The following is a 72,089-nucleotide window of genomic DNA, read 5'->3' as shown; positions in this document are numbered from 1 at the left end:
AGAGAGATCACAAGTAGGCAGAGAGGCAGGCAGAGAGAGAGGGGGAAGCAGGCTCCCTGCTGAGCAGAGAGCCTGATGTGGGGCTCGATCCCAGGACCCTGAGATCATGACCTGAGCTGAAGGCAGAGGTTTAAACCACTGAGCCACCCAGGGGCCCCTGTGGATGGGTCTTAATGTGGGTTTGTGTCCATGGAGACCTTGGAACGATGCGGTGGCACTGGGGCCCTGAAGAATTCTCCTAACTGGAAGTTTTGACACAGCTCCAAAGAGCAAGTTTCCCATGTGGAGAAGACATTTGTTCTGATCGATGCCTCAGGAAACCCCCATATGCTGGCATTGGTAACCAGGTCTCTGAGGTTCTGACACAGCTCCAACGAGCAAGTTTCTGATGTGGAGACGAGATTTGCTCTGAGAGGGGCCTCTGGAAACCTCCATAGGCTGGTATTGGAAACCAGACTTCTGAATAGAAATGCCTGGAATTCAAAGCAATGGATCTGATTAGGGCCTTGGGGCCTGTCCGGTTCAATCTTCTTCTCTGGGCACATCTGTCTCCAGGTCTGTGTGGAGCTACTTGCTCAGCTGGTGACAGATCACCGCTGTTTGTCCCGGGCGGCCTACAATATTGGGATGGCCCCGGAGACGTTGGAGATTTCTCCTAATTTGTACGGTTTTATGCCAATGGAATGGGAAGAATTCCCTTTGAGAGTGCAGGCACAGTCCTGAGGTGTGGCTACAGGCGTCCCAGCCTGAAGGGTGTGTGGGCCAGGGCTGTGGGGACAGAAGTCTGAAAACAGAAACTCAGCTTATGTTTGGGGAGATGGGTATGGCAGACCTGATCTGCAGATCATGAGGAGAACTCTTCCGGATATGAACAAAGGCCAAGTGTGAGGAACTTGCTCAGGCTTTTGTCTGGATTTTGTGTCAACAATGGCCGTGGAATGTCGGGTTGGCACCAATCAGAACAAATTAGGAGAAAGTTCCAATGTCCCCAAGGCTATCCTAAGTGTGTAGGCCACCCGGGACAAACAGGGGCTATCTCCCACCAGCTGAGCTACTACCTCCATTCTGACCTGGAGACAGATGTCCCCAGAGAAGATTGAACCGGACAGGCCCCTAGGACCTCATCAGGTCCCTTGTTTTGGTTTCTAGCCATCTCTCCTCAGAGGCCTGGTTTCCAATAGCAGCATGTGGGTCTTTCCTGAGGCACCCATCAGAACAATTCTCGTCTCCATATGGGAAACTTGCACATGGGAACTGTGTCAAAACTCTGGTTCGCACCGTGGTGCAACCACCCCATTCCAAGGTCCCCATGGACACAAACCCACATTATGACCCATGCATAGGAGAGTCCCTTTCAACTCAGCACCCGTGGTTGCTCTTCAAAACAGAGCAGATCAAACCTGTCTTACCACATGGAGACAATTGGAATTCGAGGAGAGCAGCCCAGGCAACCATCCTTAGAACCCTGCTGTTAAGTCGTCCCTATGGGATATCCTGGAGCCATCCAACAGGTCTCAATTGTCCCGAAGAAGGAGTTGTGAGATGCTCCAAACTGCAAGGATTCCTTCTGTGGGACAATTAAGACCTGTTAGATGGCTCCAGGACGTCCCATGAGGTACTTCTCCAAAGAAGGGTTCTAAGGATGGATGTCTGGGCAGCCAGCCTCACATTCCAATTGTCTCCTAGCAACAAGACACGTTTGATCTGATGGCTCTGAGGGGGCTAAGTTGAAATGGACTCTCCTGAGGATGGGTCATAATGTGGGTTTGAGACCAGGGAGACCTTGTAATGGGGCAATGACACCAGGACACTGAATGATTCTCCTAACCAGAAGTTTTGACACAGCACCAATGAGCAAGTTTTCCATGGGGAGACGAGATTTGTTCTTATTGGTGCCTCAGGAAACCACCGTATGGTGGTATTGGAAACCAGGCCTCTGAGGAGAGATGCCTGGAAATCAAAGCAATGGATCCGATTAGGTCCGAGGGGCCTGTCCGGCTCAATCTTCTTCTCTGAGGACATCTGTTGACGGGTCTGAGTGAAGGTAGCTACTCAGCTGGTGTCAGATCACCCCTGTTTGTCCTAGGCGGCCTACACTATTGGGATGGCTTCAGTGACTTGGAGGTTTCTCCTAATTTGCAAGTTTGTGGCCAATGGAATAGCAAAAATTCCCTTGGAGAGGGAAAGCAAAGTCCTGAGGTGTAGCTCAAGGAACCCAAGTGACGAAGGTGTGTGGGCCAGGGCTTTCGGGACAGAAGTCTGAAAACACAAACTCGTCTTAGGTTTGGGGACATAGGTATTGCAGGGCCGATCTACAGACTGTGAGGAGAACTCTTTCGGATATGAACAATGGGCGAGTGTGAGGTGCTTGCTTAGGCTTTTGTCTCTGGATTTTGTGTCACCAGTGGCCGTGGAATGTCAGGGTAGCCTCATGGGCCAGGGATGAGTCTCACTCTCTGGTGATTTGGATCGATCCCCAAGAGTTTGGGGTCATTTTGTGGGAACAAGGATGCCTTTCTGTTTTTTTACCTCAGGTGTACCACTAAAAGGGATTCCAGACCAGAGTCCTGGGGAGGGGCGACTGGACAACCTGACATTTGGTTAACACTGGGGACCTAGGGGGATATCAAGTCCCATATCCAGGCAATTGGTCCAGCCACTGAGAGACCTTCATTGAGGACAGGGTTTACGCTGAGGGTCACAAAGCATGTTTGTGCCCAAAGCAGCCCTCAACATTCCCGGGGCCTCATGGGCCATGCTGGTTTCTCCTACACTAAACATTGGACAACATGCGAACCACAAGCTATCTGGGCATGGGGAAGGAGGAGTTATGATTTCTGCAACACGTTCACCCCTGGATAGTGATTAGAGATAACATGTAGGTTCTGAAGGCTGAAAGGTGAGGTTGGGAAGAGATGACGAACTAAGGCCCTGGGGGGTTCAAGGTGCTCAGTGTGCAGCCATTTGTCTGGCTGTCGGTTGTGAGGTGCAGGCTCTGGCTGTTTCAGACAGGGCATTAGTGTCCAGGGTAGACTGTATTATTGGGGTACAGTGAGTGGCTTGCAGGTTGATCCTCATTTGGGGTTTCTGGGTAGCCCCATAGTGCAACTTTTTACTGCTGGAGGGCAGGCAGAGTGCTGCATTGCCGCTCCAGAATTCCCAAACTGGAGGGCTTGTGGGCCAGAAGTGTGAGAATGGAAGTCTAAGAACTCAAGCTAGGCTTAGGTTTTGGATCGAGGGCACGGCAGGTACACTCTGCAGAGCTGAATCGATATTTCATGCTTCTGAAGTCAAGGCGAGGATCATATATTGGGCTGGTTGGAGTTTCTGTCCAGGATGGCCCCTTCATGAAGGGGGAGGGTCTCTCAAGGCGATGGAGATTTACCCATGATAGGAGTTGTGAGATTTTTTCATCCACAGGAATTCCTTCTGCGGGACAGTCAAGACCTGTTGGTTGGCTCTAGGATGTCCCATATGGAACGATTCCAGAACACTGTTCTAAGAATGGATGAATGGGCAGCCCATGTCCCATTCAGGTTGTCCCCTAGTGACAAGGCAGGTTAGATCTGCTGGCTCTGTGGGAGCAACTGTGGGTTCTGAGTTCATATGGACTCTCCTGAGAATGGGTCATAATGTGGGTGTGAGTCCATGGAGACCATGGAATGGGCGGTAGCTATGTGGCTCTGAAGGGTTCTCCTAACCGGAAGTTTTGACACAGCTCTGAAGAGCAAGTTTCCCATGTGGAGACCACATTTGTTCTGATTGGTGCCTCAGGAAACTCCCATATGGTGGAATTGGAAACCAGGCCTCTGGGGAGAAATGCCTGGAAACCAAAACAATGGATCCGATTAGGGCCTAGTATCCTGTCTGGTTGAATCTACTTCTCTGGGGACATCTGTCTATCGGTCTGAGTGGAGGTATTTGCTCAGCTTGTGTCAAATCACTGAGGGTCACAAAGTGTGTTTGTGCCCAAAGTGGCCCTCAACATGGATGGGGCCACATGGGCCACACTGGTTTCTCTTACGCTGAATGTTGGACAACATGTGAACCACAAGGTTTCTGGGAATGGGGCAGGCGGAATTCTGATTTCTGCATCACGTTCACCCCTGGGCAGTGATTGGAGATAAGGTCTAGGTTCTGAAGCCTGAAAACCGAGGTTGGGAAGAGAAAATGATTTAAGGTCCTGGCGGTTCTGATGTGCTCATTGTGTGGCCAGCTGTCTGGGTGTCAGCCGGGACGTCTGGTTCAGGCTGTGTCAGACAGGGCATTAGTGTCCAAGTTAGACTGTATTATTGGGGAACAGAGGAGTGGCGTGCAGGTTGATCTTCATTTGGGATTTCTGTGTAGCCCCATAGGGCAACGTTTTTCTTCTGCAGGGCAGGCACAATGCTGCATTGTGGCTCTGGAATTCCCAAACTGAAGGGCTTATGGGCCAGGAGTGTGAGGACGGAAGTCTGAGAACAAAAGCTAGGCTTAGGTTTTGAGGCAAGGGCATGGCAGGCACACTCTCCAGAGCTGAATCGAGATCTTGTGCATCTGAATTCAAGGCGAGGATCAGGCGTTGGTCTCGTTGGAGCTTCTGTCCATGACGGCCCCTTGATGAAGGGAGATGGTCTCACGAGGCCATGGAGCATTTCCTATGATGGGAGTTGTGAGATGCTCCAAACTGCAAAGATTCCTTCAGCGTGACAGTTGAGTCCTATTGGATGACTCCAGGAAGTCCCATATGGAATGACTCCAGAGCAGGTATCTTAGGATGGACACCTGGGCAGTCTGCCTGCCATTCCAGTTGTCTCCTAGCGACAATGCAGGTTTAATCTGCTGGTTCTGGGGAGCAACCAAGGGGGCTGAGTCGAAATGGACTCTCCTGAGAATGGGTCATACTGTGGGTTTAAGTCCATGGAGACCTAGGAAAGGGGCAGTGGCTATGGTGCCGTGAAGGATTCTCCTAATGGGAGGTATTGACACAGCTTCAATGAACAAGTTTTCCATGTGGAGATGACATTTTTTTCTGACTGGTGCCTCAGGAAATGACCATATGCAGGTATTAGAAACCAGGCCTCTGAGGAGAGATGCCTGGATACCAAAGCACTGGTTCTGATTAGGGCCTAGGGACCTATCCATTTCAATCTGCTTCTTTGAGAATGTCTCTCTATTGGTCTGAGTGGAGATAGACGCTCAGCTTGTGTCAGATCGCACCTGTAAGTGCCGGGTGGTCTAACACTATTGGGATGGCCTCATCGACTTTGGAGGTTTCTCCTAATCTGTACAATCAAGGCCAATGGAATGGGCAGAATTCCCTTGGAGAAGGCAGGTCCAGTCCTGAGTTGTGGCTCCAGGGGCCCCAGCCTGGAGGGTGTGTGGGCCAGGGCTGTGGGGACCCAATTCTGAAAACACAAACTCTGCTTAGGTTTGTGGACGTAGGTATGGGAGGCCTGATCTACAGACCATGAGGAGAACTCTTCGGGATATGAACAAAGGGCGAGTATGAGGTGCTTGCTCAGGCAAGTCTCTGGATTTTGTGTCAACTTTGGCCGTGGAATGTTGGGGTGGCCTGAAGGAACATGGACAAGAATTTCTCTCTGGGGATTTGGCCCGATCCCAAGTGTTTGGGTCATTCTGTGGATGGGAGGAGTCTTTTCTGTATTTTTTCTACCTCATGTGTTCCACCAAATTGTGATTCCAGAGCAGAGCCCTGAGTAGGGGTGACTAGACTTCTAGAACTCTGGTTGAGATTGGGGGACTAGGGGCTTGGCAAGCCCCATATGTGGGCTCTTGTTCCAGTCACTGAGAGGTTTTACTTGAGGATAAAGCTCATGCTAAAGGTCACAATGTGTGTTTGTACAAATTGCGGCCCTCAGGCATACGTGGGGCCTCATGGGCCATGCTGCTTTCTCCTACAACGAACGTTGGACAACATGACAACCACAAGGTTTCTGGCCATGGGAAAGGAGGAGTTCTGATTTCTGCATCACGTTCACCACTGGGCAGTGAATGGAGATAAGGTCAAGGTTCTGAAGCCTGAAAACCGAGATTGGGTAGAGATGACAACCTAAGGCCATTGTGGGTGCAATGTGCTCAGTGTATGGCCAGCTCTCTGGGTGTCGGACGGGAGGTCTGGGCTCAGGCTGTGTAAGACAGGGCTTTAGTGCACAGGCTAGACTGTGTAATTGGGGTACGGTCAAGGAACATGCAGGTTGTTCTTCATTTGGCGTTTCTGCTTAGCCCTATAGGTCAACATTTTTCTTCTGGAGGGCAGGCAGAGTACTGCATTGTGTCTTGGAATTGACAAACTGGAGGGCTTGTGGCCAGGATTGTGAGGACGGAAGTCTGAGAACACAAGTTAGGCTTAGGTTTCAGGGTGAGGACACGGCAGGCACACTCTGCAGAACTGAATCGAGATCCCGTGCTTATGAAGTCAGGGCGAGGATCAGACTTTGGATCAGTATGGAGTTTCTGTCCATGATGGCCCATTAATGAAGGTGGGGGAGCATCATGAGGCAATGCAGGTTTTCCCATCGTGGGATTGTGTGATGCTCCAAACTGCAAGGATTCCATCTGTAGGACAGTCGAGATCTGTTGGATGGATTCAGGACGTCCCATAAGGAAGTTCCCTAGATCAGGGTTCTAACGATGTTTGCCTGGGGAGCCCAGCTCGCATTCCAACTGTCTCCTAGCGACAAGGCAGGTTCGATCTGCTGGCTCTGGGGAGCAACTGAGGGGGATGAGTTGAAATAGACTCCTGAGGATCAGTCATAATGTGGGTTTGTGACCATGGAGACCTTGGAATGAGGCCGTGGTGCCGGGGCCCTGAAAGATTCTCCTAACCAGGGGTATTTCCACAGCTCCAAAGAGCAAGTTTCTCATGTGGAGACAAGATTTGTTCTGATTGTTGCCTTAGGAGCCCCCATAAGCTGGTATTGGAAACCAGGCATCTGAGGAGAGATGCTTGGAACCCAAAGCAATGGATCCGATTAGAGCCTAGGGGCCTGTCCACTTCAATCTTCTTCTCTGGGAACATCTGTCTAGGTTTCTGAGTGGAGTTTGTTGCTCAGCTTGTGTCAGAACGTCCCTGTTTGTCCTGGGAGGCCTACACTATTGGGAAGGTCGGGGACTTTGGAGATTCTCCTAATCTGTAGGTTTTAGCCAATGGAATGGACAGAATTCCCTTGGAGACGGCAGGCACAGTCCTTAGGTGTGGTCCCAGCTGTCTGTCAATCGGGAAGTCCGGGCTCAGGCTGTGTCAAACAGGGCATTTTTCCCCAGGGTAGACTGTCTAATTGGGATACAGTCAAGTGGCATGCAGATTGATCCCCATTTGGAGTTTCTGGGTAGCCCCATAGGACAATGATTTTCTTCTGGAGGGCAAGCAGAGTGCTGCATTGTGGCTCCAGCATTTGGTCCAGGAGAGTGAGGACAGAAGTCTGAGAACACAAGCTAGGCTTAGGTTTTGGGGCGAGGTTACAGCAGGCACACTCTGCAGAGCTGAATCGAGATCCCGTGCATCTGAAGTCAGGGCGAGCATCAGACCTTGGCTCAGGTTGGAGTTTCTGTCCATGATGGCCCCTTAATGAAGGTAGGGGGGCATCTCAAAGCCATGGAGGTTTTTCCACGATGGGAGTTGTGAGATGCTCCAACCCACAAGGATTCCTTCTGCAGGACAGTCAAGACATGTTGGAAGGCTCCAGGACGTCCCATATGGAACAACACCAGAGCAAGGGGTCTAAGGATGGATGCCTGGAGAGCCCGCCTCGCATTCCAGTTATCTCTTAGCGACAAAGCAGGTTTGATATGCTGGCTCTGGGGGAGCAATCGTGGAGGATCAGTTGAAATGTACTCTCCTACGGAATGGACATAATGTGGGTTTGTGTCCATGGAGACCTTGGAATAGGGCTGTGCCTCCGGGTACCTGAAGGTTTCTCCTAACTGGAGGTTTTTACACAGCTCTGAAGGATAAGTTTCCCATGTGGAGATGAGATTTGTTCTGATTGGTACCTCTGGAAACCCCCATATGCTGGTATTGGAAACCAGGCCTCTGAGGAGAGATGTCTAGAAATAAAAACAATGGAACTGATTATGGTCTAGGGGCCTTTTCGGTTCAATCTTCTTCTCTGGGCTATCTGTCTATGGGTCTGAGTTGAGGTCATTGCTCAGCATGTTGCAGATCGCCCCTCTTTGTCCTGGACATCCTACACTATTGGGATGGCCTCAGGGACTTTGGAGGTTTCTTCTAATCTGTCGGATTGTGTGCAATGGAATGGACAGAATTTCCTTGGAGAGGGCAGGCACAGTCCTGAGGTGTGGCACCAGGGGCCCCATCCTGGTGGGTGTGTGGGCCAGGAATGTGGGGACAAATGTCTGAAAGCACAAACTCGGCTTAGGTTTGGGGACGTAGGTATGGCAGGCCAGATCCACAGACCGTGAGGAGAAGTTTTTGGACTCTGAACAAAGGGCAAGTTTGAGGCGATTACTCAGGATTTTGTCGCTGGACTTTGTGTCAGCGGTAGCCATGGAATGTCGGGCTGGCCTCATGGGCCATGGACGAGTTTTTCTCTCTGTAGATTTGGCCCGATCCCAAGTGGTTGGGGTCATTCTGTGTTTGGGAGGAGTCCTTTCTGTATTTTTTTACCTTATGTGTCCCACCAAAGAGGGATTCTGAGCCAAGCCCTGAGTAGGGATAACAAGACATCTCGACATCTGGTTAAGATTGGGGGACTAGGAGCATGGAAAGCCCCATATGTGGGCTCTTGGTCCAGCCACTGAGAGGCATTGCTTGAGGACAGGGTTCACGCTGAGGATCCCAGTATGTGTTTGTACCCATCGCGGCACTCAAACATGAGCGGGGCCTCATGGGCCACTCTGGTTTCCCCTACACTGAATGTTGGACAACATGCCAACCACAAGGTTTCTTGTCATGGGGAAGGAGAAGTTCTGATTTCTGTATCACGTTCACCCCTGAGCAGTGACTGGAGATAAGGTCCAAGTTCTGATGCCTGAAAACCGAGGTTGGGAAGAGATGATGACTTAAGGCCATGGCAGGTCCACTGTGCTCAGTGTGCGGTCAGCTGTCTGAGTGTTGGTCACGAGATCAGGGTGTGTCAGTCAGTGCATTACTGCCTTGGCTGGACTGTATAATTGGGGTACAGTCGAGTGGCGTGCAGATTGATCCTCATATGTGGTTTCTTGGTAGCCCCATTGGGCAACGTTTTTCTTCTGGAAGGCAGGCAGACTGCTGCATTGTGGCTCTGGAATTACCAAACTGGAGGAATTGTGGGCCAGATCTGTGAGGAAAGAAGTCTGAGAACACATGCTAGGCTTAAGTTTCAGGGCGAGGGCATGGCAGGCACACTCTGCAGAGCTAAATCGAGATCTCGTGCATCTGAAGTCAGGGCGAGGATCAGACGTAGGATGAGGTTGGATTTTCTGTTCAAGACAGCCCCTTCATGAAGTGGGGGGGCATCATGGGGCCATGGAGGTTTGCCCATGATGGGAGTTGTGAGATGCTCCAATCGGCAAGTATTCCTTCTGCGGGAGAGTCGAGACCTTTCAGATGGCTCCAGGACGTCCCATACGGAACGACGCCAGAGCAGGGTTCTAAGGATGGATGCTTGGAGAGCCCGCCTCGCATTCCTATGGTCTCCTTACAACAAGGCAGGTTTGATCTGCCTACTCTGGGAGAGCAACCGAGAGGGCTGTTGAAATGGACTCTCTTGAGGATGGGTCAAAATGTGGATTTGTGTCCTTGGAGACCTTGGATTGGGGCGGTGGTTCTGGGGACCTGAAGGTTTCTCTCAACTGGAGGTTTTGACACAGCTCCAAAGAGCAAGTTTCCCATGTGGAGACGAGGTTTGTTCTGATTGCTAGCTCTGGAAAAACCTATATGCTGGTATTGGAAACCAGGTCTCTGAGGAGAGATGCCTGGAAACAAAAGCAATGGATCCTATTAGGGCCTAGGTGCCTGTCTGGTTCAATTTTCTTATCTGGGTATATCTGTCTATGGGTCTGAATGGAGGTAGATGCTCAGTTTCTGATAGATCACCCCTGTTTGTCCTGGGCTGCCTACACTATTGGGATGGCCTTGGGTACTTTTTAGGTTTCTCCTAATCTGTAAGGTTGTGGCCAATGGAGTGGGCAGAATTCCCCTGGAGAGGGCAGGCACAGTCCTGAGGTGTGGCTCCAGGGACCCCAGCCTGGAGGGTGTGTGGAACAGGCTGTGGGAATAGAAGTCTGAAAACACAAACTCGTCTTAGTTTTGGGGTCGTAGGTATGGCAGGCCTGATCTACAGACCTTGAAAAGAATTTTTCGGGCTATGATCAACGGGCGAGTGTGAGGGGCTTTTTCCGGATTTTGTCTCCTGGTTTTGCATCAACGGTGGCTGTGGGATATCGAGTTGGCCTAATGGGCCATGGACGAGTTTTTCTTTCTGGGGATTTGGCCCAATTCCAAGAGTTTGGGGTCATTCTTTGGATGGTAGGAGTCCTTTATCTATTTTTTTTTTTTTACCTCATGTGTTTCACCAAAGAAGGATTCCAGAGAAGAGCTCTGAGTAGGGGTGACTAGACTTCTCGAGCTCTGGTTAAGATTGGGGGACTAGGGGAATGGCAAGCCCCATATGTGGGCTCTTGGTCCAGCCCCGAGAGGCTTTACTTGAGGACAGGGCTCATACTGAGGCTCCCAATGTGTGTTTTTGCCCATCGCGGCCCTCAAGCATAGCCGGGGCCTCAGGAGCCACTCTAGTTTCTCCTACACTGAACGTTGGACAACATTCCAGCCACAAGGTTTCTAGTAATAGGGTAGGAGGATATCTAATTTCTGCATCACGTACACCGCTTGGCAGTGAGTAAAGAAAAGTTCTAGATTCTGAAGTCTGAAAACAGGTTGGGAAGAGATGATGACCTAAGGCCATGGCGAGTCTGATGTGCTCAGTGTGTGGCCAGCTGTCTGGGTGTCGGCCAGGAAGTCTGCCTTCAGTCTGTGTCAGACAGCACATGAGTGCCCTGGTTAGATTGTAAAACTGAGGTACAGTCGAGTGGCGTGCAGGTTGATCCTCATTTGGGGTTTCTGGGTAGCCCTATAGGGCAACGCTTTTCTTCTGGAGGGCATACAGAGTGCTGTATTTTGGCTGCGGAATTCCCAAACTGGAGGGATTGTGGCCCAGGACTGTGATGACGGAAGTCTGAGAACACAAGCTAGCCTTCGGTTTCGGGGCGAGGGCAAGGCCGGCATACTTTGCAGAGCTGAGCTGAGTTGTCGTGTATCTTAAGTCAGGGCTAGGATCAGACATGGGCCAGGTTGGAGTTTCTGTCCATTATCAGCTTTCACGAAGGGGGTGGTATCATAAGTGGTTTTCCCAAGATGGGAGTTGTGAGGTACTCAATCCATAAGGATTCCTTCTGCGGGATATTCAAGACCTGTTGGATGGCTCCAGGACGTCTATACGGAACGACGGCAGAGCAGGGTTTCATGGATGGAATCTTGGGAAGCCCGCCTCACACTCAAATTGTCTTCTTGCGACAAGGAAGGTTCAAACTGCTGGCTCTGTGTGAGCAACCAAGGGGGTTGAGTCGAAATGGACTCTCCTGACGATGGGTCCTAATGTGGGTTTGTGTCCTTGGAGATCTGGGAATGGGATGTTGGCTCCAGGGATATGAAGTTTTCTCCTAACTAGAGGTTTTGACACAGCTACAAAGAGCAAGTTTCCCATGTAGAGACGAGATTTGTTCTGATTGGTACCTCCAGAAACCCCCATATACTGGTATGGAACCCAGGCCTCTGAGGAGAGATGTCTGAAAACAAAAGCAATGGATCCGATTAGGGCCTAGGTGCCTGTCTGGTTCAATCTTCTTCTCTGGGCATATATGTCTACGGGTCTGAGTGGAGGTCATTGCTCAGCTTGTATCAGATCTCCCCTGTTTGTCTTGGGCGGCCAACACTATTGGGATGGCCTCGCGGACTTTTTAGGTTTCTCCTATCTGTAGGGTTGTGGCCAATGGAATGGGCATAATTCCACTGGCGAGGGAAGGCGGAGTCTTGAGGTGTGGCTCCAGGAGCCCCAGCCTGGAGCGTGTGTGGGCCAGGACTGTGGGGACAGAAGTCTGAAAACACAAACTCGTCTTAGGTGGGGACGTATGTATGACAAGCCAGATCTCAAACCGTGAGGAGAACTTTTCATGCTATGAACAAAGGGCGAGTTTGAGGCACTTGCTCAGGCTTTTGTCTCTTGATTTTGTATCAACAGTGGCTGTGCCATATTGAGGATGCCTCATGGACCAAGGACAAGTCTTTCTCTCTGTGGATTTGGCCCGATTCCAAATGTTTGGGGTCATTCTGTGCATAGGTGGAGTCTTTCTGTATATTTTTACCTCAGGTGTCCCACCAAAGAAGGATAACAGAGCAGAGCCCTAAGTAGGGGTGACTAGACCTCTCGACATCTGGTTAAGATTGGGGGAATAGGGGCATGGCATACCCCATATACGAGCTCTTGGTCCAGTCACTGAGAGTCTTTACTTGAGGACAGAGCTCACGCTGAGGGTCCCAATGTTTGTTTTGTGCCCATGGCAGCCCTCAAGCATTTGCAGGCCTCATTTGCCACACTGGTTTCTCCTACACTGAACATTGGACAACATGCCAACCACAGGGTTTCTGGCTATGGTGAAAGAGGAGTCCTGAATTCTGCATCAAGTTCAACCCTGCTCAGTGAGTGGAGGCAAGGTCTAGGTTCTGAATCCTGAAAACCGAGGTTGGGAAGAGATGACGACCTAAGGCCATGGTGGGTCTGATGTGCTCAGTGTGCTTCCAGCTGTCTGGGTGTCGGTCGGAAGGTCTAGACACAGGCTGTGCCAGACAAGGCTGTAGTGCCCAGGCTTGACTGTATAATTTGGGTACAGTAAAGTGGCATGCAGGTTGATCTTCATTTGGCATTTCTGGGTAGCAATATAGGGCAACATTTTTCTTCTGGAAGGCAGGGAGAGTGCTGCATTGTGTCTCCGGAATGCCATACTGGAGGGCTTGTGGGCCAGGACTATTAGGCAGAAGTCTGAGAACACAAGCTAGGCTTAGGTTCCTAGGCGTGGGCACGACAGGCACGCTCGGCAGAGCTGAATCAAGATCTCATGTATCTGAAGTCAGGGCAAGGATCAGACGATGGCTCAGGTTGGAGTTTCTTTCCATGATAGCCCCCAATGAAAGTGGGGGGAAATCACGAGGCAATGGAGGTTTTCCCATGGTGGGATTGTCTGATGCTCCACACCGCAAGGATTGCTTCTGTGGGACAGTCGAGACCTGTTTGATGGATTCAGGACATCCCATTAGGAACTTCTCAAGAGCAGGGTTCTAACGATGGATGCCTGGCCAGTCTCCTAGTGACAAGGTACATTTGGTCTGCTAGCTCTGGGGTTGCAACTGAGGGAGATAATTGAAATGTACTCTCCTGAGGATATGTCATAATGTGCGTTTGTGTCCATAAAGACCTTGGAATGGGGCAATGGCGCTGGCGCCCTGAAGGATTCACCTATCCGGAAGTGTTGACACAGCTCCAAAGAGCAAGTTTCCCATGTGGAGACAAGGTTTGTTCTGATTGGTGACTCAGGAACCCCCATAAGGTGGTATTGAAAACCAGGCCTCTGAGGAGAGATGCCTGAAACAAAAGCAATAGATCTATTGGTGAGTGCTGTGAAGTGTGTAAACCTGGCGATTCACAGACCTGTATCCCTGGGGATAAAAATATATATTTATAAAAAATTAAAAAAATTTTAAAAAAGCAATAGATCTGATTAGGGGCTAGGGGCCTGTCCCCTTAAATCTTCTTCTCTGAGAACATCTGTCTACGGTTCTGAGTGGAGGTCGTTGCTCAGCTTGCATCAGATCGCCCCTGTTTCTCCCGGGAGGCCAGCACTATTGAGATTATCTTGGGGTCTTTGGAGGTTTCTCATAATCTGTAAAGTTGTGACCAATGGAATGGGCAGAATTCCCTTGGAGAGGGCAGGCACAGTCCTGAGGTATGGTCCCAGCTGTCTGGGTGTTGGTCGGGAGGTCTGAGCTCAGGCTGTGTCAGACAGCCCATGAGTGGCCAGGGTAGATTATACAATTGGGGTTCAGTCGAGTTGCGGGCAGGTTGATCCTCATTTGGGGTTTCTGGGTAGCCCCATAGGGCAACGTTTCTCTTCTAGAGGGGAGGCAGAGTGCTGCACCGTGGCCCCAGAATTCCCAAACTGGAGGGCTTGTGGCCCAGAAATGTGAGGATGGAAGTCTGAGATCACAAGCTAGGCATAGGTTTTGGAGCGAAGGCATGCCAGGCACACTCTGCTGAGCTGAATTGAGATCTTGTGGTTATGAGGTCAGTGCAAGGATCAGACTTTGGATCAGGTTGGGGTTTCTATCTTTTTCTCCCCTTCACGAAGGAGTGGCCACCTCATGAGGCCATGATGGTTTTCCCAAGATGGGAGTAGTGAGATGCTCCAATCCCAAGGATTCCTTCTGCGGGACAGTCGAGACCTTTTGGATGGCTCTGGGACGTCCATTACAGAAGGACACCAGAGCAGGGTTCTAAGGATGAGATCCTGGGCAGCCTGCCTCGCATTTCAATTATCTACTTGTGATAAGGCAGGTTCCACCACTGGCTCTGTGGGAGCAAATGAGGGGGCTGAGTTGAAATGGGCTTTCCTGATGATGGGTCATAATGTGAGTGTGTGTCCATGGAGACATTGGAATGGGGCAGTGGCTCCGTGTACCTGAAGTTTTCTCCTAAATGGAGGTTTTGACACAGGTCCAAAGAGCAAGTTTCCCATGTGGAGACGAGATTTGTTTTGACTGATACCCCCGGGAATCTAAATATGCTGGTATTGGAAACCAGGCCTCTGAGGAGAGATGCCTGGAAACAAAAGCAATGGATCTGATTAGGGCCTAGGTGCCTGTCCAGTTCAATCTTCTTCTCGGGGATATCTGTCTACGAGTCTGAGTGGAGGTAGTTGCGCAGCTTGTGACAGATCACCCCTGTTTGTCCTGGGCAGTCAACACTACTGGGATGGCCTCGAGGACTTTGGGGGTTTCTCCTAATCTGTCAGGTTGTGTCCAATGGAATGAGCAGATTTCCCTTGGAGAGGGCAGGCTCAGTCCTGGAGTGTGACTCCAGGGGCCCCAGACTGGAGGGTTTGTGGGACAGGACTGTGTGGACAGAAGTCTGAAAACACAAACTCGACTAAGGTTTGGGGACTGATTTACAGACATCGAGAATTTTTCAGGCTATTATCAACGGGCGAATGTGAGGCGCCTTTTCAGGATTTTGTCTCCAGATTTTTATCAATGGTGGCCATGGAATATCAGGCTGGCCTCATCGGCCATGGACGAGTTCTTTTCTATGGGGATTTGGTCCAATTCCAAGAGTTTGGGGTCATTCTTTGAATGGTAGGAGTCCTTTCCCTATTTTTTTTTTACCTCATATCTCCCACCAAAGAGGGATCTTTGAGAAGAGCTCTGAGTAGGAGTGACTAGACTACTCGAGCTCTGATTAAGATTGAGGGACTAGGGGCATGGCAAGCCCCATACGTGGGCTCTTGGTCCAGCTCCTGAGAGGTATTACTTGAGGATAGGGCTCACGCTGAGGGTCCCAATGTGTGTTTGTGCCCATCGCAGCCCTCAAGCATGGCCAGGGCCTCATGGACCACGCTGGTTTCTCCTATACTGAATATTGGACAACATGCCAACCACAGGGTTTCTGGTCATGTGGAAGAAGGTGTTTGGATTTCTGCATCACGTACACCGCTTGGCAGTGAGTGGAGATAAAGTCTAAGTTCTGAAGGCTGGAAACTCAGGTTGGGAAGAGATGAAAACCTAAGGCCATGGCATCTCCGATGTGTTCAGTGTGGGGCCAACGGTCTGACTGTTGGTCGGGAGGTCCAGGTTCAGGCTGTATAATTGGGGCAGTAGTGCCCAAGCTAGACTGTATAATCGGGGTACAGTCGAGTGGCGTGCAGGTTGTCCTCATTTGGGGTTTCTGGGTAGCCCCATAGGGCAACGTTTTTCTTCTGGAGGGCAGGCAGAGTGCTGCATTGTGTGCCCAGAATTCCCAAGCTGGAGTGCTTTTAGTCCAGGAGACTGAGGACGGAAGTCTGAGAACAAAAGCTAGGCTTAGGATTCCAGGCAAGGTCACGGCAGGCACACTCTGGAGAGCTGAATTGAGATCTTGTGCATTTGAAGTCAGGGCGAGGATCAGACGTTGCCTCAGTTGGAGTTTCTGTCCATGGTGTTCCCTACATGAAGGTGGGGGCATCACGAGGCCATGGAGGTGTTCCCACGTTGTGAGCATGTGATGATGCAAAACACAAGGATTCCTTCTGCGGGACAGTCGAGACCTGTCAGATGGATCAAAGTCACCCCATAAGGAACTTCTCCAGTGCAGAGTTCCCACTATGGATGCCTGGGCATCCCAACTCGCATTCCAATTGTATCCTAGCTACACGGCAGATTCGATCTGCTGGCTCTGGGGGAGCAACCGAGGGGGCTGAGTTGAAATGGAATTTCCTGAGGAGGGGTCATAATGTGTTTTTGTGACCATGGAGAACTTGGAATGGGGCAGTGGCTCCAGGGACCTGAAAGTTTATCCTAACTAGAAGTTTTGACACAGCTCCAAAGAGCAATTTTCCCATGTGGAGACGAGATTTGTTCTGATTGGTACCTCTGGAAACCCCCACATGCTGGTATTGGAAACCAGGTCTCTGAGGAGAGATGCCTGGAAACCAAATCAATGGATCCGATTAGGGCCTAGGGTCCTGTCTGGTTCAATCTTCTTTGGAAACATCTGTCTATGGTATGAGTGGATGTAATTGTTCAGCTGGTGACAGACCGCCCCAGTTTGTCCAGGCGGCATACACTATTGGGATGGTCTCGGGGACTTTGGAGGTTTCTCCTAATTTGTAGGATTGTGGACAATGAAATGGGCAGAATTCCCATGGAGTGGACAGGCACAGTCCTGTTGTGTGGATCCGGGGGCCCCAGCCTGGAGGCTGTGTGGTCATGATCTCTGGGAACAGAAGTCTGAAAACACAAACTCAGCTTAGGTTTGGGGATATAGGTATGGCAGGCCCGATTTACAGACCGTGGGGAGAACTTTTTGTGATATGAAGAAAGGGCAAGTGTGAGGCGCTTGCTCAGGCTTTTGTCTCTGGATTTTGTGTCACCGATGGCTGTAGAATGTCGGGGAATCCTCATTGGCCATGGTTGAGTTTTCGTCTCTGTGGATTTGGCCTGATCCCAAGAGTTTTGGGTTAATCTGTTGGGTGGGAGGAGTTTTTTCTGTTTTGTTATCTCAGGTGTCCCTCCAAAAGAGGGATTACAGAGCAGAGCCCTGTGGAGGGGCCACTGGACAACCAGAAATGTGGTTAAAAATTGGGGCCTAGGGGCATGGCAAGCCCATTATAAAGTCTATGGTCCTGCCACTGAGAGGACTGACTAGAGGACAGGACTCACGCTGAGGGTCACAATCCGTGTTTATTCCCTTGCAGCACTCAAGCATGGGTGGGGCCTCATGGTGAAGGCTCGTTTCTCCTACACTGAACATTGGACAACATGCCAACCACAAGGTTTCTTGCCATGGGGAAGGAAGAGTTCTGATTTCTGCATCACATTCACCCCTTGGCAGGGTTTGGAGTTAAGGTCTATGTTCTGAAGTCTGAAAAGCTAGGTTGGGAAGAGATGAAGAGCTAAGGCCATGGCGGGTCCGATGTGCTCAGTGTGTGGTCAGCTGTCTGGGTGTTGGTCAGGAGGTCCGGGCTCAGGCTGTGTCAAACAGTGCATTAGTGCCCAGGTTAGACTATATAATTTGGGTACAGTCATCTGCCATATAGGTCTATCCTCATTTGGGGTGTCTGGAAAGCTCCACAAGGCAACATTTTTCTTCTGGAGGGCAGACTTAGTGCTGCATTGTGGGTCCGGAGTTGCCAAACTTGAGGGCTTGGAGGACACGAGTGTGAGGACAGAAGTCTGAGTACACGAGGTAGACTTAGGTTTCAGGGCGAGGGCATGGCAGGCACACCCTGCAAAGCTGAATCGAGATCTCGTGCATCTGGAGTCAGAGCGATGATCAGACGTAGGTTCATGTCGGTGTGTCTCTCCATGATGGAAACGTTGCCCTATGGGTCTACCCAGAAACCTCAAATGAGGATCAACCTGCATGCCTCTAGACTGTACCCCAATTATACAGTCCATCCTGTGCACTAATACCCTATCTGACAGCCTGAGCCCGGACTTCCCGACCGACTCCCAGAGAGTTAGCTGCACACTGAGCACATCGGACCCACCATGGCCTTTGGTCCTCATCCCTTCCCAACTTCGGTTTTCAGGCTTCAGAACCTAGACCTTATCTCCATTCACTGACAGGGTGGAACGTGATGCAGAAATCAGAACTCCTCCTTCACCATGGCAAGAAACCTTGTGGTTGGCATGTTGTCTAACGTTCAGTGTAGTAGAAACGAGCGTTCACCATGAGGCCCCACCCATGCTTGAATGCTGCAAGGGCATAAACACGCATTGTGACCCTCAGCGTGAGTCCTGTCCCCTAGTCAGTCCTCTCAGTGGCAGGACCATAGACGTCATAATGGGCTTGCCATGCCCCTAGGCCCTAATTTTTCACCAGATTTCTGGTTGTACTGTCGCCCTTCCCCAGGGATCTGCTCTGGAATCCCTCTTTTGGAGGGACACCTGAGATAACAAAACAGAAAAATCTCCTCCCACCCAACAGATTAACACAAAACTCTTGGGATCAGGCCAAATCCACAGAGACGAAAATTCGACCATGACCAGTGAGGCTTCTCCGACATTCCACGGCCATCGGTGACACAAAATCCAGAGACAAAAGCCTGAGCAAGCGCCTCACACTCGCTCTTTCTTCATATCCCAAAGAGATCTCACCATGGTCTGTAGATCGGGCCTCCCATACCTACATCCCCAAACCTAAGCTGAGCTTGTGTTTTCAGACTTCTGTCCCCACAGTTCGTGATTACACAGCCTCCAAGCTGGGGTCCCTGGAGCCACACATCAGGACTGTGCCTGCCCACACCATGGGAATTCTGGCCATTCCGTTGTCCACAATGCAACAAATTAGGAGAAACCTCCAAAGTTCCCGAGGCCATCCCAATAGTGTATGCCGCCTGGACAAACTGGGGTGGTCTGTCACCAGCTGAACAATTACATCCACTCATACCATAGACAGATGTTTCCAGAGAAGATTGAACCGGACAGGACCCTAGGCCCTAATCAGATTCATTGCTTTGGTTTCCAGGCATCTCTCCTCAGAGGCCTGGTTTCCAATACCAGCATATGGGGGTTTCCTGAGGCACCAATCAGAACAAATCTCGTCTCCACATGGGAAACTTGGTCTTTGGGGCTGTGTCAAAATCTCTAGTTAGGAGAATCCTCCAGGGCCATGGTGCCACCCCATTCCAAGGTCTCCATGGACACAAACCCACATTATGACCCATCCTTAGGAGAGTCCAATTCAACTCAGTCCCCTCTGTTACTCCCCTGAGCAAGCAAATTGAACATGTCTTATCGCTAGGAGACAATTGGAATGTGAGATGGGCTGCCTAGGCATCCATCCTTAGAACCCTGCTTTGAAGTACATTCCTACATGATGTCCTGGAACCAACCAACAGGTCTCAATTGTAGGACAGAAGGAATCCTTGCGGTTTGGAGCATTTCACATCTCCCATCGTGGTAAATCATCAAAGACTTCCTGATGCCCCCCCACTTCATGAAGGAGACATCATGGACAGAAACTCCAAATGAGCCAACGTCTGATCCTCGCCCTGACTTCAGATGTACGTGAATTTGTTTCAGCTCTGCAGTGTGCCTGCCCTGCCATTGCCTCGAACACTAAGCCTAGCTTTTGTTCTCAGACTTTTGTCTTCATACTCCTGGCCCACAAGCCCTCCATTTTGGAAATTCCGTAGCCACAATGCAGCAATCTAACTGCCTTCCAGAAGAAAAACATTGCCCTATGGGCGTACCCAGAAGCCCCAAATTATTATCAATTTGCATGCCACTTGACTCTACCACAATTATACAGTCTATCCTGGGCACTAATTCCCTGTCTGACACTGCCTGAGCCCGGACTTCCCGACCGACACCCAGAAAGGTGGCTGGACCCGCCATGGCTTAGGTCGTCATCTCTTCCCAACCTCGGTTTTCAGGCTTCAGAACCTAGACCTTATCTCCGAACACTGCCCAAGGTTGAACGTGATGCAGAAATCAGAACTCCTCCTTCCCCCTGGCAAGAAAACTTGTGGTGGACATGTTGTCCAACGTTCAGTGTAGGAGAAATGAGCGTGGCCCATGAGGCCCTGCTCTTGCTTGAGGGCCACGTTGGCCATGAACACGCAAACATGCGTGAGCCCTGTCCTCAAGTAAGGCCTCTCAGGGGCTGGACCAAGTGCCGCATATGGGGTTTGCCATACTCCTTGACTCCCAATCTGAACCAGAGTTAGGTTGTCCAGTCACTCCTCCCCAGGGCTCTGTTCTGGAATCCCTCTTTTGGGTGGGTCACCTAAAGTAACAAAAGAGAAAGGACTCATCCCATTCCACAGAATGACCTCAGACTTTTATGATGGTGCCCAATCCTCAGTGAGGGATACCCCTCCATGTCCCATGAGGCCACACCGACACACCAGGGCCATTCTTGACACAAAATCCAGAGAGAAAAGTCTGAGCAAGCGCCTGACACTCACCCCTTCTTCATATTCTGAAGAGTTCTCACAGTCTGTAGATCGGGCCTGCCATACCTACATCCCCAAAACGAAGCCGAGTTTGTGTTTTCAGACTTGTGCCCCTATAGCCCTGGAACACTCCCTTCAGGCTGTGGACTCTGGAGCCACACCTCAGGACTGTGCCTGCCCTCTCCAAGGCAGTGCTGCCCATTCCATTGGCCACAACACTACAAATTAGGATAAACCTCCAAATTCCCCAAGGTCATCCCAATAGTGTAGGCCACATGGGACTAATAGGGGAGATCTGATGCCAGCTGAACAATTAACTCTACTCAGACCCGTAGACAGATGTCCCCAGAGAAGATTGAACTGGACAGGACCCTAGGCCCTGATCAGTTCCATTGCTTTGGTTTCTAGGCATCTCTCCTCAGAGGCCTGCATTCTAATACCAACATATGGGGGTTTCTTGAGGCACCAATCAGAACAAATATCATCTCCATATGGGAAACTTGCGCTTCGGAGCTGTGTAAAAACCTCTGGTTAAGAGAATCCTTCAAGCCCCATAGCCACTGCTCCATTCCAAGGTCTCCATGCACACAAACCCACATTATGACCCATCCTCAGGAGAGTCCATTTCAAATCAGCCCCACGGTTGTTCCCCTAGAGCCAGCAGATCGAATCTGCCTTGTCACTAAGAGACAACTGGAATGGGAGGTGGGATGCCGAGGCATCCATCCTTAGAAACCTGCTCTGGAGTTCTTCCATATGGGACATCCTGGAGCCATCCAACATGTCTCGACTGTCCCACAGAAGGAATCCTTGCGGTTTGGAGCATCTCAAAACTCCCATCGTGGGAAAACCTCCATGGCCTCGTGAGATCTTCCTCCTTCATGAAGGGGCCAACATGGACCGAAACTCCAACCAGTACAAGGTCTGATCCTCACCCTGACTTCATATGCACGAGATCTCCAATCAGCTCTACAGAGGCTGCCTGCCATGCCCTCTCCCTGAAACCTAAGCCTAGCTTGTATTCTCAGACTTCCTTCCTCACTCTCCTTGTCACATGCCCTCCAGTTTAGAAATTCCGGAGCCACAATGCAGCACTCTGACTGCCCTCCAGAAGAAAAGCCTTGCCTTATGGGGCTTCCCAGAAACCCAAAATGAGGATAAACCTGCACATCACTCAACTGTACCCGAATTATACAGTCTACCCTCGGCACTAATGCCCTCTCTGAAACTGCCTGAGCCCGGACATCCCGACCGACTCCCAGATAGCTGGCCACACACTGAGCATATCGGACCCGCCATGGACTTAGGTCAACATTTCTTCCCAACCTCGGGTTTCAGGCTTCAGAATCTAGACCTTATCTACAATCACTACTGAGGGGTGACCGTGATGCAGAAATCAGAACTCCTCCTTCCCCATGGCCAGAGACCTTGTGGTTGGCAAGGTGTCCAATGTTCAGTGTAGGAGAAACCAGCATGGCCCATGAGGCCCCGCCCATGCTTGAGGGCCGCGTTGGGCACAAACAGGCGTTGTGACCCTCAGCATGAGCCTTGCCCTCAAATAAGGCTCTCAGTGGCTGGAGTAAGAGCCAGCATATGGGGCTTGCCTAGCCCTTAGTCCCTCAATCTTAACCAGAGTTCTGGTTGTCAAGTCGCCCCTCCCCAGGGCTCTGATCTTGAATCCCTCTTTTGGTGGGACACCTGAGGTATAAAAACAGAAAGGTCTCCTCCCATTTAACAGAATATCCCCAAACTCTTAGGGTCGATCCAAATCCCCAGAAAGAGAGACTCGTCTATGGCCCATGAGGCCACCCTGATTTTCCACGGCATCCTTGACACAAAATCCAGAGAGAAAAGCCTGAGCAAGAACCTCACACTCGCCCTTTGTTCGTATCCTGAAGACTTCTCCTCACGGTCTGTAGATCTGGCCTGCCATACCTACTTCCCCAAACCTAAGTCGAGTTTGTGTTTTCAGACTTATGTCCCCAAAGCCATGGCCCACACAGCCTCCAGGCTGCGGCCTCTGGAGCCACACCTCAGGACTGTGCCTGCCCTCGCCAAGGGAATTCTGCCCATTCCATTGACCACAACCCTACAGGATAAGAGAAACCTTTAAATTCCCCGAGGCCATCCCAATAGTGTAGGCCGCCTGAATAAATGGGTGATCTGACATGAGCTGAGCAACTACCTCCACTCAGACACGAAGACAGATGTACCCAGAGAAGAAGATTGAAGCGGACGGGCCCCTAGCCCCTAGACGGATCTCTTGCTTTGGTTTCCAGGCATCTCTCCTCAGAGGTCTGGTTTCCTATACCAGCATATGAGGGTTTCCTGAGGCACCAAACAAAACAAATATCATCTCCACATGGGAAACTTGCCCTGTGGAGCTGTGTAAAAACCTCTAGTTATGAGAATCCTTCAAGGCACCATAGCAACCGCCCCATTCCAAGGTCCCCATTGACTCAAATACACATTATAACCCATCGTCAGGAGAGTCCATTTCAACTCAGTACCCTCGGTTGCTCCCCCAGAGCCAGCAGATCGAACCTGCCTTGTCACTAGGAGAAAACTGTAATGGGAGGCAGGTTTCCCAGGCGTCCATCCTTAGAACCCTGCTCTGAGGTTCTTCCATATTGGACGTCCTGGAGCCATCCAACAGGTCTCGCCTGTTCTGCAGAAGGAATCCTTTCGCTTTGGAGGTTGTCACAACTCCCATCGTGGGAAAACCTCTCTGGCCTCGTGAGACCATCCCGCTTCATGAAAGGGTCATTATATACAGAAACTCCAACCAGCACAACGTCTGATCCTCGCCCTGACTTCAGATGCACGAGACCTCCATTCAACTCTAAAGAGGGTACCCGCCATGCCCTCACCCTGAAACCTAAGCCTATCTTATGTTCTCAGACTTCCATCCTCACACCCCTGCCCCACAAGCACTCCAGTTTGGGAATTCCGGAGCCACAATGCAGCACTCTGCCTTCCCTCCAGAAGAAAAACTTTGCCTTATGGGGCTAACCAGAAACTCCAAAAGAGGATAAACCTGCATGACACTAGACGATACCTAGGCCCCCAATCTTAACCAGAGGTCAGATTGTCCAGTCGCCCCTCCCCAGGGCTATGCTCTTTAATCTCTCTTTTGGTGGGACCTGAGGTAAAACAAAAGAAGGGACTCCACCTATCCCATGGCATGGGATGACCTCAAACTCTAGGAAAGGGCCAAATCCCTAGAGTGTGAGACTCCACCATGGCTAATGAAGCCACCCCAACATATCATGGCCATCGTTGATACAAAATCCAGAGACAAAATCTGAGCAAGCACCTCACACCCACCCTTTGTTCTTATCCCGAAGAGTTCTCCTCACGGACTGTAGATCTGGCCTGCCATACCTACATCCCCAAACCTAAGCTGAGTTTGTGTTTTCAGACTTTGGTCCCCACAGCCCTGGCCCACACACTCTCCAGGCTGGGGCCCCTGAAGTCACACCTCAGGAATGTACCTTCCCTCTCCAAGGGGATTCTGCCCATTCCATTGGCCACATTCCTACAGGTTAGGAGAAACCTCCAAACTCACTGAAGCCATCCCATTGTGTAGGCCGTCCGGGACAAAGAGGCGATCTGTCACAAGCTGAGCAACTACCTCCACTCAGACCCATAGACAGATGTCCCCAGAGAAGCAGATTAAACCGGATAGACTCATAGGCCCTAATCGGATCCATTGCTTTGGTTTCCAGGCATCTCTCCATAGAGGCCTGGTTTCCAATACCAGCTTTTAGGGGATTCCTGAGGCACCATTTAGAACAAATGTCGTCTCCACATGGGAAACTTATTCTCGGAGCTGTGACAAAACCTCCAGTTTGGAGAATCCTTCAAGAACCCGTAGCCACCGCCCCAGTCCAAGGTCTCCATGGACTCAAATCCACATTATGACTGATCCTCAAGAGAGTCGATTTCTACAAAGCTCTCTAGGTTGCTCCCCCAAAGCCAGAAGATCGAACCTGCCTTGCTGCTAGGAGATAATTGGAATTTGAGGCGAGCTGCCCAGGCATTCATCCTTAGAACTTTGCTCTGGAGTTGCTCCATATGGGACTTCCTGTAGCCATCCAAGAGGTCTCAACGGTCACACAGAAGGAATCCTTGATGTTTGGAGCATCTCCCAACTCCCATCGTGGGAAATCCTCCATGGCAGCCTGATGCCCCCGCACCTTCATGTAGGGGCCATGATGGACAGAAATTCCAACCTGAGTCAACGTCTGATCCTCACCATGACTTAAGATGCATGAGATCTCCATTCAGCTCTGCAAAGTGTGCCTGCCATGCCCTTGTCCGGAAACCAAAGCCTAACTTGCGTTCTCAGACTTCCATCATCACACTCCTGGGCCACAAGCGCTCCAGATTGGGAATTCTAGAGACACAATTCAGCACTCTCCCTGCCTTCCAAAAGAAAAATGATGCCCTATGTGGCTACCCAGAAACACCAAATGAGGATCAACCTGCACGCCACTCGACTCTACTCCAAATATATAGTCTAGGCTGGGCACTAATGCCCTGTCTGACACAGCCTGAACCCGGACCTCATGACCGACACTCAGACAGCTGACCGCACACTGAGCACATTGGACCCGCCATCGCCATAGGTCGTCATCTCGTGCCAACTTCGGTTTTCAGGCTTCAGAACCTAGACCTTATCTCCACTCAGTGCCCAGGGGTGAACGTGATGCAGAAATAAGAACTCCTCCTTGGGGCACCTGGGTGGCTCAGTGGGTTAAGCCTCTGCCTTCGGCTCAGGTCATGATCCCAGGGTCCTGGGATCGAGCCCCACATCGGGCTCTCTGCTCAGTGGGAAGCCTGCTTCCTCCTCTCTCTCTGCCTACTTGTGATCTCTCTGTCAAATAAATAAATAAAATCTTAAAAAAAAAGAACTATTCCTTCCACATGGCCAGAAACCTTGTGGTTGGCATGTTGTCCAATGTTCAGTGTAGGAGAAACCAGCGTGGCCCCTGAGGCCCCAACCATGCTTGAGGGTCAATATGGGCACAAATGCACATTGGGACCCTCAGCGTAAGCCCTGTCCTCAAGTAAAACCTCTCAGTGACTGAACCAAGAACTCGCATATGGGGCGTGCCATGTCCCTAGTTCCCCAATCTTAACCAGATGTTGAGATGTCTAGTCACCCCAACACAGGGCTCTGCTCTGGAATCCCTCTTTGGTGAGACACCTCAGGTAAAAAAAATACAGAAAGGACTCCTCCATCCACAGAAGGACCCCAAACACTTGGGATGGGGCCAAATCCCAGAGGAAAGACTCATCCATGGCCCATGAGGTCACCGCGACTTTCCACGTCCATCATTGACACAAATCCAGAGACAAAAGCCTGAATAATCGCCTCACACTTGCTCTTTCTTCACATCCCAAAGAGTTCTCCTCAAGGTCTGTAGATTGGGCCAGCCATACCTACGTCCCCAAACCTAAGCCGAGTTTGTGTTTTCAGACTTCTGTCCCCACAGTCCTGGCCCACACATCCTCCAGGCTGGGGCCCCGGGATCCACACCTCAGGACTGTGCCTGCCCTATCCAAGGGAATTCTGCCCATTCCATTGGCCACAACCCTACAGATTAGAAGAAACCTCCAAAGTCCCAGAGGGCATCCTAATAGTACAGGACGCCCAGGACAAACAGGGGCAATCTGTCACAAGCTGAACAACTACCTCCAATGAGACCCACAGACAGATATCCCTATAGAGGAAGATTGAACCGGACAGGCACCTAGGCCCTAATCAGATCCATTGCTTTTGTTTCCACGCATCTCTCCTCAGAGGTCTGGTTGTCAATACCTGCATATGGGGGTTTCTGGAGGTACCAATCCGAAAAAAATCTCCACATGGGAAACTTGCTCATTGGTGCTGTGTCAAACCCTCCAGTTAAGGAGAAAAGTTCAGGTCGCTGGAGTCACCGCCCCATATCAAGGTCTCCATGGACAAAAACCCACTTTATAGCCGATCCTCAGGAGAGTCCATTTCAACTCAGCCCTCTTGGTTCCTCCCCCAGAGAGAGCAGATCGAAACTGCATTGTCGCTAGGAGACAATTGGAATGTGAGGTAGGCTCTCCAGGCATCCAACCTTCGAACCCTGCACAGGCTTTGTTCTGTATGGTAAGTCCTGGAGCCATCCAATAGGTCTCGACTATCTCGCAGAAGGTGTCCTTGAGGATTGGAGTAGAAACTAAAACCCGAGCCAACATCTGACCCTGGCCCTGACTTCAGATGCACGAGATCTCGATGCATCTCTTCAGAGTGTGCCTGCTGTGCCCTCGCCTCGAAAACTAATCCTAGCTTGTGTTCTCAGACTTCAGTCCTCATACACCTAGGCCACAAGCCCTCCAGTTTGGGAATTCCAGAGCCACAATGCAGAACTCTGCCTGCCCTCCAGAGGAAAAACGTTGGCCTATTGGGCTCCCCAGAAATGCCAAATGAGTCTCACCCTGCACGCTACTCGACTGTACACAAATTATACAGTCTACCCTGGGCACTAATGCCCTGTCTGACACAGACTGAGCTCTGACCTATGGACCGACAACCAGACAGCTGGGGCCACACCCCAGGACTGTGCCTGCCCTCGCCAAGGGAATTCTACCCATTCCCTTGGGCCCAACCGTAGAGATTAGAAGAAATCTCCAAAGTCTCCAAGACCATCCCAATAGTGTAGGATGCCTGAGACAAGGAGGGGCAATCTGACACAAGATGAGAAATGACCTCCACTCTAAATGTAAACAGATGTGACCAGAGAAGAATATTGAAGTGGACAGGCCCCTAGGCCTGAATTAGATCCATTGCTTTGGTTTCTAGGCATGTCTCCTCAGATGCCTGGATTCCAATACCAGCTTATGGGGGTGCCTGAGGGACCAATCATAACAAATATCTTCTCCTCATTGGAAACTTGCTCTTTGGAGCTGTGTCAAAACCTCCAGTTAGGAAAATCCTTCAGGGCCCCGGAGCCACTGCCCCATTCCCAGGTCTCCATAGACACAAACCCAAATTATGACCATTCTGCAGGAGAGTACATTTCAACTCAGGCCCCGGTTGCTCCCCCAGAGACAGCAGATCAAATCTGCCTTGTCGCTAGGAGATAATTGGAATGTGAGGTGGGCTTTCCAGTGATCCATCCTTAGAACCCTGCTCTGGAGAAGATCCTTAAGGACATCCTGGATCCATCCAACAGGACTTGACTGTCCCGCAGAAGGAATCCTTGCGATTTGGAGCATCACACACTCCCACTGTGGGAAAATCTACATGGCCTCGTGATGCCCCCCCAACCTTCATGAAGGAACCATCACAGACAGAAACTCCAAACTGAGCCAATATCTGATCTTCGCCCTGAATTTAGGTGCACGAAAACTCGATTCAGCTCTGCAGCCTGTGCCTACCCTGACCTTGCCCCAAAACTTAAGCCTAGCTTGTGTTCTCAGACTTCCGTCCTCACACTCATGGCCCACAAGCTCTCCAGTTTGGGAATTCTGGAGTCACAATGCAGCTCTCTGCCTGCCCTCCAGAAGAAAAACGTTGCCTTATGGGGCTACCCAGAAAACCCAAATGAGGATCAACCTGCAAGCCACTCAACTGTACCCCAATTATACAGTGCCCAGGGTACTGGGCACTAATGCCCCATCTGACACAGCCTGAGCCCTGACCTGGGGACAGACACCCAGACAGCTGGCCATGCATTGAGGACATCGGAACCTCCTGGGTCATCATCTCTTCCCCTCCTTGGTTTTCAGGCTTCAGAACCTATACCTTATCTCCACTCACTGTCCAGGGGTGAACGTGATGCAGAAAGCAGAACTCCTCCTTCCCCATGGCAAGAAAGCTTGTGGTTCGCATCTTGTCCAACGTTCAGTGTAGGAAAAACCAGCGTGGCCCATGAGGCCCCACCCATACTTGAGGGCCGCAATGGGCACAAACACACATTGGGACCCTCAGCGTGAGCCATGTCCTCAAGTAAAGCCTCTCAGTGGCAGGACCAAGAACACACATAAGGGGTTTGCCATGGCCCTAATCCCCCAATATTAAACAGAGGTCAAGATGTCTAGTCACCCCTACTCAGGGCTCTGCTCTGTTACCCATCTTTGGTGAGACACCTGAGGAAAAAAAAGTCAGAATGGACTCCTTCCATTCACAGAATGACCCCAACCACTTGGGATTGGTCCAAATCTCCAGAGAGAAAAAAATCATCCATGGCCCATGCGAGCACCCCAACATTCCATGGCCACCGTTGACACAAAATCAAGAGACAAAAGCCTGAACAATCACCGCACATTTGTCCTTTCATCATAGCGTGAAAAATTCTCCTCTTGGATTGTAGTTCGAGCCTGCCATACCTACATCCCCAAACCTAAGCCGAGTTTGTGTTTTCAGACTTCTGTCCCCACAGTTCGTGACCACACAGCTTCCAGGCTGGGGCCCGTGGAGCCACACCTCAGGATTGTGTCTGTCCTCTCCAAAGAAATCCTGTCCATTCCATTGACCACAACCCTATAGATTAGGAGAAACCACCAAAGACCCAATACTGTAGGATGCCCGGGACAAACAGGGGTAATGTGTCACAAGATGATCAACTACCTCCACTCAGATCTATAGACAGATATCCCCAGAGAGGAAGATTGAACCGGACAAGCACCAAGGCCCTAATCGGATCCATTGCTTTTGTTTCCAGACATCTCTCCTCAGAGGCCTGGTTTCCTATACCAGTGTATGGGGGTTTTCTGAGGTATCAATCAGAAAAAATCTCATCTCCACATGGGAAACTTGTCCTTTGGGGCTGTGTCAAAACCTCCAGTTAGGACAAATATTCAGGTCCTCCGAGCCCCCGCTCAATTCCAAGGTCTCCACGGACACGATCCCACATTATGACCCACCCTCAGGAGTGTATGACCTCAACCCCCTCGGTTACTCCCCCAAAACCAGCAGATCGAACAATTGGAATGGGAGGCGGGTTCTTCAGGCATCATCCTTAGACCCCTGCTCTGGCATCGTTCTGTATGGGACATCCTGGAGCCATCCAACAGGTCTCAACTGTCCCACAAAAGGATTCATTGTGGATTGGAGCATCTCACAACTCCCATCATGGGAAAACTACCATGGCCACATAATGCCCCCCATCTTCATGAAGGCGGATCATAGACAGAAACTCCACCTGAAGCAACGTCTAATCCTCTCCTTGACTTCAAATGCATGAGATCTCAATTCAACTCTTCAGAGTGTGCCTGCTGTGCCCTCACCCCAAAATCTAAGCCTAGCTTCTATTCTCAGACTTTCGTCCTCACTCCCCTGGATCACACGCCCTCCAGTTTGGGAATTCCGGAGCCACAATGCAGCACTTTTCCCGCCCTCAAGAAGAAAAACGTTGCCCTATGGGGCTACCCAGAAATCCCAAATGAGGATCATCCTGCACACATCTTGACTGTACCCCAATTATGCAGTCTACCCTGGGCACTAATGCCTTGTGTGACACAGCCTGAGCCCAGAACTCCCCAGACAGCTGGGGCCATATCTCAGCACCGTGCCTGCACTCTCTAAGTGAATTCAGCCTATTCCATTGGCCACAACCCTACAGATTAGGAGAAGCCTCCAAAGTCCCTTAGACCATCCCAGTTGTGTAGGCCACCCGGGACTAATGGGGGTGATCTGACACAAGCTGAGCAATGACCTCCACTCAGAACCATAGACAGATGTGTCCAGAGAAGAATGAAGCAGACAGGCCCCTAGGCACGAATCGGATCCGTGCATTGGATTCCTAGAATCTCTCCTCAGATGCCTGGTTTCCAATACTGGCTTATGGGGGTTCCTGAGGCACCAATCAGAACAATTCTCTTCTCCACATGGGAATCATGCTCTTTGGAGCTGTGTCAAAACCTCCGGTTAGGAGAATCCTTCAGGGGCCACCACACCATTCCAAGGTCTCCATGGATACAGACCCACATTATTACTCATCATCAAAGAGAGTCCATTTCAACTCAACACCCTCGGTTGCTCCCCCAGAATTGCAGATCAATCCTGCCTTGTCGCTAGGAGACAATTGGAATGCGAGGTGGGCTTCCCAGGCACCCATCATTTGAACCCTGCTCTGTAGAAGTTCCTTATGGGATGTCATGGATCCATCCAACAGGTCTCGAATGTTCTGCAGATGGAATCTTTGCGGTTTGAAGAGTCACACACTCCCAACATGGGAAAACATACATGGCTTCGTGATGCCCCCCCCACCTTCATGAAGGGGCCATCAGGGACAGAAACTCCAACCTGAGCCAACGTCTGATCCTCGCCTGACTTCAGATGCACGAGATCTCGATTCAGCTCTGCGGAGTTTGCCTGCCCTGCCCTCGCCCCGAAACCAAAGCCTACCTTGTGTTCTCAGACTTCCATCCTCACATTCCTGTTTTACAAGCCCTCCAGTTTGGGAATTCTGGAGCCACAATGCAGCACTCTGTCTTCCTCCTGAAAAAAAAAAAAAAAAAACTGTTGCCTTATGGGGCTAAAGAGAAACTCCAAATGAGGATTAACATGCACGCCAGTCGAATGTACACCAATTATACAGTCTACCCTGGGCACTAATACCCTGTCTGACACAGCCTGAGCCCCGTTATGGGGACAAACACCCAGAAAGCTGGCTGCACAGTGGGGATATCGGACCCGCCATGGCCTAGGTCATCATCGCTTCTCCTTGATTTTCAGGCTTCAGAACCTCGACCTTATCTCCACTCACTGCTCAGGGGTGAACGTGATGCAGAAATAAGAACTCCTTTTTCCCATGGCAAGAAAGTTTGTGGTTGGCATGTTGTCCAACGTTCAATGTAGGAGAAACCAGCATTGCCCATGAGGCCCTGCCCACACTTGAGGGCCACGATGGGAACAAGCACACATTGGGACCCTTAGCTTGAGCCCTGTCCTCAAGTAAAGCCTCTCAGTGGCTGGACCAAGAGCATGAATATGGGGCTTGCCATGCCCCTAGTCCCCCAATTGTAACCAGAGTTCGGGATATCTATTCACCCCTACTCAGGGCTCTGCTCTGTTTTCCGGTTTTGGTGGGACACCTGAGGAAATATAAAATACAGAAAGGACTCCTCCCATCCACAGAATACCCCAACCACTTGGGATTGGTTCAGATATCCAAAGAGAAAGACTCTTCCATAGCCCATGAGGACACCCCGACATTCCACAGCCACCGTTGACACAAAATCCAGAGACGAAAACCTGAGTAATAGCCTTACACTCGTCCTTTATTCATAGCCCGAAAAATTCTCCACATGGTCTGTAGATCAGGCCTGCCATACCTACATCTCCAAACCTAAGCCGAGTTTATGTTTTCAGACTTCTGTCCCCACAGTCCTGGCCCACACACCCTCCAGGCTGGGACCCCTGGAGCCACACCTCAGGACTGTCCCTGCCCTCTCCAAGGAAATTCGGCCCATTCCTTTGGCCACAATTCTACAGATTAGGAGAAACCTGCAAAGTCCCCAGGCCATCTCAATAGTGTAGGATTCCCAGGACAAACAGGGGCAATCTGTCACAAGCTAAGCAATTACCTCAACTCAGACCCGTAGACAGATATCTCCAGAGAGGAAGACTGAACCAGACAGGCCCCTAGGCCCTAATCGGATCCATTGCTTTGGTTTCCAGGCATCTCTCCTCAGAGGTCTGATTTCCAATACCTGTATATGGGGGTTTACGGAGGTACCAATCTGAACAAATCTTGTCTCCACATGGGAAACTTGCTCATTAGTGTTGTGTCAAAACCTCCAGTTAGAAGAAACCTTCAGGTCCCCGGAGATAATGCCCCATAACAAAGTCTCCATGGACACCAACCCACATTTTGGCTGATCCTCAGGAGAGTCCGTTTCAACTCAGCCCCCTCTGTTGCTCCCCCAGAGACAGCAGATCGAATCTGCCTTGTTGCTTGGAGACAAATGGAATGCTAGGCAGGCTCTCCAGGCATCCATCCTTCCAACCCTGCTCTGGAGTCTTTCCCCATGGGAAGTCCTGGAGCCATCCAACAGGTTTCAATTGTCCTGCAGAAGGAGTCCTTGAGGATTGGAGCATCTCACAACTCCCAATGTGGGAAAACCTCCATGGCCTCATGATGCCCCTTGCCCTTCATGAAGGGGAATAATGGACAGCAACTAAAACCCGAGGCAACGTCTGATCCTGGCCCTGACTTCAGATGCACTATATCTCGATTCAGCTTTAAAGAGGGTGTCTGCCATGCCCTCACCCCGAAAACTAATCCTAGCTTGTGTTCTCGGACTTCGGTCCTCATACTCCTAGGTCACAAGCCCTCCAGTTTGGGAATTCCAGAGCCACAATTCAGAACTCTGCTTGGCCTCCAGAGGAAAAACGTTGCCCTATGGGGCTACCCAGAAATGCCAAATGAGGATCCATCTGCTCGCCACTAGACTGTACCCAAATTACACACTCTACCCTGCACAGTAAGCCCAATCCCACACAGCCTGTGTCCGGACCTCCCAACCGACACTCAGACAGCTGGGGCCACACCTCAGGATTGTGCCTGCCCTTTACAAGGGAATTCTACCCATTCCCATTGGCCACAACCCTACAGATTTGGAGAAAACTCCAAAGTCCCCGAGAACATCCCAATAGTGTAGGCCTACTGGGACAAACAGGGCGATCTGACACAAGCTGAGCAACGACCTCCACTCAGAATCATAGACAGAAGTTCCCAGAGAAGAAGATTGAAGGGGACAGGGCCCATGCCCTCATTGGATCCATTGCTTTGGTTTCCACACATCTCTCCTCAGATACCTGGTTTCCAATACCAGCTTATGGGGTTATGGGGGTTCCTGAGGCACCACTTATAACAAATCTCGTCTCTGCATGGGAAACGTGCTCCTTGGAGCTGTTTTAAAGCTTCTGGTTTGGAGAATCCTTCAAGGCCCCAGAGCCACCGCACCATTCCAAGGTCTCCATGGACACAAAGCCACATTGTGAACCATCCTCAGGAAAGTCCATTTCAACTCAGCCCCCTCAGTTGCTCCCCCAGAGCCAGAAGATCAAACCTGCCTTGTCGCTAGAGGAAAATCAGAATGCGAGGTGGGCTGTCCAGGGATCCAACGTTAGAACCCTGCTCTGGAGAAGCACGTTATGAGACATCCTGGATCCATCCAACAGATCTCGACTGTCCCACAGAAGGTATCCTTGTGATTTGGAGCATCTCACAACTCCTGTCATGGGAAAAACTCCATGACCTCGTGATGCCACCCCACCTTTATGAAGGGGCCATCATGGACAGAAACTCCAGCTTGAGGCAACGTTTGCTCCTCGCCCTGATTTTAGATGCACGAGATCTCAATTCATCTCTGCATATGGTGCCTGACCTGTTTTCACCCTGAAACCTAAGCCGAGCTTGTGTTCTCAGATTTCCGTCCTCACACATCTGGCCCACAAGCCCTCCAGTTTGGGAATTCTGGAGATACAATGCAGCAATCTTCTTGCCCTCCAGAAGAAAAACATTGCCCTATGGGGCTACCCAGAAACCCCAAAAGAGGATCAAATGGCACACAACACGACTGTACTCCAATCATACCGTCCAGCCTGGGCACTAATGCCCTGTCTGACAAAGCCTGAGCCCGGACCCACAGAACGACAACCAGATAGGTGAAGCCACACCTTAGGACTGTGCCTGCCCTCGCCAAGGGAATTCTGCCCATTCCATTGGTCACAACCCTACAGATTAGAAGAAACCTCCAAAGTCCCCGAAACCATCCCAATAGTGTAGGCTGCCCAGAACAACAAGGGCAATCTGACACAAGTTGAGCAATGACCTCTACTCAGAACTGTAGACAGATGTGACCAGAGAAGAAGATTGAAGTGGACAGGCCCCTAGGCCTGAATCGGATCGATTGTTTTGGTTTCCAGGCATGTCTCCTCAGATGTCTGTTTTCTAACACTAGCTTATGGGGGTTCCTGAGGCACCAATCAGAACAAATGTCGTCTCCTCATGGGAAACTTGCTCTTTTGGGCTGTGTCAAAACCTCCAGTTAGGAGAATCCTTCAGGGTCCCGGAGCCACTGCCCCATTCCAGGGTCTCCATAGACACAAACCCAAATTATGACCATTCTACAGGAGAGTACATTTCAACTCAGGGCCCAGTTGCTCTCCCAGAGCCAGCAGATCGCACCTGCCTTGTCATTAGGAGTCAATAGGAATGTGAGGCGTGCTCTCCAGTGATCCATCCTTAGAACACTGCTCTGTAGAAGTTCTTTATGGACTTCCTGGGTCCCTCAAACAGGTCTCAACTGTCCCGCAGAAGGAATCCTTGCGGTTTGGAGCATCACACATTCCTACCCTGGGAAAACCGCCAGGGCCTCGTGATGCCCCCACACACACCTTCATGAAGGACCATCATGGGCAGAAACTCCAAACTGAGCCAACATCTGATCCTTTCCCTGACATTAGATGCACGAGATCTCGATTCAGCTCTGCAGAGTGAGCCTGCCGTGCCCTTGCCCAAAACATAAGCATAGCTTGTGTTCTCAGACTTCTGTCCTCACACTCATGGCCCACAAGCTCTCCAGTTTGGGAATTCTGGAGACACAGTGCAGCACTCTGCCTGCTTTCCAGAACTAAAACCTTGCCTTATGGGGCTACCCAGAAACCCCAAATGAGGATCAACATGCACAACACTTGAATGTACCCCAATTAAACAGTCTACCCTGGGCACTAATGCCCTGTCTGACAAAGCCTGAGCCCGGACCTGGGGACAGATACCCAGACAGCTGGCCGCACACTGAGGACATTGGACCCGCCATGGCCTGGGTCGTCATCTCTTCCCCTTCTCAGTTTTCGGGATTCAGAACCTATACTTTATCTCCTCACTGCCCAGGGGTGAACGTGATGCAGAAATCAGAACTCTTCCTTCACCATGGCACGAAACCTTGTGGTTGGCATGTTGTCCAATGTTCAGTGTAGGAGATACCAGCATGGCCAATGGGCCCCGCCCATACTTGAGGGCCGTGATGGGCACAAACACACATTGGGACCCTCAGTGTGAGCCCTGTCCTCAAGTAAAACCTATCAGTTGCTGGGCCAAGAGCAGGCATATGGGGCTTGCGATGACTCCAGTCCCCCAATCATAACCAGAGTTCGAGATGTCTAGACACCCCTACTCAGGGCTCTGCTCTGTTACCCGTATTTGGGTGACACCTGAGGTTAAAACAAAACAAAACAAAACAAAACAGAAAGGACTCCTCCCATCCACAGAATACCCCAACCACTTGGGATTGGTCCAAATCTGCAAAAAGAAAGACTCATACATGGCCCATGAGGACACCCTGGTATTCCAAGGCCACCGTTGACACAAAGTTCAGAGACAAAAGCTTGATCAAGCATCTCACACTCGCCCTTTGTTTGTAGCCCGAAAAATTCTCATGGTCTGTAGATTGGGCCTGCCATACCTATATCTCCAAACATAAGCCGAGTTTGTGTTTTCAGACTTCTGTCCCGACAACCCTGTTCTACACATCCTCCAGGTTGGGTGTGAGGAGCCACAGCAGGAGCCCCTGGAGCCACACCTCAGGACTGTGCCTGCCCTCTCCAAGGGAATCCTGCCAATTGCATTGACCACAACCCTACAGATTAGGAGAAACCTCCAAAGTCCCTGAGGCCATCCCAATAGTGTAGACCACGCAGGACAAACAGAGACGATGTGACAAGCTGAACAACTACCTCCACTCAGACCCGTAGACAGATATCCCCAAAGAAGATTGAACCAGACAGGCACCAAGGCCCTAATCAGATCCATTGCTTTTCTTTCCTGACATCTCTCCTCAGAGACCTGGTTTCTAATACAAGCATATAGGGGATTCCTGAGGTACCAATCAGAACAAATCTCATCTCCACATGGGAAACATGTCCTTTGAAGCTGTGTCAAAACCTCCGGATAGGACAAATATTCAGGTCCCTGGAGCCACCGCCCCATTCCAAGTTATCCATGGAGACAATCCCACATTATGACCCATCCTCAGGAGAGTCCATTTCAACTCAACCCCCTTGGTTACTCCCCCAAAGCCAGCAGATCGAACCTGCTTGTCTGTAGGAGACAATTTGGAATGGGAGGCGGGTTCTTCAGGCATCATTCTTAGACCCCTGTTCTGGCATCATTCTGTATGAGACATCCTGGAGCCATCCAACAGGTCTCAACTGTCCCGCAGAAGGAGTCCTTGCGGATTGAATCATCTCACAACTCCCATCATGGGAAAACTTCCATGGCCTCATAATGCCCCCCATCTTCATGAAGGCGGATCATGGACAGAAACTCCCAACCTGAGCCAACGTCTGATCCCCTCACCTTGACTTCAAATGCACGAGATCTCAATTCAGCTCTTCAGAGTGTGCCTGCCGTGCCCTCGCCCCGACACATAAGCCTAGCTTCTGTTCTCAGACTTCCGTCCTCACTCTCCTGGACCACACGCCCTCCAGTTTGGGAATTCTGGAGCCACAAAGGGGCACTCTGCCTGCCCTCCGGAAGATAAACGTACACTTCTGGGGCTACCCAGAAATGCCAAATGAGGATCCACCTGCATGAAACTCGACTGTACCCCAATTATACAGTCTACCCTGGGCACTAATGCCCTGTCTGGCACAGCCTGAGCCTGGACCTCTAGACCGCTCCCCAGACAGATGGGACCACACCTCAGGACTGTGCCTGCCCTCTCCAAGGGAATTCTGCCTATTCCAATGGACACAACCCTACAGACTAGGAGAAACCTCCAAATTCCCTGGGACCATCCCAGTAGTGTAGGCCGCCCAAGACTAACAGGGGCGTCTGACACAAGCTGAGCAACGACCTCCACTCAGAACTATGCACAGATGCACCCAGAGAAGACTGAAGCATACAGGTCCCTAGGCATGAATTGGATACATTGCTTTGGATTCCAGGCATCTCTCCTCAGATGCCTGGTTTCTAATACCAGCTTATGGGGGTTCCTGAGGCACCAGTCAGAACAAATCTCATCTCCAAATGGGAATCTTGTTCTTGGGAATTGTGTCAAAACCTCCAGTTAGGAGAATCCTTCAGGGTCCCGGAGCCACTGCACCATTCCAAGGTCTCCATGGACACAGACCCACATTATGACCCATCCTCAGGAGAGTCTATTTCAACTCAGCAACCTCTGTTGATCCCCCAGAATTGCAGATTGATCCTGCCTTGTCGCTAGGAGACATTTGGAATGTGAGGTGGGCTGCACAGGCCCCCATCATTAGAACCCTGCTCTGTAGAAGTTCCTTATGGGATGTCATGGATCCATCTTGACTGTTCTGCAGATGGAATCCCTGCGATTTGGAGCATCACACACTTGCACCATGGGAAAACCTACATGGCCTCGTGATTTCCCCCTTCCTTCATAAAGGGGCCAAGAGACAGCCCTGACCAGTCAGTTTGATTCTCGATGCTTGGCACGAAATACAGTTTTGCTTGACCTTTGCTTTGTATCACTCCTGCTTCTTTGATTATGGACCCTAAAACCCCAATTTTCAGGGATTCTATGAAAGGACTGGGGAGAGATGCCTGAATAACAAGGATGGGTAGAGATGATGGACTTGAGCAATGATTGGTCTCACATGCTGGGTATGGGCCCCGCTCTCTGGGAGGAGGGCACTAGGTCGGGGCTCAGCCTCTGACAGACAAAGAACTAGTGGCCAAAGCAGCCTGTAAGTTGGGGTTCCCTCAAGGGCAGAGCAGACTGATCCTCAAGTGGGATTTTGGGACAGACTCACCAGGCACTTCTTCTTTCTATGGGGATGGCAGAATGCTGTGATATGGCTGGAGAATTCTCTTGACTTCACATGGAATTTCTTGCTGATGGGTCTCAATGCTAGTTTCTTACCAGTGAGACCTTAGAATGTGCTGGTGGCTAAGATGCCATGCAACATTCTCACACCTTGAGGGTTTGACACAGGTCGAAGGGCACAGTTTCCTTCTAGGGACAGAAGATGTTTTGTTGTGTGGCTCAGGGAACACATGTTGTATCCTAAGTTGGTATTCCAGAACAGGCGTCTGAGGACAGATGCCTGAAAACCTAAATCTAGGGTTCCAATGAGGTCCTAGGGGCATGTCAGGTTCAATCTTCAGACTCAGGACCATTGACTTGGGTTTCTGCCTCAATGGAGGTGATCAGGGTGTTTGTATCCAGAACGGCCTACAATATTGGGATGGGCTCAGGGGACTTACAAGTTTCTCCTAAACTGGAGGGTCAGGGCATATGAGACGTCAACAGTTTCCTTGGGGTTGGCTGGCACAGCCCTCTGGTGTGCCTGCAGAGACCCCATCCTGGAGGGCATGTGAGCCATGGTTTAGGGAGAGAAGTCTGCAAATACGAACTCAGGTTAGGGTTAGTGGCGAGGTGATTGCAGGCCCAATGCATAGAACTGGAAGACAACAGATCAGGAACTGTAATTAGGGTGACTCGAAAGTGGTAGTACAGGCTTTCATATCTGGATTGTGTGTCCAGGATGGCCACGGAATGCAGGTGTGGTCTCATGGGTCCATGAGAGATTTTTCTTCTCTAAGGATCCCAGGGGCCCCCAATACTTTGGTGGCTTTTTCGTGAAATGGAAGAGTGATGGTTTCCAACTTAGGGGTGCCCCAAAATAGGGATTCCAGAGATGGACTCTGGGTCTGGGCGCTTGGAAAATCCCACCAAGGTTTAAGGTTTGGACCTAGGGGCATACCAGACCTTCAAAGCCCGATCCTGGTGCTGGAACTGAGAGGGCTGGCTTGAAAGCATGCTCAAGCTGAGTGTCACAATGCCTGTTTGTGCCCATGGCAGCCCTCATAAGTGGGCGTGGTCTCATTGGCCATGCAGCTGGCTCCCCCTCTGAGGGTTGGAAACCCATCCCAAAAGCCATGTTTTCTGCCTTGGGGAAATAGGTGTTCTCTATTGTGCTTCAGGTTCCCCCATTGGCAGGGATTTCAGCAAAGGTCTCGGGATAGATGCCTGAATACTAAGGATGGGTAGAGATGATGGACCTGGGACATGGCCGGTCTAACATGCTGGATATGGGCCCGGTTGTCTAAGTAACTGACAGGAGGTCGTGGCTCAGGCTCTGTCAGACACAGAACTAGTGGCCAGGGTAGCCTCTAAATTGAGGCAGCCTATAAATCCCTCGAGGGCCAAGCAGATTGAACCTCATGTGGGATTTCCCGGCAATCTCACCAGGTACTACTTTTTTCTATGGGGAAGGTAGTATGCTGCATTGTGGCTCCAGAATTCCCGATCAAGAGGGCTTGGCGACCAGTAGGGTGAGGGTGGAACTGTAAACATACCCTATGGTTAATTCAGTGCCAAAAAAGGCAGTTCCAATGTGCAGCAGCTGATCTGAGATATCCAGCAACTGAGTAAGGGCAGATGTCAGATGATTGCTCACACTGAAGTTTGTGTCTATGATGACCAACAAATGGAGGGGTGGCGTCAAATGGCCATGGAGGATTTCCCAAGCTGAGACTTCTGCGATCTTCCAAAGAGCAACATTTCCTTCTACTGGACAGGAGGAGACTTGTTTGTTTGCTCCACGGTACTCCATGTGGAAAGTTTGGGGAGCAGAGCTCTACCGCATGGATGCCTTGAATGCACACCTCCATTGACCATTGCAGAAGAGGAACATGGCAGGTTCGTTCTGATGGCTCTAGGGCGAGGACCAAGGCCTTGAGTTGAGAGGTAATCACTTGCAGATGGGTCAAAATGCTGGTTTGTTACCGGGGAGATCTTAGAATGTGCTGGTGGCTAAGGGCCCTGCAGGATTCTCCCACCCGCAGAGTTTGACACAGGTCTAAGAGCATGGTTTGCTTATGGGGATAAGAGATGTTGTGTTGTGTGGCTCAGGAATCACATGTTGTATCATACGTTGGTATTCTAGAACAGACCTCTGAGGACTCATGGCTGAAAACCTAATCTAGGGTTCCAATGAGTTCCTCAGAGCATGTCAGGTTCAATCTTCTTACTCAGGACCATTGACCATGGTGTCTGCCTGGATGGAGGTGATCAAGGTGTTTCAGACTGCGCATTTGCATCCTGAGTGTCCTCCAATATTGGGGTGGGGTCAGTGGCCTTGCAGGTTTCTCCTGATCTGGATGGTTTGGGCAACTGTGATGGGCACATTTTCCTTGGGAATGGCAGGCACAGTCCTGTGGTGTGGATCCAGAGACCCAACCCTAGAGGGCATGTGAGGCCTAGTTTTGGTAGAGAATTCTGCAAACAAAAACTCGGTTTACGGTTAGTGGTGAGGTGATCACATGCCCAAGCATAGACCTGGAGGGCAGCTCGTCAGGAACTGTAATTACGATGACTCGGAGGCGGTAGCACAGGCTTTTCTATCTGGATTATGGGCCCAGGATGGCTCGGAATGCAGGTGTGGTCTCATGGATCCATGGGAGATTTTTCCTCTTTAAGGATCCCAGCGGTTCCCAATACTTTGTTGGCTTTTTCAGGGAAAGGAAGAGTGCTGTTTTCCATCTTAGGGGTGTCCCAAAACAGGGATTCCAGAGATGAACTCAGTGTTGGGTGCATGCAAAATCCCACGAAGTGTTAGGATTTGGGCCAAGGGGCATACCAGGTCTTCAAAGCTAGATCATGGTGGTGCAACTAAGAGGGCTGGCTTGAAAGCATGCTCAGACTGAGGGTCTACATGCCTATTTGTGCCCAGGGCAGCCCCCACGAGTGGACGTGGTCTCATTGGCCATGTAGCTGGCTCCTACTCTGAGGGTTGGAAACCCATCCCAAAAGTCATGTTCCCTGCCTTGGGGAAATAGGAGTTCTGTATTGTGCTCAAGGTTCCCTTATTGGCAGGGATTCCTGCACAGGTCTGGGTACAGATGCCTGAATACCAAGGATGGGTAGGGTGGACGGACGTTGGCCATGGTCGGTCTTACATGCTGGATATGGGCCCAACTCTCTGGGAGGCTGAAACGAGGTCAGGGCTCAGGCTCTCTCAGACACATCTCTGGTAGCCAGTGAAAATATAAATCGGAGTTCCCTCAAGGGCCACACAGACAGATCCTCATGTGAGATTTCCTGGCAGTCTCTCAGGCACTTCTTCTTTCTATGGGGAATGCTGAGTGCTGCATTTTGGCTCCAGAATTCCCTATCAAGAGGGCATGGTGAAGAGTAGGGTGAGAATGGAATTGTAAACGGAAGATACGGTTAAATTCAGTGCCAGGCCGAAGACAGTTCTAATGTGCAGAATCTTATTTAAGATATCCAGCATGCAAGAAAGGGCGGATGTCACATGTTTGCTTGCACTGGAGTTTGTCTCTATCATGAGCAACAAATGGAAAGGTGTTGTAAGGAGGCCCTGGAGGATTTCCTACACTGAGGCTTGTGAGATGCTCCAAACAGCAAGGTTTCCCTCTACTGGACAGGTGGAGTCTGATTTGATTGCTCCAGGGTCCCCATGTGGAAATTTTGGGTAGCAGAGCTCTCCCGCATGGATGCCTGGAAAGCACATCTCCATGGACCATGCAACTTAGGAGCATAGCAGGTTTATTATGGTGGCTCTGTGACGAAGTACCAAGGACTTGAGTTGACATGGAATCTCTAACAAAGGGGTCACCATGCAGGTTTGTTACAAGGGAGATCTTAGAATGTGTTGGTGGCAAAGATGCCATGCAGGATTCTCCTACCCTGAGGCTTTGACAAAGGTCCAAGAGCACGGTTTCCCTCTAGGGGCACGAGGTTTTATGTTGTGTGGCTCAGGGACCACATGTTGTATTATAAGTTTTATTCCCAGAACAGGTTTTCAGGACGGATGCCTGAAAACCTAATTGGAGTTCCAATGAGGTACTAGGGGCATGTCAGGGTCAATCTTCAGACTCGGAAACATTGACTTGGATGTCTGTCTGGATGTAGGGGATCAGTGTGTTTCAGACTGTGCATTTGTGTCCAGAGCAGCCTCCAATATTGGGGTGGGCTCAGGGGCTTTGCAGGTTTCTCCTAATCTGGAGGGTTTGGGCCACTGTGATGGCCAAAGTTTCCTTGGGGATGGAGACACAGTCCTGTGGTGTGGCTCCAGAGACCAGATCCTGGAGGGCATGTGAGCCATGGTTTTGAGTGAGAAGTCTGCCCACACAAAATTGGGTTAGGGTTAGTGGCGATGTGATCACAAGCCCAGTGAGTAGACCTGGAGGACAGATTGTCAGGAATTGTAATTGGGGTGACTCTAGGCAGTAGCACAGGCTTTTATATCTGGATGGTGTGTCCACAAAGGCCTCGGAATGTAGGTGTTGTCTCATGAATCTATGAGAGATATTTCCTCTCAAAGGATCCTGGCAGTTCCATATAGTTTGGTGGCTTTTTCCAGAAAGGGAAGAGTGCTGATTTCCATCTTAGGGGTGTCCCAAAACAGGGATTCCAGAGTGGGGGTTCTTTGTCTGTGTGTCTGGATAATCCAACCAAGGGTTAGGATTTGGGCCTAGGGGCTCCCCAGGCCTGCAATGTGGTATCCTGGTGGTGTAACTGAGAGGGCTTGCTTGAAAGCATGCTCAGGTTTAGGGTCACAATGCCGGTTTGTGCCCAGGGAGGCTCTCAGGAGTGGGCGTGGTCTCATTGGCCATGCAGCTGGCTCCCACTTTGAGGGTTGAACCCCCATCCCAACAGCCAGGTTTCCTGCCATGTGGAAGGAGGAGTTCTCCATTGTGCTTCAGGTTCCCCCATTGGCAGGGGTTCCAGCAAAGGTCTGGGGACAAATGCCTGAATAACAAGGATGTGTAGAGATGATGACCTTTGGACATGGACGGTCTTACATGCTGGATTTGGGCCCCGCTCTCTGGAAGGCTGACATGAGGTCGGGGCTCAGGCTCTGTCAGACACAGCACTAGTGGCCAGGGCAGTCTATAAATCAGGGTTCCTTCAAAGCAGGAGCAGATTGATCCTCATGTGGGGTTCCTTGGCAGACTCACCAGGCAATTCTTCTTTTTATGGGGAAGGTAGAAGGCTGCGTTGTGGCTCCAGAATTACCTATGAAGTGGGCTAGGGGACCAGTAGGATGAGGATGGAATTGTAAACACAAGTTACAGTTAAATTCAGTGCCAGGCAGAAGGCAGTTCCAATGGGCTACTTCTTATGCGAGATATCCAGCAGGTGAGTAAGTGTGGATATCAGTTTGTGTCTATGACGACTGACAAATGGAAGGTTGGCATCCAGAGGCCATGGAGGATTTCCCGCGCTGAGACTTGTGAGATGCTCCAAACAGCAAGGTTTCTTTCTACTGGAAAGTTGGAGTTTTGCGTGTTAGCTCCAAATTTTGGGTAACAGAGCTCTTCCGCATGGATGCCCAGAAAGCGTTATCTCAATGGACCACCCAGCTGAGGAACATGGCACTTTTGTTCTGGTGGTTGTGGGGTGAAGTGCCAAGGCCTTGAATTGACATAGAATGTCTTCCACAGGGGTTACAATGCTGGTTTGTTACCAGCAAGATCTTAGACTTTGCTGGTGGCTTAAGTGCCATTCAGGAGTCTCCTAACTTCAGGGTTTGACACAGGTCCAAGAGCACATTTTCCTTCTGGGGACAGGAGTTTTTCTGCTGTGTAGCTTAGGGACCATTCCAGATCAGGCCTCTGAGGACAGATGCATGAAAACCTAACTGGGTTCCAATGAGGTCCTAGGGGCATGTGTCTTTCAATCTTCAGACTCCGGACCATTGACTTGATTGTCTGCTAGATGTAGGGACTAAGGTTGTTGCAGACTATGCATTTGTGTCTAGAGCAGCCTCCAATATTGGGGTGGGCTCAGGGTCCTTTCAGGTTTTTCTAATCTGGATTGTTTGGGCAAGTGAGTTGGGCAGTTCCCTTGGGTATGGCAGGCAAAGTCCTGTGGTGTGGCTCCAGAGACACCATCCTGGAGGGAATGTGATCCATGGTTTGAGAGAGAAGTCTGCAAACACAAACTAGGGTTAGGGTTAGTGGTTAAGTGATCACAGGTCCAGTGCGTAGACCCGGAGGACAGTTCATCAGGAACTGTGATTAAGGTGATGCGAGGCAGTAACACAAGTTTTTATATCTGGACTCTTGTCCCGGATGGCCTCGGAATACAGATGTTGTCTCATGGGTACATGGGAGATTTTTCCTCTCTTAGGATACTAGCGGCTCACAATAATTTGGTGGTTTTTTTGGGGGGAAAGTGAAGAGTGCTGTCTTCCATTTAGGGGTGACCCAAAACAGGGATTCCAGAAACAGGCTCTGGGTCTAGGTCCCTGGAATATCCCAACAAGGTTTAGTATTTGTGACTACGGGCATACCAGGCCTTCAATGCAAGAACCTGGTGGTGCAACTGAGAGGTCTTGTTTGAAAACATGCTCAGGCTGAGGGTCACAATGCCAGTTTGTGCCCAGGGCAGCTCCCATGAGTGACCATGGCCTCATGGGCCACACAGCTAGTTCACACTCAGATGGTGAACACCCATGCCCACAACCAGGTTTCCTGCCATCGGGAAGGAGGAGTACTCCTGTGCTTCAGTTTCCCCCATAGGCAGGGATTTGAACTTTGGTCTAGGGAGAGATGCCTGAATATCCATGTTGAGTAGATGTGAGAGCTTCGGGCCACAACAGGTCCCACCTGCAGAATAAGGAGCCCGCTGTCTGTGTGGCTGAATGGAGGTTGTGGCTCTGGCTGTGTCAGACTGAGCCTAAGTGCCCACATTGGCCTATGATATTAAGGTGCCGTCAAAGGTCATGCAGCGGGATCCTCATGTGGGTTTTCTTGTAAACTCACCAGGCACTTCTTTCTGTGGGACAGGCAGAATGCTACATCGTGGCTCCAGAATTCCCTATCAAGAGGCCTTAGGGACCAGGAGGGTGAGGATGGAAAGGTAAACACAAACTACAGTTCAATCCAGTGCCAATCAGAAGGCTGATTCGAGCTATCCAGCACCTGAGTAAGGGCGGATATCAGATGTATGCTCACACTGTAGTTTGTGTCTATGATGACTGACAAATGGAGGGGTGGCACAAGAGGCCATGGAGGATTTCCCACGCTGTGACTTGTGAGATGCTCCGAACCGCAAGGTTTCCTTTTACTGGACATGGGGATTTGGGTTTGTTTGCTCCAGGGTCCCCCATATGGAAAGTTAGGGTAGCAGAGCTCTCCCGTGTGGATGCCTGGAAAGCACACCTCCATTGACCACTGAAGATGAGGATCATGGCAGGTTTTATCTGGTGGCTCAGTTCCTTCCGGCCTGAGTTGACATGGAGTTTCATGTTGTTGGATCACAATGCTTGTTTGTATCCAGGGAGATGTTAGAATGTTGGGGTGGTCAGGGGCCATGCAGGATTCTCCTACACTGAGTCTTGGACAAAGCTACCAAGAGCAAGGTATCCTTCTGGGGACAGGAGGGGTTCTGTAGTGTAGTTCAGGGACCACATATTGGTATATAAGTTGTTATTGAAGAACAGACCTCAGGGGCTGGCACCTGAAAATCTAATTTAAGGTATCGATGAAGTCCTAAGGTATGTCAGGTCAAATCTTCTGACTCAGGGCCTTTGACTTAGATGTCTGCCTGGAGGCAGGTGCTCATTGTGTGTTCAGAATGTGCATTTCGGTCCAGTGCCTCCTTCGAAATTGACGTGGGCTCAGGGGCATTTACTTTGCTCTTAATGTTCAGGGTTTGGGCAACAGTGAAGAGTAGAGTCTCCTTCGGGAGCGTTGGCACAATCATCTGGTTTTGCACCAGAGTCCCCATCCTAGAGGGCATGTGGGACAGGGATTTGGGGACAGATCTGCAAACATGAACTAGGGTTAGGGTGAGGGCTGGGGTGATCACAGGCCTGATCTGCAGGCCCTGAAGGCAGCTCATAGTGTACTGAAATTAAGGTGTCATGGAGGCGGTAGTGCAGGTTATTTTGTGTGGATTCTGTGTCCAGGACGGTCGCAAAATATAGGGTTGGCTTCATGGGGCCATGGGAGATTCTTTGTCTTTGGGTATTCCACCTAACTCCCAAGAGCTTGGTATCTCTGGGGGAAGGGAAGACTGCTGTTTTCAGTCTCAGGGGAACTGGAAAAGATAGATTCCAGAGAGAGTTTCTGGGTCTGGGTGCCTGGAAAACACAAATGAGGGAGAGGATTTGTCCGTAGCAACCTGTTAGGCCTGCTCTGACGACTCCTGGTACAGCTACTGAGTGGGTTTGTTTGAAAGCAGGATCATGCTGAGGGTCACAATGCCTGTTTGTGCCCAGGGCATCTCCCATGTGTGACCGTGGTCTCAAGACCCATGAAGCTGATTCCCATTCTGAGATTTCCTGCCATCGGAAAGGAGGAGAATGTTTATTTCTCAAGTTCTCCCATAGGAAGGGATTTGAGCTAAGTTCTGGGGACAGATGCCTGAATAACCAGGTTGATCAGAGATGACGGTTTCGGGCCACGGCAGGTCCCACCTGCAGGATATGGGGCCAATGTCTAGGTGGATGCCTGGAGGTCGTGGATCAGGCTATGTTAGACAGAGCTTTAGTGCCCATGGTGGCTTATGATATTAGGGCATTGTCGAGGGCCATGCAGGTGGATCCTAATATGGGGGATTTGGGCAGACTCACCAGGCCCTTCTTCTTTCTATGGGGCAGGCAAAATTCATTGTGCCCCCAGAATACCCTATTAAGAGGGCTTGGGGACAAGTAGGGTGAGGATGGAATTGTAAACACAAGCTACGGTTAAATTCAGTGCTAAGCTGAGGGCAGTTCCAGTATGCAGCCGCTGATTCAAGAGATCCAGCAAATGAGACAGGGCGGTTGTCCAATATTTGTTCACACTGGAGTTTGTGTCTATGATGACCGACAAATGGAGGGGTGGCGTCAAGAGGCCATGGAGAATATCCCACGCTGAGGCTTGTGAGGTGCTCCAAACAGCAAGGTTTCCTTCTGATGGACAGGTGGAATCTGATTTGTTTGCTCCAAGGTCCACCATGTGGAAATTCTGGGTAGCAAAACTCTCCGACATGGATGCCTAGAAAGCACACATCCAATCTCCATTGAAGCTGAGTAACAAGGCAGGTTCATATTGGTGTCTCTGATGTGAAGTACCAAGGGCGATGAGTTAACATGGAATCTCTTTCAGATGGGTCAGACTGCTGGTTTGTTACCAGGGAGATCTTAGAATGTGCTGGTGCCTAAGGTGCGGTACAGGATTCTCCTCTTCTGAGGGTTTGGCACAGGTCGAAGAGCAGAGTTTCCTTCTGGGGACAGGAAATGTTCTGTTGTGTGGCTCAGGGACCACATGTTGTATCCTAAGTTGGTTTTCCAGAACTTGCCACTGAGGAAAGATGCCTGAAAGCCTAATCAAGGGTTCCAATGAGGTCCAAGGGTATGTCAGGTTTAATCTTCTGACTCAGGACCATTAACGTGTCTGTCTAGCTGAATGTAGCTGATCAGGGTGTTTCAGACTGTGAATTTGCTTCCAGAGCGGCTGTCAAAATTGGGGTGGGCTCAGGGGACTTGCAGGTTTCTCTTAATCTGTAGGGTTTGGGAAACTGTGATAGGTACAGTTTCCTTGGGGAACTGAGGCACAGTCCTATGGTTCACCTCATGTGACCCCATTCTGGAGGGGATGTGAGCCATGGTTTTGGGAGTGAAGTCTGCAAACAAATACGGGTTCAGGTTAGTCACGAGGTGATCGCAGGCCAAATGCATAGACCTGGGTGTCAGCTCGTCAGGAACTATAATTAGTGTGACTGGAAGATGGTATCACAGACTTTTCTATCTGGATTAAGTGTCCAGAATGACCTCGGAATGTAGGTGAGGTCTTATGGGTCCATGGGAGACTTTTCCTCTCTAAGGATCCTGGCGGCTCCCCTTAGTTTGGTGGCTTTTTCCCAGAAGATATGAGTGCTGTTTTCCATCTTAGAGGTGGCCCAAAACAGGGATTCCAGAGACAGGCTCTGGGTCTGGGCTTCTGGAAAATCCCACCAAGGGTTAGGATTTGGGGCTAGGGGCATTACAGGCCTGCAATGCGGGACCCTTGTGGTGGAACTGAAAGGGTTTGTTTGAAAGCATACTCGGGTGAGGGTCCCAATGCCTGTTTGTACACTGGGCAGCCCTCAGGAGTTGGCATGGTCACATTGGCCATGTACCTTGCTCCCACATTGAGGACTTGACACCCATCCCAACAGCCAGGTTTCCTTCCATGGGGAAGGAGTAGTACTCTATAGTGCTTCAGGTTCCCCCACTGGAAGGATTTCAGTAAAGTCTGGGGAAAGGTGCCAGAATACCAAGTATGGCTAGAGATGACGGACTTGGGCTATGGCCAGTCCCACATGCTAGATATGGGGCCTGCTCTCTTGGTGACTGACACTAGGTAGGGTTTCAGGCTCTGTCAGACACAACACTAGTGGCCTGGGCAGTCTATAAATTGGGGTTCCATCTGAGGCCAAGAAGATTGATTCTAATGTGGGGATTCTGGACAGACTCAGCAGCCACTTCTTCTTTCTATGAGGGAGGCAGAATGCTGCATTGTGGCTCCAGAATTCAATATCAAGAGGCTTTGAAGAGCAGTAGAGTGAGGATGGAATTGTAAACACAAGCTACTGTACAATTCAGTGTCAAGCGGAACGCAGTTCCAATGTGAAGTGTATTTTTCTATATATCCAGCACCTGAGTAAGGGTGGATTTCAGATGTTTGCTCACACTAGAGTTTGTGTCTATGATGACCAACAAATGGAGGGGTGGCATCAAGAGCCCATGGAGGATTTCCCATGCTGAGGCTTATGAGATGCTCCAAACAGCAAGGTTTCCTTCTACTGCACAGGTGGAGTCTGGTTTGTTTGCTCCACGGTACCCCATGTGGAAAGTTTGGGTAGCAGAGCTCTTTGGCATGGATGCCTGGAAAGCAAACCTCCATTGAGCATTGCAGGTGAGGAACATGGCAGGTTCGTTCTGGTGACTCTGGGGTGAAGTACCAAGGCATTGAGTTGACATGGAATGTCTTGCACATGGGTCACAATGCTGGTTTGTTGCCAGGGAGATCTTAGATTGCACTGTTGGCAAAGGGGTCTTGCAGGATTCTCCTACCCTGAGCATTTGACACAGGTCCAAGAGCACGGTGTCCTTCTGGGGACAGGACTTGTTCTTTTGTGTGGCTCAGGGACCACATGTTGTATCATAAGTTGTTATTCCAGAATAAGCCTCTGAGTACAGATGCCTGAAAAACTAATGGAGGGATCCAATGAGGTCCTAGGGGCATGTCTGGTTCAATATTCTGACTCAGGACCATTGACTTGGGTGTCTGCCTGGACGTAGGGAATCAGGGTGTTTCAGAGTGTGCATATTCATTCAGAGTGTCCTCCAGTATTGTGGTGGGCTCAGGGACCTTGCAGGTTTCTCATAATCTAGAGGTTTTGGGAAACTGTGATGGGCAAAGTTTCCTTGGGAATGGCAGGCACATTCCTGTGGTGTGGCTCCAAAGACAAGATCCTGGAGGGCATGTGAAATATGGTTTGGGAGAGACGTCTGCAAAGAAAAACTTGGGTTAGAGTTTGTGTTGATGCAATCGCAGGCCCAATGCATAGATCTGGAGCTCGTCAGGAACTGTAAAAAGAATGACACAAATGTGGTAGCACAGGCTATTATATCTGGATTGTGTGTCCCGGATGGCCTCGGAATGCAGATATTGTCTCATGGATACATGGGATATTTTTCCTCTCTAAGGATTCTAGCAGCTCCCAATAGTTTGGTGTCCTTTTCAGGGAAGGGAAGAGGGCTTTTTCCATATTAGGCGTGCCTCAAAAGAGGGTTTCCAGAGACGGGCTCTGGGTCTGTGTGCCTGGAATATCCCACCAAATGTTAGTATTTGGGACTAGGGGAGTACCAGGCCTGCAATGTGGTATGCTGGTGGTGCAACTGAGAGGGCTTGTTTGAATGCATGCTCAGGCTTAGGGGGACAATGCCTGATTGTGCCCAGGGTGGCTCCCATGAGTGACCATGGTCTCATGGGCCATGCAGCTTGTTCCCACTCTGAGGGTTGGACACCCATCTCAACAGCCAGGTTTGCTGACTTCGGGAATGAGGACTACTCATGTGCTTCAGGTTCCCCCATAGGCAGGGATTTGAGCTTCGGTCTGGGAAAGATGCCTGAATAACCATGATGGTTTTGGGCTATGGCAGGTCTCACCTGCAGGATATGGTGCCCACTGTCTGCGTGGCTGTCTGGAGGTCATGGCTTAGGCTGTGTCAGACAGAGCCTGAGTGCCCATAGTGGCCTATGATATTAGGGTGCTTCGAGGACAAGGCAGGTGGATCCTCATGTGGGATTTCAAGTAGACTCAACAGGCATGTCTTCTTTCTTTGTGGTAGGCAGAATGCTGCATTGTGGGTCCAAAGTTCCCTATCAAGAGGGTTTTGGGGGGGCGCCTGGGTGGCTCAGTGGGTTAAGCCGCTGCCTTCAGCTCAGGTCATGATCTCAGGGTCCTGGGATCGAGTCCCGCATCGGGCTCTCTACTCAGAGGGGAGCCTGCTTCCCTCTATCTCCCTCTCTGCCTGCCTGTCTGCTTGTGATCTCTCTCTGTCAAATAAATAAATAAAAATCTTAAAAAAAAGAGGGTTTTGGGACAAGGAGGATGAAGATGGAATTGTAAACACTATCTACTGTTCAATTCAGTGCCAAGCGGAAGGCAATTCCAGGGTGCAGTGGCTGATTCAGGTTATCCAGCACCTGAATAAGGGCGGATGTCAGATGCTTGCTCACACTGGAGTTTGTGTCTATAATGACCGCCAAATGGAGGGGTGGCGTCATAATGCCATGTAGGATTTCCCACTCTGGGGCTTGTGAGATGCTCTGAATAGCAAGGTTTCCTTATACAAGACAAGGGGAGTGTGGTTTGTTTGCTTCAGTGTCCCCCAAATGGAAATTTTGGGTGCAGAGCTCTCCCACATGGATGCCTGAAAAGCAAAACTCCATTGACCACTGCAGTCAAGGAACATGGCATGTTCGATCTGGTGGCTCTGGGGTGAAGTTCCAAGTAGCCTGAGTTGACATGGAGTTTCATGCTGTTGGATCACAATGCTGGTTTGTATTCAGGGAGATGTTAGAATGTTGGGGTGGTCAGGGACCATGCAGGATTATCCTACACTGAGACATGGACACAGATACCAAGAGCAAGGTATCCTTCTGGGGACAACAGGGGTTCTGTTGTGTGGCTCAGGGACCACATTTTGGAATATAAGTTGGTATTGGAGAACAGGACTCTGGGGACCGGCGCCTAAACATCTAAACTAGGGTATCGATGAAGTCCTATAGTCATTGTATGTTCAAACTTCTGATTCAGGGCCTTTGACTTGGATATCTACCTGGAGGCAGGTGCTCATTATGTGTCAGAATGTACATTTGGGTCTAAGACAGAGCCTTAGAGCCCATAGCGGCCTATGATATTAAGGTGTGGTCGAGGGTCATGCAGGTGGATCCTTATGTGTGCATTCTGGGAAGACTCACCAGGCACTTCTTCTTTCTATGGGGCAGGCATAATGCTGCGTTGTGGTTCCAGAATTCCCTATCAAGAGGGCTTGGGGACCAGGAGGGTGAGGATGGAATTGTAAACACAAGCTATGATTAAATTCAGTGCCAAGCAGAAGGCTGTTCCAGTGTACAGCGACTGATTTGAGACATCCAGCACCCGAGTAAGGTGGATGACAAGTGTTTGCTCACACTGGAGTTTGTGTCCATGATAACGGGCAATGGTGGGGTGGCGTCATCTGTCATGGAGGATTTCCCACGCTGTGACTTGTGAGATGCTCCAAACAGCAAGGGTTCCTTCTACTGGACAAGGGGAGTCTGGTTTGTTTGCTCCAGTGTTTCCCATATGGAAATTTTGGGTAGCAGTGCTGTCCCGCATGGATGCCTGGAAAGCACACCTCCATTGACCATTTCAGCTGAGTAACATGGCAGGTTCTATCTGGTGGCTCTGGGATGAAGTTCTAAGGGGGCTGAGTTGACATGGAGATTCATGCTGTTGGATCACAATGCTGGTTTGTATCCAGGGAGATGTTAGAATGTTGGGGTAGTCAGGGGCCATGCAGGATTCTCCTACACTGAGACCTGGACACAGCTACCAAGAGAAAGGTATCTTTTGGAGACAGCAGGGGTTCTGTTGTGTGGCTCAAGGACCATATGTTGGAAGATAAGTTGGTATTGGATAATAAGCCTCTGGGGACAGGTGCCTAAAAATCTAAACTAATTTAAACTAGGGTATTGATGAAGGCCTATAGTCATGGCAGGATCAAACTTCTGACTCAGGGTCTTGGATTTGGATGTCTGCCAGGAGGCATGGGCTCATTGTGTGTCAGAATGCATATTTGGATCCAGATCGTTCTTTGAAAATGAGGTGGGCTCAGAGGTTTTGTACTTTGCTCCTAATTTTCAGGGTTTGGGCAACTTCCTTCAGGAGTGTAGGTAAACTCGTCCAGTGTGGGACCAGAGGCCCCATTCTGGAGGGCGTGTGGGTCAGGACTTTGGGAACGGAAATTGCAAAGGCAAACTAGCGTTAGGGTGAGCCCGAGGTGTTCAGAAGAAAGATCAGCAGGCCCTGAGTGCAGCTCATAGTGTACTGAAATTAAGGTGACAGGGAGGTGGAAGCGCAGGCTTTACTGTCGGGATTGTGTGTCCAGGATGGTTGCAAAAGGGAGGGGTGGTTTCATGAGGCCATGGGAGATTCTTCGTCTCTGGGGATTTGACCCAGATCCCAGTGTTTGGTGTCTCTCGAAGAAGGGAAGGCTGCTATTTTCCATCTCAGGGGATCTCCAAAAGAGGGATTTGAGAGACAGGTTCTGGGTCTGGGCGCCTGGAAATCACAAACAAGGGTGAGGATTTGGCCCTAGGGACCTGGCCAACCCACTGGTTGGATTCCTGGTTTAGCTACCAAGGGTGTCTGTTCAAAAGGAGGATCACACTGAGGGTCACAATGCCTGTTTGTGCCCAGGGTGTCTCCCATGAGTGACCCTGGTCTCATGGGCCATGCAGCTGGTTCCCACTCTGAGGGTAAACACCCATCACAACAGCCAGTTTTCCTGACATCAGAAAGGAGGGATAATCCTGTGTTTCATGTTCCCCCATAGGCATGGATTTAAGCTACGGTCTGGGAACAGATGTCTGAATATCCAGGTTATGTAGAGATGATAGCTTCGGGCCATGGCAGGTCCAACTGAAAGATATGGGGCTCACTCTCTGCACAGCTGCCTGGAGGTCGTGGATCCGGCTGTGTGAGACAGAGTTTTAGTGCTCATGTTGGCCTATGATATTATGGTGTTGTCGAGGGCCATGCAGGTGGTAACTCATGTGGGGTTTCTGGACTGACTAAACAGGCACTTCTTCTTTCTATGGGGGAGGCATAATGTTGCGTTGTGGCTCCAGAAAACCCTATCAAGAGGACTTGGGGACCAGGAGAATGAGGATGGAATTGTTAACACAAGCTATGGTTAAATTCAGGGCCACGTGGAAGGCACTTCCAGTGTGCAGCGTCTGATTCGAGACAACCAGCACCTGAGAAAAGGCGGATGTCAGATGTTTGCTCACACTGGAGTTTGTGTCTATGATGACTGACAAATGGAGGGGAGGCATCATGAAGCCATGGAGGATTTCCCACCCTGGGGCTTGTCAGCTGCTCCAAACAGCAATGGTTTCTTTTAATGGACTAGTGGAGCCCCATATTTATGCTCCAGGGTCCCCCATGTGGAAAGTTTGAGGAGCAGAGCACTCCTACATGAATGCCTGGAAAGCCCATCTCCAGTGTCCATTGCAGATGAGGAAATGACAGTTTTGTACTGGTGACACTGGGGCAAAGTTCAAAGTCACCGGTGTTGACATGGAGTTTCATGCTGTTGGTTCACAATGATGGTTTGTATCCAGGGAGACGTTAGAATGTTGGGGTGGTCAGGGGCCATGCAGGATTCTCTTACACTGAGTTTTGGACACAGCTACCAAGAGCAATGTATCCTTCTGGGGACAGAAGTGGTTCTGTTGTGTGGCTCAGGGACCACATGTTGGAATATAAGTTGCTATTGAAGAAAAGGTCTCTGGGGACAGGCACTTGAAAATTTAAGCTAGGGTATTGATAAAGTCCTAGAGGCATGTCAGCTTCAATCTTCTGACTCAGGGCCTTTGACTTGGATGTCTGCCTGGAGGCAGGGGCTCATTGTGTGTCAGAATGCGCCCTTGGCTCCAAAGTTTTCATCGGAATTGAGGTGGGCTCATGGGCTTTGTACTTTGCTCCTAATTTCCAGGGTTTGGTCAACAGTGAAGGGCAGATTTTCCTTCGGGTGTGGTGGTCCAGAGGCCCCATCCTGATGGGCATGTGGGCCAGGGCTTTGGGACATAAATCTGCAAACACGATCTAGGGTTAGGTTGAGGGCTGAGGTGATCACAGGCCCGATCTTAAGTCCCTGTGGGAAGCTCATAGTGTAGTGAAGTTAAAGTATCATGGAGGCGGTAGTGCGGTAGTGCAGGATTTTCTGTCTCCTTTTTTTGTCCCAGACTTTTGCAAAATATAGCGGTGGCTTCATAGGGCCATGCGAGATACTTCAGCTCTGGGGATTTTGCTCAGTTCCCAAGAGTTTTTTTTTTTTTTTTTTTTTTTTTTTGTCTTTTGGAGAAGAGAACACTGCTGTATTCCGTCTCAGGGAACCCCCAAAAGAGGGATTCCAGAGACAGTTTCTGGGTGTGGGCACCTGGAAAACACCTATGAAGGTGAGTGTTTGGACCTAGGGTGGTAGGCGCGCTCTGGGGGCTCTTGGTCCATCTACCAAAGGGTTTTGTTTGAAAGCAACCTCACGCTGAGAGTAACAATGCAAGTTTGTTTCCAGAGTGGCTATGTTCCTATGGGCCATGCAGCTGGTTCCCACTCTGAGTGTTGGACACCTATCTCAACAGCCAGGCTTCCTGCCTTTGGGAAGGAGGAGTACTCTTGTGCTTCAGGTTCCTCTGTAGTCAGGGATTTGAGCTACAATCTGGGAAAGATGGTTGAATATCCAGGTTGAGTAGAGATGACGTCTTTGGGCCATGACAAGTCCAAACTGCAGGATATGGGGCCCACTATCTGCATGGCTGATTCTAGGTCATGGCTCAGGCTGTGTCAGACAGAGTCTTAGTGCCCATCTCAACAACCAGGTTCCTGCCATTGGGAATAAGGATACTCCTGTGCTTCATGTTCCCCCATAGGCAGGGATTTGAGCTACAGTTTGGGAAAGATGACTGAATACCCAGGTTGAATAGAGATGATGGCTTATGGCCACGGCAGGTCCCACCTGCAGGATATGGAGCTCACTGTCTGCGTGGATGCCTGGAGGTCGTGTCTCCGGTTGTGTCAGACAGAGCCTGAGAGCCCATGGTGGCCTAAGATATTAGGGTCCCTTCGAGGGCCATGCAGGTGGATCCTAATGTGGGGTTTCTGGGCTGATTCACCAGGCACTTCTTCTTTCTATGGGGAAGGCAGAATGCTGTGTTGTGGCTACAAAATTCCCTATAAAGAGGGCTTGGGGATCAGGAGGGTGAGGATGGAATTAAAAATACAAGCTATGGTTCAATTCAGTGACAAGTGGAAGGCACTGCCAGTGTGCAGCGGCTGATTCGTGACATCCAGTCCCTGAATAAGGGCAGATGTCGGATATTTGCTCAAACACTGGTGTTTGTGTCTAGGATGATGGACAAATGGTGGGTTTGCGTCAAGAGGCCATGGAGGATTTCCCACTCTGCTGCTTGTGAGATGCTCTAAAGAGTAAGGTTTCCTTCTACTGGACAGGGGGAGTCTGGTTTGTTTGCTCCAGAGTCCCCCATATGGAAAGGTTGGTAACAGAGCTCTCCCTCATGGAAGCCTGGAAAGCACTACTCCATTGACCATTGCAGCTCAGGAACATGGAAGTTTCAGCCTGGTGGCTCTGGGGCGAAGTTCCAAGGGGGCTGAGTTGACATGGAGTTTGATGCTGTTCGATCACAATGCTGGTTTGTATCCAGGGAGACACTGGAATGTTGGGATGGTCAGGGGAAATGCAGGATTCGAATACACTGAGTCTTGGACACAGCTACCAAGAACAAGGTACCCTTCTTGGACCGGAGGGGTCTGTTGTGTGGCTCAGGACAACATGTTGGAATATAAGATGGTATGGGGGAACAGTCCTCTCGGGACAGGTGCCTGAGAACATAAGCTTGGGCATTGATGAAGTCCTAGGGGCATGTCAGGTTCCATCATCTGACTCAAGGCCTTTGACTTAGATGTTTGTCTTGAGGCAGGTGCTCACTGTGTGTCACAATGTACACTTGGGTCTAGACCATTCTTGGAAATTGAGGTGGGATCAGGGGTTTTGAAATTTGCTCCTAAGCTTCAGGGTTTGGGCAACAGTGAAGGGCAGAGTTTCCTTTGGGAGGTTAGACACAGTCGTCCGGTGTGGCTCCAGAGACCCCATGATGGAGGGCTTGTGCGACAGGGTTTTGGAGACAGAAATATGCAAACCTGAACTAGGGTTAGGGTGAGGCCAGAGGTGATCACAGCCCTGATCTGCAGGCTCTGAGGGCAGCTCATTGTGTAGTGAAATTAAGGTGTCATGGAGGCAGTTGGGCAGACATTTCTGTCTGGATTGTGTGTCCAGAACGGTCGCAAAATGTAGGGGTGGCTTCATTGGGCCATGGAACATTCATCATCTCTGGAGATTCTGTCCATGTCCCAAGAATTTGCTGTTTCTGGGGGAAGGTAAGACTGCTGTTTTCTGTCTCAATGGAACCCCACAAGAGGGACTCCAGGGACAGTTTCTGGGTCTAGGCGACTGAAAAACACCAACGAGGGTGAGGATTTGCCCCTAAGGCCCTGGATGTCCCACTCTGCGGGCTCCTGGTCCAGCTACTGTGGGGGTTTGTTTGGAATCAGGTTCACGCTGTCGGTCTCAATGCCTGTTTGTGCCCAGGGCGGCTCCCATGTGTGGCCGTGGTCTCATGTCCATGCAACTAGTTTTCACTCTGAGGGGTGGACACCCATCCTAACAGCCGGATTTCCTGCCATCAGGAAGGAGGAGTACCCTTTTGCTTCAGATATCCCATAGGCAGGGATTTTAGATACGGACCAGGCACAGAATCTTGAATATCCAGGTTGAGTAGAGATGACAGATTTGGGCCACAACAAGTCCCACCTGTAGGAAATGGGCCCCACTGTCTGAGTGGCTGAGTGGAGTTCGTGGTTCAGGCTTTGTCAGAGAGAGCCTTAGTTCCCATGGTGGCCTAAGATATTAGGGTGTCGTCGAGGGCCCTGCAGGTGGATCCTCTTGTGGGGTTTCTGGGAAGACTCACCAGGCAATTCTTCTTTCTTGGGGCAGGCAGAATGCTGCATTGTTGCTCCAGAATTCCCTATAAAGAGGGCTTGTGGACCAGTATGGTGAAGATGGAATGGTAAACATATGCAACTGTTAAAGTCATTACCAAGCCTAAGACAGTTCCAGTGTGCAAAGGCTGATTGGATATATCCAACACCTGAGTAAGTGCGGATGTCAGCTGTTTGCTCACACAAGAGATTGGGTCTATGATGACCAACAAATGGAGGGTGGCGTCAAGAGGTCATGGAGGATTTCCCTCGCTGGGGCTTGTGAGATGCTCCAAACAGCAAGGTTTCCTTCAACCGGACAGGGGGATTCTGGTTTGTTTGCTCCAGGTTCCCCTATGAGGAAAGTTTGTGTAGCAGAGCACTCTCATATGGATGCCTGGAATGTACACCTCCATTAACCATTGCAGCAGAGGAACATGGCAGGTTCATTCTGGTGGCTCTAAGGCGAAGTACCAAGGCCTTGATTTGACATGGAATCTCATGAAGATGGGTCACACTGCTGGTTTGTTACGAGGGCGATCTTAGAATGTGCTGGTGGTTAAGGGGTTGTGCAGAATTCATATACCCTGAGGGTTGACATCAGTCAAAGAGCATGGATTCCGTATGGGGACAGGAGATATTCTATTGTGGGGCTCAGGACCATATGTTGTATCATATTGGTATTACAGAATAGGCCTCTGAGGCGAAATGCCTGAAAAGCTAATATAGGCTTCCAATGAAGTCCTACGGGCATGTCAGTTTCAATCATCTGACTCAGGACCAGGATGGAGGTCCTGACTCAGGACCAGGATGGAGGTGATCAGGGTGTTTCAGACTGCGCATTTGCATCCAGAGCAGCTTCCAATATTGGACTGGGCTCAGGGGACTTGAAGGTTTCTCCTAATCTGTAGGGTTTGGGCAACTTTGACAGACACAGTTTCCTTGGGGATGGCAGGAACTTTCCTGTGGTGTGCTCCAGAGACTCCATCCTGGAAGGCATGTGAGCCATGGTTTTGGAAGAGAAGTCTGCAAACACAAACTTGGGTTAGGGTTAATGGCAAGGTGATCACAGGCCCAATGCATAGGTGTGTAGGGATGCTTGTCTGGAACTGTAAATCAGGTGACGTGAAGGCTGTAGCACCGGCTTGTGTATCTGGATTGTGTGTCCAGGATGGCCTCGGAATGCAGGTGTGGTCTCATGGGTCCATGCGAGTTTTTTCCTCTCTAAGCATCCTGTCAGCTCCCAATAGTTTGGAACCTTTCTCTGGGATGGGAAGAGTGCTGTTTTCCATCATAGGGGTGCTCCAAAACAGAGATTCCAGAGACGGGCTCTGGGTATGGTGGCATGCAAAATCCCACGATGTGTTAGAAATGGTCCAAGGGGCATACCAGGCCTGCAATGCGGGATCCTGGAGATGCAACTGAGAGGGTTTGTTTGAAAGCATGCTAAAGTTGAGGGGCACAATGCCTGCTTTTGCCCAGGGCTGCCCTCAAGAGGGGGCATTGTCTCATTGTCCATGCAGCTTGTTCCCATTCTGAGGATTGGGCACCCAGTGCAACAGCCATGCTTCCTGCCATGGGAAAGGAGGAGTTCTCAATTATGCCTCAGGTTCCCCCACTTGTAGAGATTCCAGCAAAGGTCTGGGATAGTTGCCAAGAAAACCAAGTATGGGTAGAAATGACGGATAAGGGCCATGGCCTGTCTCACATGCTGGATGAGGTCCCCACAGTCTGGGTGGCTGACACGAAGTCGGGCTCAGGCTCTGTCAGACACAGCACTAGTGGCCAGGGCAAGGTATAAATTGGGGTCCCTTGAGGGCTGAGTAGATTGATCTTTATGTGGAGTGTCTGGGCAGACTCACAAGGACCTTCTTCTTTTGATGGGGAAGGCAGAATGTTTCATTTTGCCTCCAGAATTCCCTATAAAGAGGCTTGTGGACCAGTAGGGTGAGGATGGAATTGTAAACCCAATCTATGCATGAATACAGCGTCAAGTGAAAGGCATTTCCAGTGTGCAATGACTAATTCGAATATCCAGCACCAGAGTAAGGGCAGACTTCAGATGTTTGCTTTGCTCGAATTTGTGTCTATGATGACCACCAAATGGAGGGGTGCCGTCAAGAGAATATGGAGGACTTCCCACGCTGGGGCTTGTGAGATGCTCCAAACAGCAAGGTTTCCTTCTACCTGACAGGGGCAGTCTGGTTGGTTTGCTCTAGGGTGCCCCATGTGGAATTTTTGGGTAGCAGAGAACTACCTCATGGATGCCTGGAAAGCACACATCCATTGACCATTTTAGCGAGGAATATGGCAGATTCGTTTCATGGCTCTTGGCAAAGTACCAACACCTTGAGTTGACGTGGAGTCTCATGAATATGGGTCACAATGCTGGTTTGTTACCATGGAGATCATAGAATGTCGCTGGGCTAATGGGCCATGCAGGATTCATCTAACCTGAAAATTGGACACAGGTCCAAGTGCACCATTTCCTTCTAGGGACAGGAGATTTTCTGTTGTAGGGATCAAGTACCATATGTTGTATCATAAGTTGGTATTCCAGAACAGGCCTCTGAGGACAGATACCTGAAAAGCTAATCTAGGCTTCTCATTGGCCTCATGAGGTCCTAGGTCCATGTCAGTTTCAATCTTCTGACTTAGGACCATTGACTTGGGTGTCTGCCTGAATGGAGGTGATCAGGGTGTTTCAGACTGTGCATTTGCATCCAGAGCGGCCTCCATTATTGGGTCGGTCTCAGGGGCCTTTCAGGTTTCTCCTAATCTAGAGCTATTGGGCAAAAGTGATGGGCACAGTTTCCTTGAGGATCACAGGCACAGTCCTGTGGTGTGGCTTCATATACCAGAACCTGGAGGTCATGTGAGCCATGGTTTTAGGAGGGAAGTCTGGAAACAAAAACTCGGGTTAGGGTTAGTGGCGAGGTGATTGCAGGCCCAATGCATAGACCTGGAAGGCAGCTCGTCAGGAACTGTAAATTGGATGACTCGAAGGTGGTAGCACACGATTGATATCTGGATTGTATGTCCAGGATTGCCTCGGAATGCAGGTGTGGTCTCATGGGTCCATGGCACATTTTTCCTCTCAAGGATCCTGGTGGCTACCAATAGTTTGGTGGCTTTCACAGGGAAGGGAAGAGTGCAGTTTTCCATCATAGGTGTGCCCTAAAATAGGGATTCCAGAGGCGGGCTGTGTGTCTGGGCCATTGGTAAAACCCACCAAGGGTTAGGATTTGGGATTAGTTGTGTACCAGACCTGCAATGCGGGATCCTGGTGGTGCAACTGAGAGCCTTTGTTTGAAAGCATGCTCAGGCTGAGGGTCACAATTCCTGCTTGTTCCAGGGTGGCCCTCATGAGTGGGCTTGGTCTCCTTGGCCATGCAGCTGGCTCCCACATTGAGGTTTGAACACCCATCCCAACATCCAGGATTCCTTCCATGGGGAAGGTGGAGTTCTCTATTGAACTTCAGGCACCCCCATTGGCAGGGATTCCAGCAAAGGTCTAGGGACAGATGCATGAATACCAAGAATAGGAAGAGATGACGGACTTGTGCCATAGCCGGTCTCACATGCTGGATACGAGCCCCGATCCCTGGGTGGCTGACACTAGGTCTTGGCTCAGGCTGTGTCAGACACAGCACTAGTGCCCAGGGCCGCCTATAAATCGGGGTTCCATCGAGTGCTGAGCTGATCCATCCTCATGTGGATTTTCTGGGCAGACTCACCCGGTCCTTCTTCTATACGGGGAAGGCAGAATGTTGCATTGTGTCTCCAGAATTCCCTCTCAAGAGGGCTTGCTGACCAGGAGGTTGAGGATGGAATTTTAAACCCAAGCTATGGTTAAATTTAGTCAAGCGAAAGGCAGTTCCAGTGTGCAACGATTGAATCGAAAATCCAGCACCTGAGTAAGGGCGGATGTCAGATGTTTGTTCATGCTGGGGTTTATGTCTATGATGACCGACAAATGGAGAGGTTGTGTCAAGAGGCCTTGGAGGATTTCCCACGCTGGGGCTTGTGAGATGCTCCAAACAGCAAGATTTCCTTCCACCGGACAGTGGCATTCTGGTTTGTTGTCTCAAGGGTCCCCCATGTGGAAAGTTTGTGTAGCAGAGCACTCCCGTATGGACGCCTGGAAACCACACCTCCACTGACCATTGCAGCTTAGGAACATGACAGGTTCATTCTGGTGGATCTGGGGTGAAGTACCAAGGACATATTTTGACATGGAATCTCATGAATTTGGGTAACGATTACCAGTGAGATCTTAGAAATGCTGGTGGCTAAGGGGCCATGCAGGATTCATCTACCTTGAGGGATTGACACAAGTCCAAGAGCACATATTCCGTCTGGGGTCAGGAGATGTTCTATTGTGGGGTTCAGGGACCATATGTTGTATCATATTGATATTCCAAAACAGGCGTCTCAGGCTAGATGCCTGAAAACCTAATCTAGGGTTCTAATGAGGTCGTAGGGGCATGTCAGTTTCAATCTTCTGACTCAGGACCATTGACTCAGCGTCTTCGTGGAAGAAGGTGATGAGGGTGTTTCAGACTGTGCATTTGCATCCAGAGCAGCCTCCAATATTGGGTTGGGCTCAGGGGCCTTGCAGGTTTCTCCTAATCTGGAGATTATTGGACAACTGTGTTGGACACTTTTTCCTTGGGAATGGCAGGCACAGTCCTGTGGTGTGGCTTCAGAGACCCCATCCTGGAAGGCATGTGAGCCATGGTTTTGGGAGAGAAGTCTTCAAACTCAAATTCGGGTTAGGGTTAATGGCAAGGTGATCTCAGGCCCCTTGTGTAGACCTAGAGGGCAGTTCGTCTGGAACTGCAAATCGGATGATTCGAAGGCAGAAGCACTGGCTATTGTGTCTATATATTGTGTCCAGGATGACCTCGGAATTCAAGTGTAGTCTAATGGGTCTACGGGAGATTATTCCTCTCTAATGATCCTGGCGGCTCCCAATAGTGTGGTGCCTTAACCGAGGAAGGGAAGAGTGCTGTTTTCCATCATAGGGGTACCCCAAAACAAGGATTCCGGAGATGAGTTCTTGGTCTCGGCACCTGGAAATTCCCAAAAGATTTAAAATTTGAGCCTAGGGGCCTACCAGGCCTGCAGTGCGGGTCCTGGAAGTGCAACTGAGAGTGTTTGTTTGAAAGCATGCTCAGGTGGAGAGTCACAATGCCTTCTAATGCCCAGGGCAGCCCTCCTGCATGGGCGTGGTCTCATTGGACATGCAGCTGACTCCCACTCTGAAGGTTGGATAAACATCCCAACTTCCAGGAATCCTGCAATGGGGAAGGAGTTCTCTATTGTGCTTTAGGATCCCCCATTGGTAGGGATTCAATGAAAGGTCTGGGGACAGATGCCTGAATACCAAGGATTGGTAGAGATGATGGCCCTTGTCCATGGCCGGTCTCACATGCTGGATATGGGCCCCGCATTCTTGTGGCTGATACGAGGTCAGGTCTCAGGCTCTATCACACAGCACTAGTGACCAAGGCAGCATATAAATCAGGGTTCCCTCGTGGGCTGAGCAGATCTATCTTCATGTAGAGTTTCTGGGCCAGATGCACCAGTCCCTACTTCTTTGTGTGTAAGGTAGAATGTTGCGTTATGGCTCCAGAATTCCCTATCAAGAGGGCTTGTGGACCAGTATCGTGAGGATGGCATTTTAAACACAAGCTATGGTTCAATTCAGGGCCAAGTGGAAGGCAGTTCCAATGTGCAGTGCCTTATTCGAGATATCCAGCACCTGAGTAAGGGCGGATGTCAGATGTTTGCTCATGCTGGGGTTTGTGTCTATGATGACTGACGGATGGAGGGGTGGTGTCAAGAGGCCATGGAGGATTTCCCCTGATGAGGCTCATGAGATGCTCCAAACAGTAAGGTGTCCTTCTACTGGACAGGTGGAATCTGGGTTGTTTGCTCGAGGTTCCCCCTTGTGGAAAGTCTGGAGAGCAGAACTCTTCGGCATGGATGCCTGGAAAGCACACCTGCATTGACCATTGCCCTTAAGGAACATGGCAGGTTCATTCTTGTGGCTCTGGGTCAAAGTATCAAGGCCATGAATTGACATGGAGTCTCATGAAAATGGGTCACAATGCTGGTTTGTTACCAGGGAGACCTTAGAATGTTCTGGTGGCTAAGGGGCTGTGCAGGATTCATATATCCTGAGGATTTGACAAAGGTCCTGAGCGCGGCATTTATCTGGAGACAGGAGATGTTCTCTTGTGGGGCTCAGAGACCATATGTTGTATCATAAGTGGGTATTCCAGAAAAGGCCTCTGTGGACAGATGCCTGAAAAGCCAATCTAGGCTTCCAATGAGGTCTTAGGTGCATGTCAGGTACAATCATCTGACTAAGGACCATTGACATGGGTGTCTGCCTGGATGGAGGTGATCAGGATGTTTCAGACTGCGCATTTGCATCCCGAGCGGCCTCCAATATTGGGGTGGGCTCAGGGGCCTTGCAGGTTTATCCTAATCTGTAGGGTTTGGGCAACTGTGATGGGCACAATTTCCTTCAGAATGGCAGGCACAGTCCTGTGGTGTGACTACAGAGACCCCATCCTGGAGGACATGTGAGCCATGGTTTTGGGAGAGAAGTCTGCAAACAAAAACTCGGGGTAGGGTTAGTGGTGAGGTGATCGCAGGCTCAATGCATAGACCTGGAGGGCAACACGTCAGGAACGGTAAATCAGATGACTCGAAGACAGTAGCACAGGCTATTGTATCTGGATTTTGTTTCCACGATGGCCTCAGAAGGCAGGTGTTGTCTCATGGGTCCATGGGAGATATTTTTCTCTGAAGGATCCCGGCGGCTCCCAATAGGATGGTTGCTTTCTAAGGGAAGCGAAGAGTGCTGTTTTCCATCTTAGGGGTGCCTCAAAACAGAGATTCCAGTGACTGACTCTGGGAATGGGTGCATGGAAAATCCCACCAAGAGTTAGGATTTGGGCCTAGATGCGTACCAGTCATGCAATGACGGATCTTGGAGTTGCAACTGAGAGTGTTTGTTTGAAAGCATGCTCAGACTGAGGGTCACAGTGCCTGCTTGTGTTCTGGGGGAGCCCTCAGGAGTGGGCGTGGTCTCCTTGGCCATGCAGCTGGTTCCCATTCTCAGGGTTTGACACTTATTCCAACAGTCAGGATTCCTGCCATTTGGAACGAGGAGTTCTCTATTGTGCTTCAGGTTCCCCCATTGGTAGGGATTTCAGCAAAGGACTGGGGCAGTTGCATGAACAACAAGGATGGGTAGAGATGACAGCCCTGGGCCATGACTGGTCTCACATGCTGGATATGAACCCCACACTGTGGTTCGCTGACATGACGTAAGGGCTCAGGCACTGTCAGACACATCACTAGTAGCCAGGCAAATTATAAATCTTGGTTCCCTCTAGTGCCGAGTAGATTGATCTTCATGGGGAGTTTCTGGGCAAACTCACAAGGCCATTCTTCATGCTTTCAAACAAGCCCTCTCAGTTACACCACCAGGATCCTGCATTGCAGTTCTGTTACGCCCCTAGGCCCAAATCCTAACATTTAGTGGGCTTTTCCAGGCACACAGACCCAGAGCCAATCTTTATAATCCCTATTTTGGGGCACCCCTAAGATGGAAAAGTGCTTTCTTCCCTTCCCCAAAAATGCCATCAAACTATGGGGAACCACCAACAGAGAAAAAAAAATCTCTGTTCTCTACCCATCCTTGGTGTTCAGGCACCTGTCCCCAGACTTTGGCTGGAATCCCTGCCAATTGGGGAACCTGAAGCACAATAGAGAACTCTCTCTTCCCATGGAAGGTAACCAGGCTGTTGGGATGGGGCCCAACCCTCAAAGTGGGAGCCAGCTGCATGGCCAATGAAACCACGCCCACTCCTGAGGGCCACCCTGGGCACAAACAGGCATTGTGACCCTCAGCCTGGGCATGTTTTCAAACAAGCCTTCTCAGTTGCACCACCAGTTTCCCACATTGCAGGCCTGGTATGCCCCTTGGCCCAAATCCTAAGACTTGGTGGTATTTTCCAAGCACCCTGACCCACAGCCTGTCTCTTGAATCCTTGTTTTGGGGCACACATAAGATGGAAAATGGCAGTCTTCCCTTCCCCGGGAAAGCCACCAAACAATGGGATCCACCAGGACCTTTAGAGCGGAAAAATCTCCCATGGATCCATGAGGCCACACCTGGATTCCGAGGCCATTCTGGACACACAATCCAGATGCAAAAGCCTTTGCTACCACCTTCAAGTCACCCGATTTATGGTTCCTGATGAGCTGCCCTCCAAGTCTATGCATTGGGCCTGTGATCACCACACCACTAACCCTAAGCTGAGTTTGTGTTTGCAGACTTCTCTCCCAAAACCATGACTTACATGCCCTCCAGGATGGGATCTCTGTAGCCACACCACAGGACTGTGCCTTCCATACCCAAGGAAATTGTGCCGTCAAAGTTGCCCAAACCCACAAGATAGGAGAAATCTGCAAGGCCCTTGAGCCCACCCCAATTGTGGAGGCCACTCTGGACTCAAATGTGCAGTCTGAAAGACCCTGATCACCTACATCTAGGCAGACACCCAAGTCAATGGGCCTGAGTCATATGTTTGAACCTGACATGCCCCTAGTACTTCATTGGAAGCCTAGATTAGGTTTTCAGGCCTCTGTCCTTAGAGGCCTGTTCTCGAATACCAACTTATGATTTAACATGTGGTCCCTGAGCCCCACAACAAAATATTTCCTGTTCCCAGAATTAAACCGTGCTCTTGAACCTGTGTCAAACCCTCAGGGTAGATGAATCCTGCACAGCCCCTAAGCCACCAGCACATTCTAAGATCTCCCTCGTAACAAGCCAACATTGTGACCCATCATCATGAGAATCCAGGTCACATCAAGTCCTTGATCATTTGCCCCAGAGCCACTAGAATGAACCTGCCATTTTCCTCAGCTGCAATGGTCAGTGGAGGTGTGCTTTCTAGGCATCCATTTGGGAGTGCTCTGCTACCCAGTCTTTCCACATGTGGGACCCTGGAGTGAGCAAACCAGACTGCCACTGACTGGTAGAAGGGAACCTTCTGTTTGGAAGAGGCACCAGCGTGAGAAATCCTCCATGGCCTCTTGACACAACCCCTCCATTTGTCGTTCATCATAGACAAAAACTCCAGCATGAGGAAACATCTGACATCCTCCCTTATTTAGGTTCTGGATTTTCATTTCCACCGCTGCACACAGGAACTGTGTTTTGCTTGACAATGAATTTAACCATAGCTTGGGTTTGCAATTCCATCCTCAGCCTCCTGGTCCACAAGCTCTCTTGAGAGGGAATTAAAGAGCCACATAGCAACATTCACATTCCCAATAGAAAGAAATAGGGCCTGGTGAATCTTCCCAGAAACTCCACATGAGGGTCAATCTGCTTGGCACTCGAGGGAATCATGATTTATAAGCTGTCCTGGGCACTAGTTCTGTGTCTGACAGAGCCTGAGCCAAGACCTAGTTTCAGCCCCCAGAGATCTGAGCCCATATACAGCATGTGAGATCAACCAGGGCCCATGTCAGTCACCTCTATCCATCCTTGGTATTCAGGTACTTTCCCCAGACATTTGCTGGAATCCCTGCCAATGGGGGAACCTGAAGCACAATAGAGAACTCCTCCTTCCCCATGGCAGGATTCCTGGCTGTTGATATGGGTGTCCAAACCTCAAAGTTGGAGCCAGTTGCATGGCCAAGGAGACATCGCCCACTCATGACTACCCTGGGTACAAGCAGCCATTGTGACACTCAGCTTGAGCATGCCTTCAAACAAACCCTCTCAGTTGCACCTCCAGGATCCTGCATTGCAGGCCTGGTATGCCCCTAGGACCAAATCCTACCTTGTTGGGATTTTCCATGTGCCCATACCCAGAGCCCGTCATTGGAATCCCTGTTTTGGGGCACCTCTTAGATGGAAAACAGCACTCTTCGCTTCCCTGAGAAAGCCACCAGACTATTGGGATCCCCCAGGAAACTTGAGAAGAAAAATCTCCCATGGTCCCATGAGTCCACACCTGCATTCCGAGGCCATCATGGATACACAATCCAGATACAAGAGACTCTGTTACTGTCTTTGAGTCACCTGATTTACATTTCCTGACATGCTGCCCTCCAGGTCTATGCATTGGGTCTGAGAACACCTCATCACTAACCCTATCCCAAGTTTGTGTTTGCAGATTTCTCTCCCAAAACCATGGCTCACATGACCTCCAGGATGGGTCCCCTGGAGTCACATCACAGGACTGTGCCTACCATCCCCAAGGAAACTGGGCCCAAGGAAACAGTTGCCCAAAACCTCCTGATTAGGAGAATCCTGCAAGGCTCCAGAGCCTACCCAATATTGGAGGCCGCTCTGGATGCAAATGCACAGTCTGAAACACCCTCATCACCTCCATCCTCGCAGACACCCAAGTCAATGGTCCTGAGTCAGATAATTGAAACTGACATGGCCCTAGGACCTCACTGGAAGCCTAGATTAGCTTTTCAGGCATCTGTCCTCAGAGGCCTCTTCTGGCATACCAACTTATGATACAACATATGGTCCCTGAGCCCCACAACAAAAAATCTCCTGCCCCAGCCTGAGGCTGTGCTCTTGGACCTGTGTCGAACCTTCAGGGTATATTAATTCTGCACAGCCCCTTAGCCACCAAAACATTCTAAGACCTCCCTGATAACAAACCTGCATTGTGACCCATCTTCATGAGGTTCCATGTCAACTCAAGGCTCTGACACTTAGCCTCAGAGCCACCAGAACAAACCTGTCATGTTCCTAAGCAACAATGGTCAATGGAGGTGTGCTTTCCAGGCCTCCATATGGCAGTGCTCTGCTACACAAATTTTCCACATGAGAAACTGAAGCAAACAAACCAGACTACTCCTGTCCAGTAGAAAGAAATATTGATGTTTGGAGCATCTCAGAAGCCCCACGGTGGAAAATCCTCCATGGCCTCTTGACACCACCCCTCAATTTGTTGGTCATCATAGACACAAACTCCAGCCTGAGCAAACATCTGATAACTGTCCATACTCAGGTGCTGATATTGGAATCAGCTGCTGCACAATAGAACTGCCTTTCACTTGGCAAGAATTTAACCCCAGCTTCGGATTACAATTTCATCTTTACCCTACTGGTCCGCCCTATCTCTTGATAAAGAATTCTGGAGCCACAGCGCAACATTCTGCCTTCCGCATCGAAAGAAGGACCTAGTGAGACTGCCCAGAAACTGTGCATGAGGATCAATATACTCAGCCAAGGAGGGAACCCCTATTTATAGTTTTCCCTGGCCACTAGAGCTGTGTCTGACAGATCCTGAGCCCCGACTTCGTGTCAGCCACCCAGAGGGTGGGGCCCATATTGAGCATGTGAGACCAGCCATGGCCCAGGGCTGTCATCACTACCCACCCTTGGTATTCAGACATTTGTCCCCTAGACTTTAGCTGGAATTCCTACCAATGGGGGAACCTGAAGCACAATAGAGAACTCCTCCTTCCCCATGGCAGGAATCCTGGCTTTCAGGTGGGTGTCCAACCTTCAGAATGGGAACCAGCTGCATGGCCAAGTAGGCAACGTCCACTCCTGATGGCGTTCTGGGCACAAGCAGTCATTGTGACCCTCAGCTTGAGCATGCTTTCAAACAAACGCTCTCAGTTGCACCTCCAGAATCCCGCATTGCAGGCCCTAGATCCAAATCCTAACCCTTGGTGGGATTTACCAAGAGCTTAGACCCAGAGACCATCTCTGGATTCCCTGTATTGGGGCACGCCTAAGCTAGAAAACAGCACTCATCCCTTCCCCGAGAAATCCACCAAACTATTGGGAACCGCCAGGATCCTTGAGAGGAAAAATCTCCCATGGACACATGAGACCTCACCTGCATTCCAAGGCCATCGTGGAAATTAAATCCAGATAAAATATCCTGTGCTACCGCGTTTGATTCACCAGATTTACAGTTTCAGCCTTGCCGCCCTCCAGGTCTATGGATTGGGACTAGGATCACCTCACCACTAACCCTAACCCGAGTTTGTGTTAGCAGACTTCTTTCTCAAAACCATGGCCCACATGCCCTCGAGGATGGGGTCTCTGGAGTCACACCACAGGACTGTGCCTGCAATCCCCAAGGAAACTTCACATCACAGTTTTCCAAACCCTCCAGATAAGGAGAAACCTGCAAGGACCCAGAGCTCACCCTAGTATTGGACGCCACTCTGGATGCAAATGTGCAGTCTGAAACATGCTGATCACCTGCATCCAGTCAGACATCAGAGTCAATGGTCCTGAGTCAGAAGATTGAAACTGACATTCCCCTAGGACCTCATTCGAACATTAGATTAAGTATTCAGGCTTCTGTCCTCAGAGGCCTGTTCTGGAATACCAACTTATGATACAACATATGGTCCCTGAGCCCCACAAGAGAACATCTCCTGTCCCCAGATGTAATCTGGGCTCTTGGACCTGTGTCAAATCCTCAGGCTAGATGAATCCTGCATGGCCCCTTAACCACCAGCAGATTCTAAGATTTCCCTGGTAACAAACCAACATTTTGACCCATCTTCCTGGGGTTCCATGTCCAATTCAGTCCTTGGTTCTTCACCTCAGAGTCACCAGAATGAACTTGTCATGTTCCTCTGCTACAATGGTTAATGGAGGTGTGCTTTCCAGGCATCGATGTGGGAGAGTTATGCTATCCAATCTTCTCATATGGGGAACCCTGGAGAAAACAAACCAGGCTGCCCCTGTCCAGTAAAAGGAAACCTTGCTGTTTGGAGCATCTCACAAGCCCCAGCCTGGGAAATCTTCCATGGCTCTTGACACAACCCCTCAATTTGTCAGTCATCATGGACAAAAACTCCAGCATGAGCAAACATCTGACATCAGTCCTTAATCAAGTGCTGGATATTCGATTCAACCGCTGCACACTGGAAGTGCCTTTCACTTGACACTGAATTTAACCATAGCTTGGGTTTACAATTCCATCCTCAGTCTCCTGATCCTCAAGCCCTATTGATAGGGAATTCTGGTGTCACAAGGCAGCATTCTGTATTCACAATAGAAAGAAAAACGGCCTGCTGAGTCTGTCCAGAAACTCCACATGACAATCAATCTGCTCTGTGCTCAAGGGAACACCGATTTATAGGCTTCCCTGGGTACTAGTGTTGTGTCATACAGAGCCTGAGCAAATACCTTGTGTCAACCACTCAGAGATCGGTGGCCATATCCAGCATGTGAGACTGGCCATGCACCAAGTTTCTCACTTCTACCCATCCTTGGTATTCAGGCATCTGTCCCTAGACCTTTGTTGTAATCCCTTCCAATGGGGGAACCTGAAGCACAATAGAGAACTCCTCCTTCCCCATGGCAGGAATCCTGGCTGTTGGGATGGGTGTCCAATCTCAAAGTGGGCTCTGGCTGCATGGCCAAGGAGATTACACCCACTCATGAGGGCCGCCTTGGGCACAAGCAGGCAATGTGTACCTCAGCCTGAGCATGCTTTCAAACAAGCCCTCTCAGTTGACCCAAAAGTATCCAGCATTTCAGACCTTGTAGCACCTAGGCCCAAATCCTAACACTTAGTGGGATTATCCAGGGGCCCAGACCCAGAGCCAATCTCTGGAATTCCCTATTTTGGGGAACCTCCAAGATGGAAAACGGCACTCTTCCCTTCCCTGATAAAGCCACCAAACTATTGGAAGCCAATAGGTAACTTAGAGAGAAAAAAAATCCATGGACCCATTAAAACACACCTGCGTTCTGTGGCCATCCTGGACACACAATGCAGATACAAAAGCCTGTGCTACCCCCTTCAAGTCATCTAATTTACAATTCCTGACGAGTTGATTTCCAAGTCTATGCATTGGGCCTGGGATCACCTCGCCACTAACCCTAAACCGAGTTTGTAGTCTGAAAAACCCTGATCACCTCCAACCAGGCAGACACCCAAGTCAATGATCCTGAGTAAGAAGATTGAACCTGAAATGCCCCGAGGACTTCATTGACACACTAGATTAGGTTTCCTGGTATCTGTCTTCAGAGTTCTTTTCTGGAATACCAA

Source organism: Neovison vison, chromosome 7 (genome assembly GCF_020171115.1).
Source record: "Neovison vison isolate M4711 chromosome 7, ASM_NN_V1, whole genome shotgun sequence".
In the NCBI taxonomy this organism is placed as follows: Eukaryota; Metazoa; Chordata; class Mammalia; order Carnivora; family Mustelidae; genus Neogale; species Neogale vison.
This window is presented reverse-complemented; position numbering follows the sequence as displayed.